Genomic DNA, 72,089 nt, shown 5'->3' on the forward strand with positions numbered 1-72,089 from the left:
TTGTTAAGTGGCAGAGTAGAAAAAGTTTTTGATAACATTTGAATTTTTTTTAAAGTGATACAATCCTTAACTTGATTTATCAGTCCAACATTTTTATCCTGCTGAAATGTATTTTCATACTTATAAAAGACTTCCTCAAAACTTGCAACAGATCTTTTTTGAAATGCTTCATTCAGTTTTATATAGCAGTTCATTGATTGTTTTATATAGTTGATCATTACAGCAGATGTATATTTTGGCAAGTCTGCAATTTTTCCTTTGTATAATAGTGAAACAAGCATATATCTTTTGTATGACTCTGACATAATTTGACTAACACTAACAGCTGGTATAGTTATAGCTTGCTCAAAAAAATAAAGAGAACGATCATACTGTTTTGACATTGCATAAATAAGACCACCATAATAGTAAAAGCTTAAGTATGACCTACTTGAAATTTCATTAGATTCTTTTTTGTATAGACATATTTCAGTGTCCAAATACTTCATAGCAGGCTTTAAATTTCTAGATTTTATACACAATTGACAAAAAGGAGAGTGTAGTAAGGTGAATGTTGAATAAGAACTAGAGTTTTGAAGCAATCTTATTGTATTACACATCAGAACTATACCATTTTTTGCTTGGTTTCTATTACAAAGCAAATTTGCAACCAACACAAAAACTTCACTCAAGTTGTTCTTAAAAACATCAAGTTTAGATAGATTTTTTTGACAGCTGTGCACTACTGCACTTAGATTGCTTAAATAGCTTTTTAGCTGGCTTGTTGTACTGTTATTAATACCTTTTGACCTTATTCTACATAAATATATAGTTGCAGTTAAGTTTTTATCAACATCCAATGTATCTAACAATTCAATAACCAAGCTTTGATTCAAACAAAGACTGGTAAAATTATCTTGCAAAATTTTGCTGATTACATCATCCTTTCCAGCATTTGTTAATATCTTTGTTTTAATGTCACTAAAATTCATTCTGAATATAAATGTTAACACTTTAACTGAAAAAAAAATTGCTTTGAAAGTATATCAAAAAAAAAAAAATTATAGTTTAAGTTTATGGATAACTTAAAATTAGTTTTTTAACAGTACAGGTTGAAGCAACCTTTTCAAAAAGTAAATTTGATATACTTGATAAAATTAAATAGTTAAGTTTCTTAAAAAACTAGGCTCTAACAAAAATTATAATTTATTTACTGTAAGAATTTAAAGCAAACGTGTTAAACGTGTTATGATTACTTAAAATCCATTTAAAATTAAACTAAAACTTACTCATCAAAATCTTATTTATTTCTATGCATAATTTTAAACTTAATTTTTTAATATTTTTTGTTAACAATATTAAAAAATCAAATTTGATTTTTGAAATACTTGATAAAAACTCAAGTTGAGATAACTCACGGCTTGCCTTTCTTTATATCAAAACTGAATGACTAAAACTTGATCTGAGTGCCCTAAAAGTATCCTGGAGTCATTCTGAGTTTTTTTAAAACCCCTTATAAAATTACTTATACCTTATGTTTATTCAAACTACTTATACCTTATGTTTATTCAAACTACTTATACCTTATGTTTTTTTTCTAATTAACAAAAATAAAAGCAGTACATATATGTATATACTTCTTGATATTTGTATATACTTACATTGTATATACTTACATTGATGTTTAAATAAATATAAACTAACTTTAAATTAACTAGATCTCACAAAATCTAGAATTCATCTGTCCTGTGTGAAAAAAAATATTATCATACTGAGATGTTCATAATTTTCAAAATAAACAAGAGTTAATCCAAGTATACTGAGAGTGTGGCAACCCTGATATTTATAAAATTAAGGCCATAGAGAGATCCAACTTTTTATTACAAAAATTGACATTAGCTTTTATATGAAAGCTCTAGTATCAACCAAAAATCAGTTTTTACAGAATTAAATAGATTTATTCAACTGATGAGAAATCATAATTTTTATGAATAGTTTCCTATTAAAACGTATACTATAGAGCAAGAGTTTTCAATTGACAATTTTATAGGAAACTTATAAAAATAACCTAAATTTTTGTTCTCCTTCATACTTTAAGGTAGAAACCTAAAATTGTCAGTAAACATTCCTTAATACTTTTAATTTTAGAAGCATTAAAAATTTAATTTAAAAAAGAATTGTGGTTTTAAACGTAAAATATACTGACCTTTAAAATTTTTTTTAACCTTGACCAAAGAGAGTCATAAAAAAGCTTAACATAAATTAAGGCCATAGGGGGTCCAACACTTTTTTTACAAAATTAACTTTGGCTTTTAATGAAAGCCTCAAGTACAAACTAAAAGCCAGTTTTTATAGAATTTAAAATATCATTTAACTTTTGAGATATTTTATTTTTTGTAAAAAGTTTCCAATACAAACGTACAGACTGCAAATTTTTTGGGATCAATTTTCTAGAAAATTTTAAAAATCACTAAAAACATATCACTTTCTTCATTTTTCAAGCAATCTTCATCAAATTTTCAGGAAATGTTGCTTGAATTTAAAGAAAAAAAAATGATATTTATGAATTTTAATAACTCAAAAAAATAAAAATTTTACAACAATTTTTTTTAAAGTCTTTTTTTTTTTCAAAAAAATATGATATTATTATACGATATGATTTTGACCAGTCATATCTCAAAAAATAATTTGAATTTTTTAAAACGATAAAAAGCATCTTGAAGCTTAGAAAAACTCTATAAAATAAGATCAACTTTTAAAAAACATGGTATCAAATATATGCACTGAACATGCAGGAATTCAGGTCTTCTAACATGTGCAAGAAAAATTTGATCTTTTGCTTGATGCAGATTCTGACTATGAACAAAATCTGTAAACTGCATTGCAGAATTGGTGGAGTTGGTTGCTCTATGCCTTATTGTAGGTATTTCAAGATTTCAGCATAAATGAACACAAAGGTGCCTATTTTTACAGCTACTTTTGATTTTCCAGCTATAATTTTTTTTGTATGGAAATATCATAGAAACACACAGGAAAATTTTAGATGGTTTGAAAAAGCTATTACCTTGGCACCTACCGATTTTCTTAAAACCACCCCAATGCAAAATGTATGAGAACAAAATAATGCAACCTTGGAGTTATAAGCTGAATTTTTTTTACAATTAGTTAATTATCACACAAACACATTGTGAACAATTTAAACTGATTAAAAAGAACTTTTAGTAAGTTTACTTGTACTTCCAGTTTTTTTTTTTTGCAAATACAAAAATGCCACTTTTAAACTTTTTTTAAATCGTTTTAAATTGTGAACAGACTAACTTGAATTTAGGATGCTTCAGAATTAAGGTTGTCTAAAGTTAATATAAGAATTTTCAATTCTATGTGTGCAGTGACTTCAGAAATTGTTAGGTATACATAGCTTAAAATTTAAATATGGGCCATTAATCAAGTTCTTAGCTTGAAACAATTTTTGTTGATAAATCATAAATACTTACAGACACATTAACCAAAAACACGTAGAATGTGTTTTTGTGACAATTGCTACATGTACAAAAATTTGCAGCTAAAAACTTGAACTTTTAGGGTCCTATACAATTTACATAGTTGTTTTCAGAAAAATGAGAGGAACGCAAGGGTGGTAAAAGCTAAAAAGGTAATATTTTTGTGTTGATTATTTATGTTATTCCCCATACTGAAAATAAATTTCATTTGGAAACTAGAGGGTCGGGCAACAGATGCACCCTAATGTGCAGTAACTTCCAAAACAGTCAATTTTATAAAGTTTTATTTCTTTCAAGTTCCAAACAGTTAAAACAAGTGAGTTGTTAATGCTCATAAATAAACTTTTTTTTAACAATTATCATACATTCCTTCTAACAGAGTTGCCACTCTTTGAGTCAAAAAATCTTCCCTGGGTGACCAGAAACTTCCCTGAGTAACCTTAAACTTCCCTGAAGTTCCCTAAGTTTTTTTCAAATCTTTAAAAATTTTATTATTTATTAAAAAATTACAATGTTAATTCTAAGAATATTGAAGAAATAGCTGCAAGACCAAAACAATTTTAAATAAGTACTTAAAAATAATTAAAATTAACTTTTTTTTAAACAAAATTTTCAAGCTGGATAAACTAAATATCATTCTAGATCTAGAAAATAAATTCCTTAAGATTTAAAAAAAATCGTAAAATTTCCCTGAAATTTTTAGAAAAAACCAAAACTGCCCTGAGTATCTCTGAGTTTAAAAAAAAGATTCAAAATTTTCTGAGTTGCCCTGAGTCTCTCTGATTTTCCCTGAGATTTTCTGTAACTTAAAAATTCCCTGAGTTTCCCTAAATTCCTTGAGTGTGTGGCAACCCTGTTCTAATGGAGGTAAAGCTCATATCAAATAAAAAACTTTTTTAAAGAAAATTACTGCACTTACCATGAAAACCCATACACCTACTTCAACTTTTAGATAAGTAGATACTAAGTAATTATGAAATCCTATGGAAAACTGTTTTTGGCTTAAGGCTATAGGGAGTCCACCTTGATTTTTACAAGTTGATCTTATTTTTTAGACTTTAATCTGAGTATCCGAAATTTTTAACCACTTAACAAAATCCAAAGTAACTTTTGAGATATAAGCTTTTAAAGTTGGTGACCACAAAATTCTTTACATAAGGTTCAAACCAAAAAATAAAAAAAAACTATTTCACTAAATATCAAACTTCTTAATTTTTTACTAATTTCATTTAAATTATTACAATATTTTTGTTGTTATTAACTAATTCCTTTGAATGCACTATTTTTTTTTATAATTAAAAACTACCTATTTCTGTTTTATCAAACTTAAACACGTAATTTTTTTTTTTTAATCCCAACATTCAAAGTCTTTTAAAATGTAAAAGGAATGTTTATTAAAAACTTTCGATCTCTACCTCAAAATATAAAGAAAAAAAAATTAATTTGTTTTTTTTTATAAGTTTTCTTATACTTTCTTTAAGTATAAATTGACAACTACAAACTTGTGTTCTATATGTTTAGTTAGAAACTTTTCATAGAAATTACAACATGTCAATAGTTAAATAAATCTTTTTAATTCTATAAAAACTGGCTTGTGGTTTTATTTCAAGCTTTCATATAAAAGCCAATGAAAATTTTTGAAAAAAAAAGTTAGACCCCCTCCACCTTAAGGCTTTAATACTTTTTTTTTAAGTAACTGCACATAGAGTTCTGAAAATTCATATAGGTAGTATTAATAAACTTTATCTTATACCACTTAAAGTTCAAGTTGATTCATTCAATACTTATGAGGTAAAAACACTCTAGTTACTCAAACTACATTCTAACCTCACTCTGATAAAAATCCCATTTCCATTTATATTAATAGTGAATTTTTGCAGCTTGTTTATATATCAAATAGCATATTAAAGAATATTAACAAAGTATAGTTAAACCTACTGCATTCAAAATGTCAAAAAGAATCTAGGTTTTTTCATCAGCTTTTTTTTAATGATGCATTACCGACTTGTTATTATAAAGTCTTATAAAAATATTAATATATCTTATTTATGTTTTTTATCTTATTGGAAAAACTTTTAATTAATAATTTATTATTTTTGAGAAAAAGCAACTACTCAGTTTTACTGCAGAGTGGATATTCAAATTGTAAATCTGTAGTAATGGTAAAATGACAAATAATTTAAAACTGTTAAACAACCTTTAATTTAAAAACTATTTTAGTCCATAAATTCTGCGGTGAAACTGGGTAATTTTTTCTCAAAAATAATAAATTATTAATTAAAAGTTTTTCCAATAAGATAAAAAACATGGATAAGATTCCAATAAGATATTAATTATCAGTCTCTGTTAGTGGATAGTTTACTGTGTTTTTTTTTTTTTTTGTATTTTTTTTTGTTCTAAACTCTATTATTAAAATTTTTAGTTACTATAAGTTTCAGCAACATTGTTTAAGTAATCATTAAACTTGGTTGTTTTTTCAAGATGTGTTTATAAGAAAGGAAGTAGAATTATTAGGGAGAGGTAGAATTACAGGTGATGACAAATTGCTTGCTTGACCTTTAAAAAATGTTTATTGTTGTAGTGTAGAGGAAAGAGTAAGTCTTATTTTTTTTACTATGAATAAAAACAAATTGGAAAGAAAGTAAATTTGATTACATACAACTTTTTTTTTTGTATAAATGCTGACCTTGGCTTTGGATCATGCAGCATTTAACTTAGGGACTTTTAAAGCCCTCATTAGGACCCCTTTGCCATAAGGCCACTTTATGGTCAATGGACTGGTGTTAAAACAAATTAAGACTATCTACAAATCTAGCTGACTGACAAATTGAATTTTCTAATTAAGCAATTAAGGGACTAAAGTACATGAAAATTGTTATTTTGGAATTAAGACTAAGATCATATATGTGTTAACCAAAAGAATCTAAAAAGGTGTAGCATGTAGATGCCTTGTATTTTACATTTGTATAGTTTAAATTAATGGAATCATAGTTTAAATAAATGGAAGTAAGTTTTTTAATCATAAAAACACATTTCAAATTATGTTCATAATTCTAAAATATGTTAAAAGTCTGTCAGCTGCAAATGCAAGGCGCTTCTGATTTGCTAATATTTTAAGAATTTTTTTAAGTTTTATTCTTTAAAACTTTTTTTTTATGTGTTTGGGTAATTTGTGATTTAAGGTATAAATTGTTAATTACTTATGGTTAGGGATAGGGGTTTAGACTTTTGAAGTTATTAATATACTGCTGTATTACTACTTTAACTCATTTGCATAATACAGGGATCGGCAAACTTCGGCCCGCGGGCTAAATGCGGCGCTCAAAGTCAAAATCTGCGGCCGCGATCTCCTTTTTGGCCAAAAATATACGTTTATAAAACAACTAAAATTTTAGATTATGTAATAAAAACTTACAGCTAGACTCTTAATTCAATAGATACGCTTTACTAGTGCACTACTGTTGATCACATTTTTAATCTATATTTATATTTTTTTACTGATTACAAGAACTTTATTTGAACAAATGCGGCCCGCGAGCAATTTTTCCTGAAAAAACTGGCCCGCGAGCTAGAAAAGACTGCCGACGACCCCTAGCATAGTACTATGAAAAAAAAAATCAAAAACTTGCTACTGCAGCCGACCGTTTAAAAGTAAGACTAATAAGTTATTTACTAAACTGGGAACCGTTCAGTTCCAACCCGCGCACAATTCCCACCCGATCAATTCCAACCCAAATCAAACCCCAACCGATCATTTCCCACCCGAATCAAATCCCACCCGAATCAATTCCCAACCACATAATTCCTAATTATCAAATCCGGTTATATTTATTCTTGTACGATTTAAAAATTTTAAAACGTTTGGAACTCACATTAAAATTTTAGTCTTTTTATTTTTTAAAATTGTTTGAAATATGAAATTAGTATGGTAAAAACGATTTTTTTATTTAAGCTAAAATTGTTACTGTTGCTTATTTTATCATGTTTTTAGTTTAATGTCAGTTTTGTTTGTTGGTAACTACGATAGTTAAATAATTACGACTTGCGAGCAACAGTAAGTTGGTCTGTTACTTGTAAAATGCTATCATTGTTACTAAAGTTTATTCCAGGTCAGGTTTAAATAATAATTAAGTTTCTAGTATCGAAACCATTTTCTATTATGGTAATTAATTTATGTCCAATTAATTTTTTTTGTACGAGTTGGAACAATTGACATTGACACTTAAATATATTTTAATTTTTGTAATTAATTAAAACAACAAAATAATATAGTACCGTACAACATAGTTTTCTTTGATAAGAACATTAGAATTTGAAAATTATATTAATGCTTATTTTATTAAACTCTAGACCTAAATTACTTTTGTTCGTTGATTACTAAATTTTTTTAAGTATTTACGGCCGGCAAGGAAAATTGGCCTATCTTTTGTAAAATGCTTTTAAGGCTAAAACAATTTAGTTCAAATCAGGTTCAAAGCAAATTCAAGTTTTTTTAGTATCCGAACTATTTTTATAACAAAGTATTCTACGGTAACCGATTTATATCCGATTAATTCTACCTTTGTAACGACTATAGAAATTAATATTGCTCGGCATAATTTTTTTTAAGTGCAATTTTTAAAAACATTTTGTTTTATTAAGCTTAATGTTTCATATTTCTTGTTTAAAACAATACTTCCTAAGTTCAATTTAACAACAATTTTTAATTATTTAATGCCTGCGGCGCAAATAGCTTATTATAGAGAATTCGGTCTTTTTAAAAAAATATTTGTTATTCAAAAAAGTTCTTATTCAGTTGTTATTCAATTTTTTCTTCAAGTCTTAGCTTTTAAAGCAACTAAATTAATTGCGTACTGTATCTACCTAAATATGAACTTATTTTTATTGTAACTATGAAGTTTTTTTTCTAGAACATATGTTTTAATGTTTATGTAAAAATAGATGAGTTTAAAAAAAAATTTAAACAACTAATAAGAACTTACTGTTACACAAAGACTGATGTAAATGTTTAAAATAATAAAAGGTAAAATACATTTGTATTACTTAATAATTTAAAATCAATTTAATCTAAAGTATTTTCAAATGCATATTTATCGATTGTCTTTTATGCTATTTTTAAACACCTGCTAAAAAATATTATAACTAAATACCTACCAGGTAACCAGTCTAAACACGCCCCTGCACTTAGGTACAGCTTATTGAAAATGAAAACAAAAAAAGTTTGTTAAATTGATAATTTCTTTTATTAAAAGTTACTATAAAAAAAAAATTAATTGTTAAACGTTATTAAAGAAGTTTTTTTGGTCGAAATATATGAGTTAATATGAAATTTTAAACTTAAAAAGAATGGAACTTGACTGAAACTTATAATCAATTTTTCTTCTAAACTTTACATGTACAAAAATTAAACGGATTAGAATTTATGCATAAAACTATTAATCCGAACTAACCGTATAACATATAAAAAGGTTGATAATTATTTTATTTGAATCATTTATGAACTGGATTGAGTCGAATGAGAATTCATTCGAGTGATAATTTACCTGGATGGGAATTGAACGTGAGGTAATTTATCGGGTGGGATATGATCGGGTGGGATTTGATCGGGTTGGAATTGATTCAGGTTGGATTTGATCGGGTGGGAATTGATTCGGGTTGGATTTGATCGGGTTGGAATTAATTCTAGTGGGAATTGATTTGGATGGGATTCGATTTGGGTGGGAATCGACCCGGGTGGGAATTGATCGGGTGGGAATTGATTCGGGTGGGAATTGATCGGGTGGGATTTGATTTGGGTGGGAATTGGTCGGGTGGGATTTGATTTGGGTGGGAATTGATCGGGTGGGAATTGATCGGGTGGGAATCGTGTGGGTTGGAAATGTTAGTATACCTACTAAACTATACTCATAAAATGCATTTTTATAGAAATATTTTATAACATTAAAAATATTAAAATTCCATATTTTATGTGAAATATAAGTTTTTGTATCAATAATATAATTTTTTTTTTGGATATAAGATTTATTGTCTTAATGTTAATGGATATGGTTGAGTTTTTTATTTTTGTTAAATTAATACAAAAGTAACTAACTTTGTAGTTTGTCTAAATTACTTTGAACGTTTTTTTTGTACTTCACCATTACGTAATAAATGAGATAACTTATTTATTTTATGTTTTAATAGTATACATATTTAAACACTAAATTAGAAAGTTTGGTTAGAACATAAATCTAAGCAAAGAGAGATAGTAACTACTGTTTGGATAACTAATAACAAATTTTTATTTTTAATAAAAAATATTTTTTAATTAAATATTATTTTAAGATTTCGGAGACCAGTTTCCGAATAAAAGTTTTTTTTTTATTATAAGGAGTTATTATTCTTTTAAATGCGTATAAACCAGTAATTTTTTTTTTAAACCCGGGCTAGATAATATCATCCGCTGTGCTGTTTATTGACTTCAAGTTAATATACATCAATGTCGTCAGAAGTCGTCGAGAATCCTTTCTGTTGCGAAGACAATCTATTGTTTTTTATCAACAAGTTTCAAGTACTCTTTTCATTTCAAAATTGATTAACTTTTCCTTATCAAACAATTTCAAAAAATATACTATTTCACATGAAGGAAATTCGTTTATTTTAGTTGTTTATGTAAACAGTCGTCTCAGCACAAATGTTACGTATTTACAAAATGCAACTGTAAGTAGTGCTGTTTTTTTTTTGTTATAAATTGTTAATTTTCTTTTGAGTAGTCATTTATTATTGTTTCGTTGTATAAAGTAGTTTTGTAAATAAAAAGCATAGCGGTGATATTTTAAGTAGTAAGTACTTATCATTTATAACATAGAATGTAACTTACTTCTAAGTAAGACACCAATTATTTGTAGATTTGGTACTGAAAATAATCTTAAGTTAGTCGAATTAAAAACCAATGTTCGCAGAAAATTCTTAATATTAATTAGTAAAATTTCCAAAAAGTTGGTCAAATAAATACAAATCTTAATCGAAACACGGTTAGAATTAAAAACTTATGTCTGCTAAGTTTAGACTCTAAATTTTAGAGTTGTTACAAAAGCGGTTTTGCAAACGTAAGCTTTCAATACTATTAACTAGTTTCAACAAATAACTTTTAATTTTAAGGGTTAAAATCTCTACAAGTATGTGAAAACTGTTTTTGTTGTTTGTAAAGATATATTTATTTAAAAAATTATCAAAAAAATTAAAGCGTTTAATGCATAACAATTTATATTCCTTTCAATGAACCAAATTAAACACATTGAAATTATAAGTTGCTATATAATAAAAATATTTTAAAAAGTATTTTTACGTTTATAAAACTTTCTGTAAAACTTAAAGGTTTTTAGTTTGTATGTTAGTTTAGTTTGTTATCATTTTAAGTTTGATTTTTACAAGCTTTAAAATGTTTTAAAACCATAAGTAATAGGTAATAAATTATTTTCGAATATTTAATTTAAGTTTTTTTTCAGTAAATATAAAATTAGTTGGTTTAATTTAGAATTTTGATTTGTGATTTACCGGATCTAGATGTTTTTTCAATTGAGATCAGGCCGGATCCGGATCTAAAAAGGCAATATCCGAGCGGATTTGGATCCGTAAACTGGATTCGTTAGATCTCATTATTAAGCTTTATTTCTAACTCATTTTACCCAAATAAAGAAAAAACACTAAACAGTACTTTTAAGATTAAAAAAATTAAGTTAGCCAGAAACCAAACTTTAACGTTTACCCAATAATATTTGAGCAGTACTTCAGTAGCTAGCAATTTTTTTTTTCAGTATACTTTTGCGTCAGTTGTAGTACAAGGTCGTTTCTGATTGGCTAATATTGTACTTATTTTTATTTTTAGTTTTAAGTAACAACACTTTTTTGTTTGTCTTGTTTTTATATACTTGGGTAAGGAGGGTTAGGGATAAGGGTTTAAATGTTCATAATAATCTGCTGTATTATCAATTTACCTAATTCGTATAAACTTGCATAATGTTATGAATGATAACATTTCCAAAAATTTACAACTGTAGCCGATCCTAAGCTTTCAGACACTTTTTAGAAAAAGCCATAAAAATCTGGCGGGTGTTTAGCGAGTATTTACATGATCATTATAATGTAATATATATGGATTTGGAAACAGCAAAATATTAGCTTTGTGCATCACCATACATAGTTGGCTGAAGACAAAAATATGGCTATATTAATGTTGAATTTAGGTTGGTATGTATATTAGCAGGATATTTGATTTCATAATTCATTTGCTTTAAATGTTTAAAAAAACCTTAAGTAATTATTCAACTTTTATTACAACAAAATAAAAAAATATTTATATATAAGACAGGATTGCTAAAAAACATTAGGCAATCCTGTATAAGTTCTAACAAAATAGTTATAATTTATTTTATGCAAAATAATGCTGTATGGTATTAAAAGTTAAGTTAATGATTGCAAAATAAAGTCTATTACAAAGAAATTAAGAAAGTTGTAAAATAAAGTGAACATTGCACAGTATCATTTAGTATTAACACTTAACATTACTGCAAAGTGACTAAAACTTTTAAAAATAGTACTATAAAATAACTGTCACATAAATAATAAAATCTAATGGACTATCTTTTTAAATAATTAGGTAAACTAAATACCCATAAAGAGATACTTAAAACTATCATTAAACTGTCTTTGGAAAAATTCTTTCTACTTATAATTCAAATTGGATATGAATTCTTAATTAAATAGTAATATATATTTCATAGAAACGTTCCATTCCCTATAAATTTTACAATCAAAAAAAAAAAAACTAAATGCAAGTTCAGTAATGTAAATCATGTTTAGGTTGGTGTTTATTCAAATACACTTCAAATTTCTTCCTTCTTGAACTCTTATGATGTGGTCCATCTATTAAGTCCTATCATCATTTTTATCATCACAAGTAGCAATATACCATGTGTCTGATGACCCTTTACTAATTAATGTGGCATAACAATGCCCTACCACAACATCTTCATTATTTTCTTCTGTATATTTAGGGAAGAAGTTTATTTGTAAAGAACACAGAGAACACTAATCATCTTATGCAACAAGAGCACTTTCCTTGTGGGTTTTACCAATAAATAATCAGTAATATCTTTCTGCCTAGCTGACTTGACACATTTTATATTCTAAATCAAAAAACTTAAGTAAAACAGCAGAAGAACTTGCTCTTTATATTAAAAAATTAAGTACAATTTTGAAGACAAAGTTTGCATATTTAGTGTAATAATGACGTCATAATACTAAAAAAACAGTTCAAATGTCTTTAATTTATGCCTATAATTATAAGCTTTGATTTATGATATAAATTATAAGTCTAGAACATGTATAAGTAATTATATTACTGTTTAAGTCAAAAAATTGAAAAGTATGTGATTTTTGGGGTTGAAATAAGTTTTTTGGGCAGCAATTTTTTTTTTGCAAAATTATAATTGTTTTTAGATTCTTTTTAACTGAGCAAAAACACACCCAAATCATATGTACTTGAATGAATATTAAAATATGACCAAAAAAATGTGCTGTACTCCCTACCCCTATTTTGAGGTTCAAATCTTTTTTTGTGTTGCCTATTTTTTGCAATTTAAAGAAAAAATCCTCTTAATGAAACCTAAACATATTCTAAACAAATGTTAGAATATGGCTAGAAAACTCCCTATATTAGAAACATCCCTACCCCTATGTTTATAAATAGGCAATGTTTGCACAAAGTACTTTAAGTTTAGAAGGTTTTCTAGAGTGTCAATTAAAAGATATGCAAAAAATACAAACAAATTTTGTTATTTTTAAATTTTACGAAAAAAGCACAAGTTTTATTAAAACTACCAATAGAATTAATTAAATAAAGCTTTAAATTACGTTTTTTAAACTTTGAGCAGGGTTGCCACACACTCAGGGAACTAAGGGAATTCATGGAAACTCAAAGAAATTTTCAAATTGTAGAAAACTCAGGGAAACTAAGGGAATTTTGATTCTATTTTTTTAACTCAGGGAAACTCAGGCAGTTTCGGTTTTTTTCTAAAAATATACAGATAATTTTAAGATTTTTTAAAAAATCTCACGGAAAATTTTTCTAGATTTAGAATGAGACTTAGTTAATCCAGTTTCAATATTTTCTTCAAAGGAGTTAACTTTATTCATATTTGAGTGCTTACTTAAAAATTTTTTAGCCTTGCGGCAAGTTCTTCAATATTCTTGGAATTAACATGGTAATTTTTTAATAAATAAATTTTTTTTCAAGGATTTGAAAAAAAAACTCAGGGAAGTTTCTGGTCACTCAGGGAAGATTTTTGACTCAAAGAGTGGCAACCCTGTTTGAAAAAAAGCAATAAAATACTATGTTAGAATATATTTTAAATATTTTTTAGTTGAATGTTGATTTTTGAAACTTAAGACATAAATTAAATTTTTTATTTAAGCTAAAACCCTTTAAACTACTTTGCAAATACTGGCACTATAATTTTGTTTTAGATATAAGGTTTTAGTTAGGTTTTAAGCTCTAAATGCGCCAGAATCTTTGCTAACTAGCACAGAATTTATGTTCTACATTAGGGGTGGGCAACGTACGCCCGTGGGCCGGATCTGGCCCGCGAAGTGAAAATAACCGGCTCCCAAACCTTTTTTAAATTTAAATGATATCCGGCCCGTGGACAAAATTGATTCGGCCCGCTAAGCATTTTCAAAATTTATATCAAATCCGGCTAACCAATGTAAATATTACAAAATTTGTAAAAAAACTTTTTAGAATTATTTCAATAAAACAAAAATGTAAGACTTTGACCTTGACAACGTTTTTAAAACTGGCTTTTTATTTTTGTGGTGATAAAAACACTCTTTAGTTAAAGTATCTTTTTTGTTTCGAGTCAGTTGAAGTAATCCTTTCTCAAATTATCCAAAAACAGTTGTTTCTTAACTAGCTTATGATCTTACCTACCATAATGACTTTCATAAAAAATGGACGTGTTAAAAATTGCTGTCTTTCTCAGATGTGTTTTGAGTTGTTTTTATACTTGTTTAGAAAAGTAAAAAAAAATCTTTTTAAGCTCTGACAATTATTTTAAGTCAAACTGATCAACATTAAATTTTAATAGAATATTTTAAGTTGAGACTACAATTTCCACTTTTTTCTGCTATTGATTTTTTTATTTATGACTTTTTGATTAATTATATGGTTAAGTTTAGTGATGACCAATTGATGACAATAGTTTCACTTAATAATGAGTTTGGTCGTCGTTTTGCAGACTTTCAACAACTAATAGAAGAGTTTAATATTGTGTCACCATAGTTGACGTTTGACACCAAAAATGCACCTAGTAATATACAAATAGAACTGCTAAACTTCAATGTGACAGTACACTAAAAAGAACCTTAAAAGTTTGACAGATTTTACGCCCTACTTAAAAAATCAAAGTATGTTAATTTAAAAAAGATGGAAATGAATTTACTTGTTCTGTTTGGGTCTACATATACTTGCGAACAAACAATCTCAAACATGTATATAAACAAAAGTTAGCTGCGTTCAAATCTTACTGATACCAATCTGCAGTCATTACTGAGAATATCTACTTTGAATATACTTTAAGATTTTAAACAGCTTGTTAAAACCTTTGATGATCCACAAATGTCTCATTCACTTCTTTTTAGTGTAATTATTCTTGCTAAACTCTTTAACCTTACATTTAAAATATAATATGACAGTTTTATATGTTAGTTTTTTGTTTAGTACTATTTTCATTAGTGAAACTGATCTTAATCTAAAAGTCTATTAAATTAATATGGTTATCATGTTTAATTATAAATTAATCTCTTTTTTTATTTTAGTATTTCGTTATTTTATGTTATACTTTTATAAAAGTGTTTTAGATGAATTGTTTGATAATATTATTTTTAGAGTACAGAACTTAAATAAGTTTCATAAGTAGATCATAACTGTTTGATATTTTGAAAGTAAAAGTACTAGAATTTTAAGCCAAAGTAATTTTTTATTTAGGTTTAACTGTTTTTTAAATATTTTGATATGACAATTTAAATCAAACATATAATTTTCGTTGCTTTTAGTAGATTTTTAGATAGATTTTTATCTATTATTAAACGAGCCAAAGTTTGTAAACTTCAAAATATGACCATGAAACTAGTTGTTTTGTTCGAGACTTCATACATTTGAAAACAAACATTTCTGACCATAATTATTAGCAAGGATAAGCTAATTTCAAACCTAATCGGTATTTCAGTACACCTGCAGATTTTTCCAAACCGTCATGCAACTAGATTTAAACAATTGTAATATATGATTAACCTTAAGTGTTTCATCGAGATCTTTTTATTTTATTTTTTCGCTTTTTATGGTAAAACTGTTTATTATATCAGAACTATTTGTAGTTTGGTTTCTTTTATACGTGCAAAAATATTTAATGAATTTTTATTAATTTGTTCAAATTAAAAGTAAGTAGTTTAATTTTGTAATGTTAGTTAACTTCTGAATATTATTATTAATGAAAACTCCAGCCAAGGATTTCCAAAATTTGACAATTTCGGATAGTTAACAATTCTTTAATGTTTTAGCTTGAACAATTAGGCTCGAGTATTTTTTACTAAGTAATTTATTGTTTTTATAAGACTATCTAGAATTTAATTTGGTCCAGAGTTATAACAAATACAGAGTTATGAATACTTAATAAAAATTGGTACAAAATTTCATACTTGAGAACCTTGGTAATTAAAATACTGATTCAAAGTTCTGAAATACGCGATCAAATAGCATCCAGCTGGATTGAAATCTTTTTCAAATTAGCTTTCATTGGGATCCAGATCTTTGTTTAAAATTAGTATTTAACCGGGTCAGAATAATATTTTCAAATTAGGATCCGGATCTAAAAAAGAATCCAGCTGAAACTGGTAGATCACTATTTCGAAATGCTCTGGCACGCTGAGGACTATTTTTTTTGGATCCGGCGTCAACTATTTACGTTGCCCACCCCTATTCTACATTGTCTTTTTTGTGATTTTGCAGTGTAAATTTCAAATTAAGCAAAGTTTTATGTTTTTTTACTTCACTATAATTAAGGTGTTTTCATAGCCTTTTGAAAACATAAACTTTGAAAGGAAATATTTACAGTCATGTTTTTTAATAATTAAAAATAGTCTTAGTATATGTATACACAAAGAATTTGTTCTCAACTCCTAAAGTTTTTTTGCACACTAAGTCATATCAATATTGTACACATTAGATATTTTCATTTATTGTTTTTTATAAGTAAAAAAAAGTTATAACTTAATTCTTTTTATAGTCTCTTTATAATTTATTTTAAAACCTGTTAATATGTATAAAAATTAGAAACAGATTATTTTTCCATATTTTTGCTGTATTTTTTATTTAAAAAAAATGGTAACCTTCTAAACAGCAATTTTTTTTTTTGTTTAATAATATATAATATAAAATTGTGTACTGTTTATTTAAACGTAATATGCCCATTTAAGTTACTTCAAAATAGCATAACGACAACATATGTAAAATTCAATAAAGGCACTAGTTTAAAACAGTTTTAACAATAATTAAATTTTAAATTAGGGGTTATAAAATTTTAGAAATAATATAACTATTATTTATTTTTATTATATTTTTTAATTTGCAAACAAAGAATGGATGGAAAATTTAACAAGATGAAGAAAAAAGGAAAGGTAGAAATGCCATGGTAAGTTGTAACAAAATATTTACAGTCAATCATCTGTAGACATGACTTGAAAAATTTACTAAAAACTAAATTAAAATTTTCCTACTTAATTTTTGGTCGGTTAATGCTGACCTAACAATAGAGTTGTTTTTGATGTTTCAAGAATATTTTTAACTAATTAAATTTTAGTACCCACAATACTCTACTTTTTAACTGCATTTTTACAAGTAGTACTTGTAGGGTATAAAAACAAAGGTTTTTACAATACTACATTTATTTTACTTAAACAGAACAAAAAACGAAAAAACATTTGCTAAAATTCCAAATATCATAAAAAACTACAGTATTACATTTTCACTATAAATCTATATTCTTTTTCATTTTTTAACCAGTCTTATTCAAATTTTCACAGTAGTTACATTCATATCTTCAAGTTATACAGTCTTTAACTAATATTTAAGAATTTTTAATGCAGGACTCTTTTAGTTTAGAAAAAAGAAATTCAATTAAAATAAACCACCATTTTTCTTAAACCAAAAATGTTTACTTTATAGTATTTTAAAATTTCCAACATTTTAAGTCTTAAACTATATAAAGAATGTTTACTGAAAATTTAAGGTCTCTAGTTCATAGAATAAAGGAGAAGATAGAATTTTTAAATGAATTTTTTAGTTTTCTATAAAAAAAAAACATGTATTGCACATTACAAATGCTTTTTACAAACATTACAAATTCTCAAAATTAAAAAGAAAAGAAAATTATGTAAAAGCTGATTTGTAGTTTACACTTAAGCTTTAATATTAGAGTCATTGTTAGTTTTTGTAAAAAATATGTTGGACCCCCTGTATGTTTGACCCCCCTTCAGTTTTTAAATTATTTAGAGTTTTTACTGTTTCAGTTTTTGCTTTTATTTACTTTTTTTTTTCATTTGTAGGAGTAGTAATGATTTTAAACAGCAGTTGTTGTTTTTGCTAAAGTAATAGTTTTACATAGTTCTGTGCTGATTATTAAGCAAGCTTGCCAGTTATTTTTATTTTATAATTTTAAATGAAATTTTAGATTTAGTAGTATTACTGTAAAAACAGTTTCTACTTATTACATACAGACATATAGAAAGTATTTGTTAAAAAAGCAAAAATAGTAAGCTTTAGTTATTTAGGTAAAGTAAGCTAATATGAACATAAATATAAGCATATTTAAAAAAAGACCAATTTACGTTTTAATATTTAAAATATGTGATGTCCTTAGTCGTTGGCATACTGGTATATATAAAAGAACTGTTAGCTTAGAAACAATTATTAGAAACATTTAATTCAGCTGATTGTTTAAGTGAGTATTTACTTTTTGAATTCTATCATATAGATCAAAGAACATCAAACTGTTAGGCAATTTAATTGAGTTTAAAATAGTTGAATTTTTTCTTATTTTGTTAAATTTTTTTTTCAAAACAAACTATTGCTAGTTTTTCTATGAACAGTTATTATACACACACAACTTTTGTCAATCCATAATCTGTGTACATTTTTAATACTTGTTGTTAAACAGGTCTTAGTATTGAAATTATTTTTATTTTGAGTTAAAATGTATTTTTACTGTAAATTGTAACCAGTTGCATTTTTTAGGTCTTATATAGAGCAGGATTTCTATTATTTTTTCACAATGCTCCCTTTAAAGAAATTTGAAAACAATGGCACCTTATTAATAACTTTTCATAAAAACTTACAGTGCACAAGATAGTTTTTTGTAATATCTAGTGTAAGTTTCGAAACTACCCTTTAGTATGCTTAAGAAGACTGTTTAGCTCTTCATCAGGAACTCTAAAAAATCTAACTTCAAAATATCCTGTCGTATCTAGTATAAATATCACAACTACCCTTAAAAACTTTTTTTTAGGGTATCTTGGAAAACACGCAAATAATTAGCATAAATTAGCAATTCATTAACATAATTGCTAAGTAAGCATAACTGTTTTTAAAGCTTTTTTAATTAAAACACTACCCTTATCCCTAATCCACCTTACCCAAACGTATTAAAAATAAATCAAAAAATGAAGCTTTAATAATTAAAATTATTTATATCATGAAAAAAAAAACTCAATTTTATTTTTGCTGACTCAACAAATGTGCAAGTGTGTGCTAATTTCTGCAAACTGTTTGCAAATTTTTGAAACTACCCTTTTTTGCTCTCATTAGTTAATTTTATAAACAACCAATTTCTTAAGTTTGTACCATATGAACCAAAACTAAAATATACCAATGTGTTTTATGCATACGGATAACAATATAAATAGATACATTTTTTATTATTTAAAAAGTTTTAGTATTAATTCAGTTAACATTAAATAGGGTTGAGAAGTATAGACCAATTACGTTAGACAAAGTGCAGGGAAATGAAGCCACAGTTTCAAGATTAAAGGTAATAGCAGAAGAAGGAAATCTTCCAAATATTATAATAGCTGGACCACCTGGGGCAGGAAAGACCACCTCAATATTATGTCTAGCCAGGCAAATGCTAGGAGATAGTTATAAAGATGCTGTATTGGAGATGAATGCTTCCAATGACAGGTGTTTTTCCAGTAGTTTATAATAATTAAAAACATTAAAAAAAATATATATTTAGTGATATACATAACAATTCAAGTGATTAAGATAATTAACTATACAGGGCTTACACTTCCATATAAATCCCTATAATTTGCAATATTATGAAAAATCCTAGAAAAAATTGAAAAAAATATCAGAAAATCCCTATAAATTAAGTTTTTTTGCTTGGTGAGTGAAATTTGAAAGCCAAAACAGCAGCACCGCAAGTTGAAAAACACATAATTTTTGTTAACTTTTATTTGATTTGAAATCTTTAAAATCTCAGTACAAAACTGTGACTCTATTCGCCACCTAGCAGATATTTTTTCCTCTTTTATATTTAATACAATTTATCTCAAGTTTGCTTATTTAACTAGAATTAGAGCTCAAAAACCCTCTAACTTTGGTAAATTTCTTAATAAACTGTTTATAAACGGTTAATGACATATTTTACTTTATGTACCTTAAAAATAAGTTTGTAACTTATAATATTCATTGGTTTTTTTTAATAATTTCCCTATAAATTTGCTATATTTAATGGATTTCCCAATAATTTTTTTTGAAATTTTAGTGGGAACCCTGACTATAAGATTTAATGTTAACAACAACAATAAATTTTCTATAATTAAATTAAAACTATTTATCTTTATTTAAAAGTAAGAAGCTGGGATTTTAGAAAGTCTTTTTCTAGTGGCTATAACTTTCAAAGTTATAAATTGTACTATAAAAAGCATATAAAAGCAAAGTCGTGGTCAATAGTTGAGTTACCACCATAGCTTATTCACAATTAAATAAACAAATAACTTTTATTTTTATTAATGAAAATTTGAATTAAAATATATTTAAATTAAAATATACATTTTATGAGTCTGTAAGTATAAGCTACTCTCAATATTTTAATTTCAAGTTTTTAATTTTAAAAAAAGCTCTACTTTTATATATTTAACTTAAAAGAAAATCTTTCATTAAAATAAACATATGGTATTACTCTAAAACAGAGGTATAGAAATAGTAAGAAACAAGATCAAAATGTTTGCACAAAAAAAAGTCACTTTACCACCTGGAAAACACAAAATAATTATACTAGATGAAGCTGATAGCATGACTAGTGGTGCCCAACAGGCGTTAAGAAGGTTATCAAATTTTTATTTTTCTAGAAAATAAAACTCATTACAAAATAACCTAATTTTAAAGAGTGTGTGTATAGTTCTATTGATATCTTTAGAATATTTGTACTGAAATATGTAGTATATAAATTTTGTAAAATTTTTATTTTTATATGTTACATACATTTAAAAATAAAATTTTAAAATTATTAAAAATTAAATTTTAATTAAGATATACAATGGTATTTCAAGGGCATATGAAGGGGGATGAAAAACTAAATTTTTAAACTTTATATTGATTTTCAGAGTTTTAACTAAGCTATAAGTTGCTTTTTATAGCTTTTTAGTATTTAAACTAACTTTTTAAATATAGTAGTTTAAAGTCAGATAGTACTATAGGTTAGTAATGGGAGGAGAAACTAAAACGGTGAATAAATAAGAATCTGTCTCCTTCTATGTTTTTTAAGATAAATTACTCAATTTTTTAGAATATGTTCCTTGCAATATTAAGAAGAAATTGTAATAGCAACTTTTTTTTAGTTTAAAGATTAAATTGTTATGATCAAAAACATAAAAAAAATTCCACAACAGATTTTTTTGATATCGCAAAAAATATTTCCTGAATATTTGAGGTATTTATATTAAAAAACGTAAGGTGAAATAGATTTTAAGTGAAATAGTCTGTGTTTGCCTATTTAGTTTGCACCTCCCACAAAGAACCTATTGAACTCTGTAACTTTGATTGCTTATATCTCAAAAGTTTGTTTCAAGTTTAGGTAACAAGGACAAAAAAACATATTTAAATTTATTTGTAGTTTTAAAGTTTGTGTCTTTTACTTAATTAAAAAAATAATTTTCTGATATGTATTGTCATGCTTAAATGTAATTTAGCTAATAAGTATATATAAAACAGACCATAACATTACTTCATTATTAAAAAAGCTAAATAGTATAAAAAATGTATAAAATCTAGTTTATAAAACTTATAAAGGTGTTAAGGTAGTAGTTAACTAAGTTTCCTTATTTATCTTTTTATTTAAGTTAAAAGTACTACAGTAGGGACATTGGTAAGGACTTTAAACCCTCGCAAATTTGCATAGAAAAAGTGCAATAGATAGTTTAACATTTTCTAATTTAATCATTTAAAACAACTTGTTATTTAAAAACTTTATAAATAACAATATAAATGATAGGGTGCTTTTAAAAATGGCGACCTTTGAATTTTCAGCTAGAATTTTTTTTAAATGTGACAAATATCACAAAAACACCCTGTGCAAAATTTGAGATAATTAAAAAAGCATAGAGCGAGGCGAAATAAAAATTTTTCAGAAAACAACCCCTATGCAATTTATATTGTAAAAATTCTACTTTCAAGTTTTTTGTTGGAATTTTTTTACATGTAGCAATTATCACAAAAACACATCCTACCCGTTTTATGAGGATTTAAAAAAAATTTAATGGAAGCACTTCTTGATTTTCTCCAAAAGGTTTAAAATTAATGAAAAATGATAAAAAATTTATAAAAAAATTTAAAAAGCTTCTATGAAACTTTATTTGAATTAATTTTTAAAGCACCCTTATAAAAGTTGTTTTTATGCAAGTAGCAAACAAGAAAAAAATTCCCATTAAAAAAAAGCAATAAATAACTAATCAACAGTTTATTTTTTATTTGTTGATCAAAAAATCACAAAAATGTTCTAAAACTTTGAGATTTAGATTGTACTTTACGCTAGTGCGTACCTCTTTAGAGTTCGTATTGATGTCCATACTCTATTTTTGTTTTTTTAAGTTGAAGTTTATTAAAAAACAAAATTTAGAAAGATTGCCTATATAACTAATAAAAATTAAAATAAGTTGAAGTTATAACTTGTGTTGTAGTTTTAAGTCTTATAAATAGTGATCTACTGGATCTGGCCGGATCCTAATTTTAAATAAGACCCGGCCGGATACTAGCTTAGATTTCGCCTGATCAAGTTAGTTTGGAAAGACTTTGTTTTCCGCGATCAGTTTCTTTCAGTTAAAAAAATTCATTCAAAAAAACCGAATCTGACCGGATCCTAAATAGTTGTAGATCACTACTTATAAACCTTTTTATAAAAGTTGAAGTAAAAAAAAAAAGTATTTTGTAATGACTGAAAAAGTACAAATGTGTTAAAAAGCATATTTTTATTGTCAACAGAACCATGGAAATATATAGTAAAACGACTAGATTTGCACTTGCCTGCAATCAATCTGACAAAATAATTGAACCTATACAATCAAGATGTGCTATTCTTAGATATGGAAAATTATCAGATATACAAGTAATTTATGTATTTGAATAGATTCAGAACGTGTAATATTATTGCTTTCTATTTCGTTGACTTAAATTTTTTAAATTATTTTAAAGAGCGTATTACAAGTAGTGATGTACCGGACCCACAATTTCGTGTCCGGCCGGACCCGGATCCGGACCTTTTTTTCAAATTAGAATCCGGCCGGAACCGGATCCGGACTTTTTTTTTCAAATTAGAACCCGGCCGGAACCAGATCCGGACTTTTTTTTCAAATTAGAATCCGGCCGGATCCGGATATCAGACAAAAATGGCACTATCCGGCCGGACCCGGATAGTGAGTCCGGTACATTACTAGAATAAACTAACCTGAGTCAGAATGAGGTTTTTCAACCTGAAAAAAAAAGAACTTTAATCGAATAATAAGTAGAACAGCTAGCCACAAGGTTTACAAATTTAGGTGTTATTTACAATAAAAAATCTGAAATCAAGTTCTTGAACAAAATACACTAGAAAATTATAAAATATTGAAAACTGGATCAGCTCAAACTCATTCAAAATTTAAAATAAAACTAGCCTGAGTTTTTATAAAAAACTAAACTAGCCTGAGGCAGTCCAAGATTTTCTAAAAACCCAAAAAATTTCAAAATAGCAGGGTTGCCACTGTTTAAGTCAATAAAACTAGCTAGAGTGAGTATAAACAAGCCTGAGTCAGAATGAGGTTTTTAAAAACTGAAAAAATTACTTTAATCTAATAAATAGTAGAACAGCTAGCAAAGGTTGACAATTTGGTAGTAAAGTTGTGGACTGATTGTGGTACACTTAACTTATTAGTACTACCCATCATAATTAAATCCTACCTTAATTAATTAGTATCTAACAAATACTAAATTCTAACTGAGACTACTTTCTATAATCAGACACGACAGTTTTGAGTGATGAATCTTTTATATAAAACACAACAAGAAATACTAGCATATACAAAATTATTAATTACTTTGGTAACACTTTAAAAACTGGAAGCTATTTAAATCTATATCAAAAGACTTAAAACAAAAAACTAAAAATTAAATAAAACTTTTAGTAAACAAGAAACTGTAAAATTTTTAATAAACTAATAAAATATAAACCTATAAAGCTTAAATATTTAAACAATTAAACACCTGTTGAAATATTCACTTTTAAAACAAAACACTACTTACAATAAGCATTCACAAAAACGTTCAAGATATTTTGTTGCTTCAAGCTACACACCAAACTAACTAACTGCTTACACATAAACTGCCTGTCACGTTCTGGTGTTTTGTTGCATCAGTATTTAGTTTGAAACATTTCGTCATATGATTCTCATTGGCTCTATTAACTCTAAATATTCTCTGAGCTCAACTTTAAACAATAAATAATGCAAGTATTCATTCCAAAGTTTTAAATTTTACAACATATGTAAAGAGTTGCATTTCATGAAATGTTTATTTCATAGTTTAAATATAAACAAGTTTAAATTAGTCACGTATACAAAATGAGCCAATCATGGTAGGTGTTTTATTTTAACTGACAAAAATGACTCTTATTAATTTACACAGATTTTGTTTTTGAAAAATACTTTTCAGTATGCTCTTTTTTACTAACTAGATCCGGGTCCGGCCGGACCTGGATCCGGACTTTTTTTTCAAATTAGAATCCGGCCGGAACCGGATCCGGACTTTTTTTTCAAATTAGAATCCGGCCGGATCCGGATATCAGACAAAAATGGCAATATCCGGCCGGACCCGGATAGTGAGTCCGGTACATCACTAATTACAAGGTTCATTTATTAGAAGTAGACTTGACCAAGTCTATCGCTGGCATCATATTTTTTACCTCCTATTTATAGTTTATGTTTAGCAACCAAGTGCAAAAAAATTGTTTTAAGCAAAACAGTATTCTTGCAACCACAGCAACAGCACTTTTTTACGCTTGATTTAAAATGGTTATAAACTAACTTTTTTTTTTGTAAAATTGTTTATAATTTAAAACTTAGAGGGAGGATTCAGTTCGTGACTGCAGTTTGCCATTTCTGGTGTAAAATTTAAACACATTATGACAAAACTAAGTTGTTAGTAATAAAAGATTCAAATATAATAACAGTAATAAAAATGAAATAAGATTTTACAATTTTAAGGCCATAGGGGGGGGGGGTCCACTTTGTTTTTTACAACTTGATCTTATTTTGTAGAATTTAATCTGAGCTATCAGACACTTTTGACCGCTTAAAAAAACTCAAAGTAACTTTTGAGATATAAGCGATCAAAGAAAGGGCGTTCAATAGGTTCCTTATGGAAGGCGAAAACTAAAAATGCGAAAAAAGACTATTTCACTAAAAATCTGTCTCCTCCTTCATTTTTTGAGTAATCTTTCTCAAATTTTTACAGAATGTGTATCATTAAACTTTAAAGAGATCTATTGTAGGAATTTTTTTAACTTTGAGTAAAAAAAAAATTATTTTCAAAAAACTACCCTTTTTTTTAGTTTTTTGTGGATAAAATTTTTATTTTTCAAAATTTCAAAAATTCCAACATTCAGATTCTTCAAAATATTATAAGGAACATTTCCTGAAAATTTGAAGTCTCTAGGTCAAAAAATGAAGGAGGAGATAGGTTTTTAGTGAATTTTTAAATTTCCGAGAAAATTGACCCCAAAAAATTTGCGGTCCATACGTTTGTATCGGAAACTTTTTACAAAAAATGAAATATCTCAAAAGTTAAATTATATTTTTGAATTCTATAAAAACAGGCTTGTAGTTTGTATTTAAAGCTTTCATATAAAATCCAAAGTTATTTTTTGTAAAAAAAAAGTCGGACCCCCCTATGGCCTTAAATGAAGAAATTAAACACTTCAATTCAAAATTTTTGGAAATTATCTTAAAACTATAAATAATTATGAATTTTTACAATTTTAATAATTAACTAAAAACGTTTTCACTGTCAGTATTAAAATTGATCCTGAAAACTATTTAATTTTTAAAATCATATTCTTGTTATGTTTGGTGTTATAAACAAACTTAATGAATTACTAGATTAATTATGATTTAATTATATTTATAAATTTTGTACTACTATTTAAGATTAAACTTGTTTACACAACACTAGCTTAAAATTAAAAAAATACAAATTTGTTTGGAAATTAGAAAATATGTTGCATTAAAATTAGTTTTCTATATTATTGAAGAGTAGACGATTAATTACTCAAACCTTTGCTTTTGGAGATAGTATTTAGTGAATAATTTTTTTGCCTTAGTGTCAACATCCTATCAAAAACAAATATTCTTATTGAAACCAAAACACGTCCGAATCCAACCAGTTGTGCAGCAAACATCAAACAAGTTCCTATCTGTTTTTATTATATACTAATGTTGTTTACTGTGTTTACGATATTTTATAGGGCATTCATGAGACAGGGAGGTATCTAAGGCTTAGAGAATAGCAATTGTCGCACATTGCCCTTGTTACTTTAATAACAGTACATAGGCTTGTTTACGTCTATCAATTTGACTAAGAATTTTTAAATCAAGTTTTTAATAATGTTTGGTCAGTATTAAATAATGTTTATAATGTAATTTGCAGATATGCGATAGACTAATGGAGGTAATTGAGTTGGAAAATGTAAAATACGTTGATGATGGCTTAGAAGCTATCATATTCACTGCACAAGGAGATATGCGTCAGGTTATATTTAAAAAAAAATATTATATTGTTGTTCTGTTTTTTGTCAGCAGCTTTAATTATAATAGTTTTATTAAACTCATATATATTCTATTAATTGAAATGTCCCTTTAAGAACTTAACAAAACTAGTTTACTTACTTTTTAAATTAAGATTGGAAAGTTTTTCAAATGCTGTAAAATTAACTAAAATAATATTATTAAAGAACTGAACTGAATAAGATAATAGTCAAAACATCAAAAGAATAAAAATTTTAAATAGCGTCAAAAAAAATCAACTTTTATTTCATCATGTAACTAAAATACAAATTTTTGTTATGATTGATTTAATAAAACATAAATCTAGTGTTTTTTTAAACTTTAAGTAACCTATAAGAACAAAGAATAGTATCAAAAATCAATTTTATTTCTGTATTTTATATATAATGTTTTACTAAAAAATAATGAAACTTAATATAGATAATAAATGTGTTTTTTTTTTCATTATACATATGTATTAGTAGAAAAAGGTAATTCTAAGATGTAAAAGTTGTATATAAAAAAGTTTTTAAATTTTTTGACGAAAAACTTGACAAAAACTGATAAAATTAGTTATTTAAGACTAATTTATCGGAAAATAAATTAGACTTCAATACTTTTAATGATGAATCATAAGTTTTTTTTTCTTTTTATTGTAATACAGGTTTTCTAATTTACAATTTTTGTTGTCTTAAGCTGCTTCATTTTATCGTGAAAGAAGAGAACAATAATTATTTGTTGGTTTTTTAAATGTTTTTGTAGAAAGTTAAATTTTTATTCCTGAAACTAAATTTTCATAGATGAAATTTTCAAAACTTGTACTCATTACTTTTTGTTTAAATATTTTAATTTAAGTTTGAACATTTAAAAATTTTACTGCGAAGATAATACTAACTCCGAAATGTTTCAATTAACATATTTAGTTTTTTACTTTTAATTAGAAAATAGTACGATTCAATTCGTTCGTTATGACTGTATATTGGATACAAATTTTTTTATCAATTATTTACTAGGCATTAAACAATCTTCAGTCAACACACAAAGGGTTCGGATTGGTTAACAGTGAAAATGTATTCAAAGTATGTGATGAACCGCATCCAATGCTAATCAAAAACATGCTTAACAACTGTATTAAGGGTAGTTATGATGAGGTAAATATTTGAGCAACAATATTTAAAAGACTTTTTGGCACGTAAAATTTTATTTTCTATTTAAATTTGATCAATAAACTAGCTGATTAGACTAATAGAAAACGGTTGCTGCTATTTTTTGCTCAAAATAGTATCATATCAACCGATAATTTTAAGCTAAGTAAGTTCGGCATCGTACAAAGCAACAATATTTTAGTAAAAACTTATTAATACTTAAAATTTAATCAAAGCATATTTATGAAAGTTTTTTACTATGTAATTTTTTTATGTGTATATTACTTAATGTCAACACTTTATATTAAATATTTTTATTATAACAATTATGATTTAAATTTTAGTTTTGTTGATGCATTGCTTTTCTGACAAAATGTTATTTGTAAATATAATTAAACTTTATTTTTAGTGGTCATTCTAAATTGAAAATTTGCTATGTACATTTAATGTATTAATTTAAATTTGAAAATTATTTTATCAGGCATATACGACTGTCAAGCATTTATGGGACTTGGGTTATTCATGTGATGACATTGTAACTAATATTTTCCGTGTTTTAAAGACATTGGATATGGATGAAATGACAAAACTTGATTTTATCAAGCTTGTTTCAGTGACGCACTTGACCATCGTTCAAGGTATTCAGTCATTGTTGCAGCTCTCCTCACTAGTAGCAAACATGTGCAATTTGGCTAATAGTAATAAACTTTCTTGAAGAATACTGTTATTAATGCAATGGTTGATGTTAAAAGTTGTTGTAATTTTTAGAACTTTATTCGCTACTTGTTAAAAAGCATAGAGTTTAAATTAACAATTTTTACAAATATTAGTATAATTAATATAAAGGTGCATTTATCTTTTTAGTAAATAAAAAAAAAAAGTTTAGTTGTCTTAGTCGATCAATATTAATAACCTATAGAAATATTAACTAAAAAAAAGATTGTAAAGTTTAAATAAGTAATCAAAGTAAATGTTTGTGCAAAATAAATAAATTATAAAACTCAATATTAACTTGCTTTATGTTAATTTTATGTTTGTATTCCAATTTTAAATTAATTTTGTTGTTAACTCTTAAAAAGTTAATTCAAGAGTTCGCTTTTATTTCTTACTTAATTAACTTTATTTATTTCACAAAAATATATGTTTTAAGTAGTTCTTTATATCATTAAAGTTGAGAAATCATGTTTGTTTAAATATTTGTTACTTCCTTTTGTATAAAACTAGGTTTTAAGATCTAGACATGCTTGCCACCAAGTCCGGAAGAACAGGAAAAGTCAGGAAAAAATGGGAGTTTTCGAAAAAAGTCCGGTAATTTATATGTACATGCTCTTAACATGGTTGCCAAAAAACCTGGAATCCTGGAAAACCTGGAATTTGATAATTTAGGCTAAAAACCTGGACTTTGAGAAATTTTTATGTGTTTTGTAGAAACATTTTAATTTTACACGAAAAATCTACCAAACATAAATTTTTTTTTTTGTTATCATCAAAATTTTTTTATATAAAAAAACACATCTAAAGTAGCTTAACAGTATCTTTTGTATATTGTTATACTACTCATCACGTTGCAGCATTTAGTTTAGTATTCGCCAAGTATTCGATGTAATCTTGTTTCGGAGTATTCTCTTATTAAGAGTCAAAAAAGGTTATTAAATGAGGTGGGCGTCTTCCCCAAGGTCTGTAGTTTAGTAATTCAATCTTTTATTTTTAATTTTTGACGTATCTTGTTCAAAAATGACGTCAAAAAAAATTTGCCTCAAAAAACTTGTTTCGAAGAATTCTCCTATAAAGAGTCAAAAATAGTCTTTAAAAAACGATTCTTTAGTTAGCTAAATATTTGAGTACTTTTAATCATATTGCTTTATCTTGTGTGCCAAACCTTCAATATACGTTCTACCGTTTTGATACTTTGCATTTATGTTCTGATAAGTCGTCTTAAGAGAACTTCTATTTGTAAAATCAAATAAACCAATATTGAGTTCATTATCGACATTTAAAGACAAAAAACCCATATAAATTGTAAATCTACGTTTTATCTTGTGTGCCTTAAGTTTACGTTCTATCGTTTTGATACTTGCTACCTAGGTACGCATTTTAAGCACAGCGCAATGCTTACGTAAGAAATTTTAGTCTTTAGTTACATAATTATACATTTATATTTCATTCATAGTATATATCAATTGCAATGTTCATTATTTTTCTAAATATCGCTTTTGTTAAAATGTTTTTTCATACGCATATCACAGTTATGTTTTAATTATGGGTAATTATATTTTAATTTCACTGTTCATTATTTTGGTTAAATAATTAAAATGTAATTTGTTTGTTTAAAATATACAGGGTTGCCACTGTACCTGGAAAAACCTGGAATTTGACAATTTAGGCAAAAAAAAAACCTGGAAAAGTGTGGAATTTTGTAAAAAAATCACTAAAAAAACCTGGAATTTTAACAATTTTCACATGTTCAGTAGTAAAATTTTGATTTGATATAAAAAAACCTATCATATGAATAAAAAATTTTGTCATCATCAAATTTTTTTAAATTAAAAACCATATTTAAAATAGCTTTACAGTATCTTTTCAATATTTTTGTACTATTTAACATAGTTTCTTACCTTAAACTTAACTTAAAACTAAAAATAGACCCAAAATTGTGTACTTTTAAAAACCTGAAAGATATTTGAAAAACCTGGAAATAAATTTAAAACGTGTGGCAACCCTGAATATTAGATTCAAAAAAAAAAAAAGATTACGACAGCTATTTAATTTGTATTATAAAGTTAGTTAATTTAGTTTTTATATTTGGGAAAGCATTAAAGCACTATAATATGAAAAGTAGTATGTAATCTATATTGAATAAAAATGAAACATCAACCACTAATTATTGAATTAATAAAATTTAACAACGGTAAAGACAATAAAAATCACAGGAACTTGATATAACGTATGTTTTATATATTAAATGTTTGTAATGATTAAACCTAAAATTATAACAAAACCAATGTTAGATACAATTAGGAAGCAGATTTAGTTTAAATGTAAAAATTAGATTTTAAGAAAATATAGCACAAAAAAAACTTGTTATTAAGCGTACAAAGTACCGATAATTAGGTTACAGCGACATACATAAAATCACAATGACTTAAATTATAAATATATTGTGTATAACAGTTATTAAAATAATTGATTGTTATTTTATAAAGTAGCAGTCGGGTGTTTAAATTAAAGATCCCATACAAATATTTTAAATATTTAATAACTATACTGTGTTATATACAAAAGTTAAAATGTAAAACATAAAACAACAAGGTGGTCATATGTTAAGTAAAAACCTGCAGTAAAAAGACCACTAGCTCTATTGGGCGTAGTAGATAAAAAAGCACGGTTTATCTGTGATTTGAATACAGGCTTCCAATTAAACTTGGAACTTAAGATGGACATGACTTAAAACTGTATCCTGGTGTATGAATCAATAACCGAAAGGCTTTTTTTTCGTTCAATAATAATAACACATAAAGATGTGAAGAATTATAGTCGGAGGATAAAGTGAATATATAAAATGTCGGAGAATAGAAAGTGACATGTGTGAAATATATAAATAATAAATGAATAAAACTATATTATACTTAGGATATATAATTATATCAATATATATTAAGTGAATGTGTGTGTTTATGTGAAAGGTGAATGAAAAATATGGAAGGTGAGAAAGCGCCAAACTGTTATTTGAAGAAGAACCGTCGGTTGTGTACACAATTGTTTGAAATATCACGTCTTTTATTTAATAATTGTTAATTATTTTATGCTAAAGTTGCCATTCGTTCAAGGTTGCATATTTGGCAGATCTTGCTCGCGCCACTGATGTTATTGTTGGCCTGGTGAAGGATTATGAGTTGAGAGGAATTGACAAAAAAACAGATGTAAATTTTAATTTAAATGATTTTAATTATGGTCAGTGGCAAAAATAACTTTTCAACTGAACAAAGATTATGTGAAATGGATTACCACAGGACGTAGTTTCGTGTGAGATGGTGGAATATTTTTATTTAAAGCTAAACATTCATTTTATATACTATAAGTATCAGTAAAATTAAATAGATTTCTATTAAAATAAAATTTTCAAGTTATTTTTAAAACATTAACCTAATATGAACTAACTACTTATCTTTTCTTTATAAAAATGGCAACTATTTTATTTACCTACGGCTCTCCCCCATAACGATTATTTATTTTCTTTATAAATTTTGTATAAATGTGTTATGCATTTAAATCAAAGATAAGAAAAACATGTTTTTAATAGTACTACTTTTTGTATGTATGTATTTACTTTAAAAAATATTGTGTACTAGGTTTTCGCTTTTTATTTTAAACAAATGAGTTAAAACTTTTTCTAATTACTTATTTATAATTTGTTTTTGATTTTGTTTATGTTATTTTTTTTTAATAAATATGAACTTACTTCATATTTGTTGTGTTTTTTCTTTTTCTAAAACCTTATTAAGTGGCTCAGGTTTTTATGTCTGTTTCCAACATAGCACAAAATACTATAATCATAAAAAACCCAATTTTTTTTTAATTCCAGAAGATATAAGAAATCTACTTTTTTTATTTAATGAATTATTACTTCCTTGTGTGCAACTGTATTTGGTTTAATTTTGAACTGAAGAAAAAAGCTTAAAATAGACCTACGAAATTGAACTAATGAAAATGGACCAATCAAATAATGAGCTAATTAATTCTTAATTAGTAAGTGCAAGCCAAATCAGAAGCAAAACTACTGTATTTACTAAAAAAAATTAGTTTTAACTTTATTTATGGGATTTTATTTTAATTATTTAACAAAAGTTATATTTAATAAAAAAATAAAAAGTATAAATTGTTATAAGGTACTGGTGAATAATTTTATAAAATAAAGATGAGTTCAAAGAAGAATGCATACCAACGTTTGTATTGTAAGTCAACAGGTCCATCTTTTTAAGTATAACTGATTAAAAAAATTTTCTATCTCAAAAAAACATCATCAAAACTGGTTTGCAGTATCTTGAACACACGAAAACTGACAGAGAAGCTAGTAATTGATCTTCAGACAAAACAAACATCATAAGAATGAAGAAATACAAGCAAAATATTGTCAAGATAGTTTCAGATCCATTTTGTTCTTTAATGATGAAAAATAAAGAAGCTTTTGACTTACCTCTTGGTGATTCTTGCGATTCAGGTTCGAATATGCCATCATTAGTTGAATTTTATAAAAATCAACCCTTTTAAAAAGTTATCAAAAAGATGTATCACTATTTTTACCTGTTGACTTTCTTAAAGACGATATGTTAATTAGCTAGATGGATGAGCAAAGTCGTTTATGTTCTTTGAACAGTATTTTTTATATAAAAATGATTTGTAAATAAAATATTGACAACAATCATTTGAAGAAGTTTAAATGCTTTATTTATTTTTGATAAGTTACTCTATTACCTATTGGGATCAGTTGTACTAAACCTTCAAAAATTTCTGGAAAAAACTTAAGAAAGGTTTGATAAACACACTTCAAAATTACAAAATTACTTATGTGTTGTCTGTAACCTCTGCGTTAAATTCCATGAATCGCCGTCTCTGGCATCTTGTTGTAGAACTACAGTTTCGTTTTTTGATAATGATATCAATTTACTAGTAAAAGCTCATTTAGTTTTGAATGTTAAATTAATTTAAGTTTATTAATAATAAGAACTAAACTCTCTAAAGCGCATTAAACTTTAAATATGTTATTAAGCTTGTATTTTTTTTTCAAATAAGAGTGATTTGATTGTTTATTTATCTGGTAAAGGTGAAAAAAAATCACAAAGTATTTGTAAAGTTGAATGTGTCCTTGACAGGGGTAGGTGTGAAATATGCACGAAGCGTCACTTTTTCACGAAGACATTTTGCACGGGTTGAAATTTTTTTTTTTTTTTAATTTTTATCTAATTAATCTATATTTTCACTGCTACCCCTAACCCTTACTCTTAGTTGGTAACTTTTTTTTGCCACTTTTCACTTTTTTAAAAACTTATTTATTCCTTTTTATTTTATTTTTTTCTAAATATCTTTGTTACCCCTAACGCTTAACCTTGATCGGTAACTTTGTTTTCTTAGTATTCTTATAATTTATGCTTTCATTTTACTTAATTATTAGTAACATTTACTTTTTATTAACACAGTTACCCGAAACCGTTGATCGGTAGTTTTATTTATTTACTTATTACTTTTGTTTTACTTTTTTTTACTCTCGTTTAAAAAAGACCCTTCGTGTAAAAGTGTCTTCTTTTAAAATTGACCCTTCTTGCAATTTGTCCCGTCCCCCCTTAAGTGATTTAAGGTTTATATTTATCTAAAAAGCTTCACTTCTTTGAAAAAAAATGGTACGTGTTAAGACAATCTACAAGTTATCGAGGTGGATATGAAGAGAAAAACTCAAAAACAAGAAAAATATTAGAACCAAACTAGTAAAAAAGCGATTTTATTAATTTGTTTTAATTTTGTTTTTAAAAAAGCTATCAACGAACATTTTTATGGTTTGTGTATTTTATCAAATATTTTTGAAGAATTATAAAAGATTCTAAAAGTAATTGTAACAACAAAACTAACTGAAAAAAAAATTGACTTCTACGTTTATTTTTTTAAACACTAGGTACCCACTTTTTTTAATGCTATTAGCTAAATTTTGGTAAAAGCTTAATGAATAATTTTTTTTTATGTAATTTGTTGCGCTGAAAAATTATTTCACCGTGTAACTAGAATTTTTTTTGGGTGCACCAGATGCAAACTAGTAGGTAGCCAAAGTTTCAATTACTCAACAAAACAGTTTAACAATAAAACTTGTTAGAATGGTAACTAAAATAGCTTTAGCCACTTTCTACTCTAACTTAAATTAAATGAAAAATTACAATTTATTAATAAAAAAAATTACTCCAGTTGGTTTTAAACTAACAGTTACTTAGTGTTGTGGTGCTGTTTTTTTTTTGCTTGATGGTTGTTAGTCAACCTTTGAATTTAGACTTTAAATTTTGTCGTTTTCTAATTAGGAAAAGTTACTGTTTTTTCTCAGTTTTTTACATATTATACAACAAGCTTAACTTTGATAACATAAATGTAACAAAATATTTAATACTTACTAAATTGATTATACCTATCTCTCATCTGCTGTATATAGCCTACTGACAGGCTGCAAAGTTTTTATAAGTAAATCGCTACACAATAACCAGAGCATGATACTATAGTTAAAAACAAAAAATGTTTAATCACCAGTCAAAACAATTTATCTATGGAATACTAGCAACTCAGCTATTGACTTACTAAAACTGCTTATATATACTTGTCGTTGACAAGACGTTAGAAAGTATCCAAGAGGTGTGCGAAAAAAATCGGCTGTCTTTAGAAGACCGTGCTTACTTAAGAGTAAAAATAAACTTATTTCAAAATTATTATATAAAAATTAAATTTAATAAAGATTTAGTTTACAGTAAAATAAAACCGAATCAAAAAGTTTTAGTATATATTGCTCACATTTAATAACAAAATACTATAAAATACTCAACCGTAACACTTTTAAAATTAAATTCTTATTGACTTTTGCTGCTGATATAAACAAAATTTTTAGCTAAAAAAAAAGTAGACAAAAATACTTTTTTAAGTTTCTACCATAAATAAAAAAGACTACGTTGTTTATAAAAGTTGAAAATTTAAAAAATTGAATCCTGTTTATAATATGAAATATAGGTTTATTTTGTAAAACAAATTACTGCTTACTTTTGCTTATATTTTAAAGATCTCTTCTTTGTATTAACTAGTTTTACTAGCAAAGGTTTTCGCCATGGTTTGTTAATTATTTTGAAGTCGGCTGCAGTAGTAAGGTTTTTAAGATTAAATCATTCATAATCATGCCAATGAAGTAAATTAATAATACAGCAAAAAGCAGTATATTTAAGGTTGCTTCAGATTTCCACTACTTTTTTTGAATAACTTGATTATCATGCAAATCATTTGCGTATTTGCTGAATCAACACAATTTTTGTAAAGCATTTTTTATATTATATTTTGTAAGTAAAACTTTATTTTTTGATTTAAACGTTTGGGTAAGGTTAGTTAGGGATAAGAATAAAAAAACAAGCTTAAAAAAAAAAGCTGACTCAGCAAATATAAAATAGTTTTCATGATTTTCAAGCTACTAAAAAAAGTAGTGGAAGTCTGAAGCTACCAGTATATTTATAACATCTAATTTATCCCATATTGATGACCGAAATTTTCAATCTATACCCTCAACCCTAAGCCACCTTACCAAATATATGAAATGAAAAAAAAAATTATAAGAAAAAAAATTGAATTTTTAGCTAATCAGATGCGCCTTAGATTTGCAGCTGACACTTCATTTTCTGTTTATGTTTGGGGAATTTTATAGTTTTACTTTGATTAGCTAAAATTAGACAGCTAAAACCATAGAGACCTATGCATCTTAGTTTAGTAAGCTAGTTTATACCAACTTTTACTGGCAGTGTATAAAACAAAAACATAAATAACAGTTTAACTTTTTGATGGAGATTACTTTTGCATGGTTAAAATGGAATTTTGTACATACATTTTGGGTTTAATAATAGTTTTTGTTATATATATATGGAAGACTTTGCTTAAATATGTACAAGTTTACATAGAATTGTGTAAAATTCCTAAACTTCCATTTAAATCATATCCATTAGTTGGTCATGCATTAAGCCTTCCCAGTGAACCAGATAAATTCTTTAAATCATATTTAAAAGTTTCTGAACAGCTATCAACAGAAAAAAGTTTGTTTATTACCATAACTTTGATAAAGATAATTTATATATATAACTTTGATACAATTGCTAAACTCTAGAAATCTACACATAACACCAAAATATTATTATTTTAGTTATTTTTTGAAGTTTTTTACAAACAGTTTATTCTTATAAACTAAAAATCTAATTTTTGTAGAGGTAATAAAAAGTTTTGTTTTAATATATTTGCTTTTATCCTTACAAGTTACAGTTTGTGCTTTTTAGTATAGTTTAAATAAAGGTGTTAAAATGTATACCTATAAACAGTACATGTTTTAGTTGGTTATAATGACTTAAAATATTTGTAGGAATTTAAAAACTAATATAACAAGCTTTAAAAATGTAAATATTTAGTTAAGGTTTTTTAATGTTTTTTTATCCTATTAAAACTAAAAAGTGTATTTTATTTAATTATTTCATTACTGTTATTTTATTCTTACTCCTAACCACCAAAAATTTAGCTAAGATTTTTTCTACTTCTAAACCAATTAACCTAGTTTTAATTTTCTAAGTTTACTTCTTAAGTTGTTACTATGAGTTTTATTCTTATAATCTTAGTTATGTTCATAACTGTTAACTTATGAAGTTTATTGTAAAAAAGAACAAAATGGAGTAAAATAGGAGTCAAGCAGCCATTGATTTTTAATGATAAACCAAACAAAGTTTCAGATAGAACTAGATTTCTTGTTTTCAAAACTTGATTTGTTTCTTTTCTGCTTAACTATATCAGAAGTTATGTAAGCAGGGTTACTAAAAAAACTAAGAATCTTGGAAAATTATGGAATTTGAGAAATTGAGAAAAATATCTGGAATAACTTGAAATTTTTAAATTTAAAACAATGACATTTTTATTATGTACAAAAAATATATCATATACCATAGCATTTTTTGGTTTCATTAACAATTTTATTTATTATAAAACATTTTAAAAGTAGCATTCTGGTATTTATTTAATCTTTTTAAACTGTTTAAGACAGTTTTTGACTATAAAACTAATTTTATACTGAAAATAGACAAATAAACATCTAAATCCTGAAAGAAGTTCAGAAAGCCTTAAAAAAATTTCAGACAAACTTTCAGCAAATTGCAATTTTTTTCGTCAGATTTTCCAACAATTCTTTATACTATTTGTCAAAAATAGGCTTGCAAAAACTACACAAAGATACCTGAAATTTTTATTAACAACTTATATTTCTGTGTTTTGTTTTAAATATGCTTAATTATTTTTTGAAAAATTAGACAAGTTGTTTAGAAAAATTAAATTTAGTTCTTCTATTTTAATTTAAAAGTATGTTGATAAAGTAAACAAACCTCAGAATATTGCTTATAAAATTCTAAATAATAGTTATGAATGTAATAGTAAAATTGTCTGTAGATTTATTTTGTAGCTTTCCTGTTGTAGGTGCTAATGCCTAAAAAAATCAAATAGAAGTTTACTTAAGAATTTTTTAGCTATATGACTCTCAACATACTTTTAAATGGCCAAAAAAGAACCATTAATTTTTGAAATAACATAATGATTTAAAAAAAAACAATAATCAAATTTCTTGAATTTTCATAAAACTTTCTATTTTAAATTATCATTATACCATTTAAAATAAAAAAAGAAACATATTAGTCATTTAAAAACATTTTATATGTTCTAGTAGTTTTTGCAAGCCTTAGTTATGAAATAAAGTATGGAGATTTTAGGGTTATATTTGTCAATAAAATTATAAAAAATTGGCTTCCTTATAGTATAGCTTACTTAAAAAATTCCTAAAATACTTGATTTAAAAACAAATCAAATACAGTTAAAAAATGAAAATACCTAGCTATACAATTACAAAATAAAACTTAAGAATTTTTTTATTTTATTTTACAAAATTTTCAAAATAGCGCTTGCTAGCCCATGTTTAAGAAGAAGTAAAAAAACATGTTTATACAAAACTTTTATCTTTAGAATAAAGTTCTGTTTAAGGCTTGTTATAAGAATTAAGTCTTTTTAGTTTTTGTGGAAATGATAACAATACACAAATAAGTACAGTACACTACGGCTTAAGTACGCAAATTGAACCTGACTAAAAAGTGCGTACTTAGCACGTGTAGTGCGTACTTTTTGAAGACATAGTATAATATGAACTTTAGTTGTTTGTTTTCTTTCTTACAACTAGCCACCAAATAATTAAGCCAAATAAACAAGTCTTTTTATTTTAAATAACATTTAATACATAATCCAATCTGCAAAACTTTTTATTAGATTTTAAAATGATTTATTTTGTCTATAAAAAGTTTCTACATAATTAATACATACTATTAATATAGAAAGTCAATGTCAGTCAATGGTATAAAAAAGAATATTAAGCCATATTTTGTTTTGTTAGAAGTAAAGTGCCAAACTACATTGTGTTTAGCAAACATTTTAAAAACATCAATGTTTGTACATTTAAATTAAGTTATGACTTAACTATGTTGTATTTGTAGGTTTTTTTTAGCTTTGTCATCTAAATTTATTAATTTAATAGCATTACAGCTCAAATATCATTATTCTTTTCACTTTTCTGCAACCACTACATAAGTATTTAGTTTATTAACATTTAATAACAGGACTGTCACAATCTCAGGCCCTTTAGACTACTCAGGATTACTCACCCTAGTTTAAAATTTGTGAAAGTCTTAGGCTAACTCAGCAGGCTGGCCATTCTACCTTTCTTGATAAGTGCGTACTTAAGGCGTGATGCGTACCAAAAAAAGTGCGTACTTAAGCGGTAGTCTACTGTATTAGTCATAATATTTTTGGTTTTACTATCTTTTATTGCAACAAATGGCACCTTTTTTGCAATTTGCTATTAAGGTTTTAAACTGAATGAACAGTTAATTTAGTTGTATTATACTTTAGTAACTGTTTTTTATTATGTATAATATTTTTTAAGACACATAGTTTATCTATCAATTCACTTACACTGAAAGCAGATTATGTTAGCTAAAATCTCAAAGTCTTTCTTATAATTGAAGTCTTAGTTTTCATAAATTACTACTTATTATTTCTATATAATAGATAACAAATTGGGAATGCTATGGTATGGTCTGTACCCTGCTGATCTACTAGTCATACATCCAGAATCAGCAGAGATATTTCTTAAAGGAAACAAGCACACAGTTAAGTCATCTGAGTACGAATATGTATCATCATGGATATGTCAAGGACTTGTGACATCACATGGAGATCGATGGCGCAGAAAGCGAAAATTGTTAATTCCTACCTTTCATTTTGATATATTGAAAGTATTTTATTTATTGTTAAATAATCATTAGGAAACAATAAACATATGTAATGTTTTAAGTAATTTTTTTGACATTTAGATTAAATTAGTTAGATTTAAATCTACTTCACAATTCTCTTTTTTTAAATAAAGATGTATAAACGTTTTCTTTTGCATTAAGTTGCAGTTTTTAATATATGATAGACTATGAATTACAAGTGTATTTTTACAAAGCTTTCAATTTTTTGTTTGTTTGTTTGTTAAATGGTTAATATTTTTCATCATTCAGTTCACCTAATCAGTTCACCTAATTATGCATTTTTCATTAAAATTTGAATAGTTAATGTTTATTTATTTTTTACGCATCAATGAGTTCAGATTCACATTACTGCCAATGTCTAAATGTTATTTACTGTTTTGAAATTATTTGAAAAGGTCGGCCAAGGCTCACCGAAACCGGTAATAAACCAAAGCAGTGCTTAAACATTTGTTTTATTATATTTAGCTCTTTACATTGTGTAAGTTGAGCACTTTTTTTGAAGTCAATTTCAATAATACAGCAAGGCCCCTAATAATAGTTGAGCCACCTTCAATTGACACAAAGTGACAATGGCAGCATATGAAAAGCTGAATTTTAATTATTCAACTAAGAACATTCCTTTATGCAATAAGATAGAATACAAAATAAAGTTAATGGAAAAAATTAGAAGTTTCTGTAGACGAATTAGAATCAAACTTTACTTCTGCACCAATGATGAAGATAGCACAGACATGATAGAAAATAAAGAGACATATGGTTTCAAATCAAAATTCACACCTAAGCAACCTGAAGAACTCAAGAATTTTGAAAATGAAATGTTCGATCTAATTAATCAAGTTAAATTTAGAAAATCTAAAGACAAATTCCAACAAGAGCTTCAAAAAGACTTAAGACAAATAGGCAAAACCAAAAGCCTAATAGTACCAGCCGACAAGACAAACAACTACTACAAGATTCCTAAATTAGAATACGACAGCCTATTACTAAAATCGATCCGAAAATCATATAAAAAAAGTGACAAAACAATTATGAATGAAATAAATAAAGAAGCCAAAGAAATAGTAACAAATCTAAAACTTGAAAAGAAATTAATAAACCACTTACCTAAGCAACAATGCTATATAACGCTAAAAGACCACAAAAAGGATTTCGCCAGCAATCCCAAAACAAGATTAATAAATCCTAGCTATTCAGACATAGGTCAAATTAGCAAATGTATAATTGACAGAATCAACAATGTATTAAGAAAATCAACCAAATACCTCCAGTGGCGAAGTTCCCAAGAAGTCTTAAACTGGTACAAAAAACTAAAAAAACACAAATACAAGTTCATGAAGTTTGACATTGTGGAGTTTTACCCATCTATATCAGAAAAACTATTAAGTAAAGCCTTAGCTTTTGCAAAAGAAAGTACAAAAGTAAGCGAACAAGAAATTAAGATCATCTTAAACGCATCTAAATCTGTATTACATAATAAAGAAGAAGTATGGGTAAAAAGAAAGAGTAACACAGAAGAGAATGAACTTTTCGACATCACCATGGGAGGTAAGCATGGAGCGGAAATATGCGAACTAGTAGGTCTCTATATACTACATAAACTCAGGAATGCGCTCCCAAACCTAACAACAGGATTGTACCGCGACGATGGCTTAATGGTCATAGAAAAAAACAAAAGTAATGTTGATATAGAGAAAATCAAAAAATCCATGCACAACATATCAAAAGAAATGGGAATAAAGTTAGATATTGAAAATCCTTCACGTAAAATTAACTATCTAGACTTAAGCTTCAATCTATACAACCACACATTCCAACCATATAGAAAAGAAAACAGCAAAATTATATATATTAATTCAAAGTCCAACCACCCTCCAGCAATACTGAAACAAATCCCAAAAATGATAGAAGAAAGACTTTCCAAAAATTCTAGCAATGAAAATCTATTCAATGAAATAAGTAAAGATTACAATGACGCAATAAAGTTAAGTGGCTATAATTACAAAATAAAGTTCAAAGATGAAGATGATGAAAAGAAACAGCCTAGAAAAAGAAAAAGAAAAATAATATGGTTTAATCCACCATACTGCAAATCAATAAAAACAAACATTGGCAAGAAATTTCTCCAAATAATAAACAAATACTTCGGAGTAGACAGTAAATTCAAAAAATACTTGAATAAGAACAACATCAAATTAAGTTACAGCTGTTTGCCAAACATTGAGACAATCATAAAGAATCATAACAAGAAGCTCACAAACTGCAACAAGAATGATGAAGATGAAACATGTAACTGTAGAAACAAAGAGAAATGTCCTTTGAAAGGCGGTAACTGTAGAGCAAAAAATGTCATATACCAGGCCACAGTAAAAACTGACAATGCAACTAAATCATATATTGGTCTAAGCGCCAACCAATTTAAAAAAAGAGTGGCAACCCACAGAACAACAATAAATAGCAACCCAGAAGATAGAAATTATATTCAATACAAACAAGCAACTGAGCTATCAAAATACATCCACACATTGAAGAACGAAAATAAGAATTATGAATTGACTTGGACAATACTGGAAAAAGAATATGAATCAAGACCGAGAATCGAGACGTGCAGGTTGTGCTTGAAAGGAGCATTAAAGATCCTACAAGCAGATAAGAACTGTATTAATAAAAGATCAGAAGTAATGAGCTCTTGCAGGCACAGAAACAAATTTTTATTATTCTATTGGAATGAGTCTAAAACCTAATAATTTAAATATTTTTAGCATTTTAATCATCCGTTAGTTTTTTCAGAATTTTGTTAAGAATTTGTTGTGTTTTCGTTTATATTACTGCATTTAGTTTTTTAATTTCTTTTATTTTTATTTATTAATTAATACCAATATTTAGTTCACCTAATTATGCATTTTTCATTAAAATTTGAATAGTTAATGTTTATTTATTTTTTACGCATCAATGAGTTCAGATTCACATTACTGCCAATGTCTAAATGTTATTTACTGTTTTGAAATTATTTGAAAAGGTCGGCCAAGGCTCACCGAAACCGGTAATAAACCAAAGCAGTGCTTAAACATTTGTTTTATTATATTTTTCATCATACAAATTATAACTACTTTAATTCCCAATGCCAACATTATGACCCTTAGGCCAAAGATAATTTTCTTAAATGTATTAAGTATTTAAATAATATTTATTTGTTTTTTAACCAATCTTTTAACATTTACTTGCTTTAAATACGTAAATATAATTGTTTTTTCTGACTAATATGTTTTAGCTTGTTGTTAAGTTAAGTTGTATAACTAAGTATATTTTATAAAATAAAAACAAATTATACAGTAATCTTCCTTTATTCTACCAACATATGTTTCTGTGTGGTAGAATAAAGGAAGATTACTGTATAATTTGTTTTTATTTATATTCCAGTGAAGTTACTTTACTAGGATCTTTTGTTAGCAAACAATGAAAACTATATTTTGAACGGTTAAGTATATTTTTTTATTATATACTATTAGGATTATAACTTTAATAAATTTATATGTAAGGAAGCTTTTTTTTAAATGTATCTATACTTTTAAATTCTTGTATTTTTAAAATTTACTATTTTCTAAATAGGAAATAATCTTAAATCTTTAATAAACAACTTTTGTTTGTAATGAAAAAAAAAAATTAAATCTTGTAATAAAATACTATGAATTTTGACATTTTAGATGGATAAACTTTTAAATATAGCTAAAATTAGTGTTTAGTATAACTCCAATGATAACTGTAGTAATAACACTGTCCTTCTTAATTTTTATAGTTATCCTGCTATACTTTTGTTTCAAAAGCCATATTATTGCATACTGCATTTAAAAAAATAAAACTTACTTCCATGTTTTTTTGAAGATTTATAAATAAACGCTATAAAAGTATTTAAAACAAAAAGTGTATTTACAATGTGTAAAAGCTATTACATACAATTTAAAAATTAAATGATAAACATGTAAAAAGGCACAAGTATCCCTTATTAGTTTTTTTTTAATTCCCTTATAATAAAAACTTGCTATTAAACTATTATTTAATTGAACTTTAAAAGCCTTTGGCCAACCTAGTTTAATAGACATAAAAAAAACTTAGTAAAACTAAGGTCAAAAATTATCAAGTCAAAAACATTCACCTAAAAACTTAGGTTTCAAATGAATAAAAGTGTTTTAGGTAAACATAACCAAAGTAAAAACAACCAAATATAAAGTTTTAATAACTCAATTTTATTTATTAATGTATACCATTTATTTTTCACAGGATTTTGTCGCTATCATGAATGAGCATACAGATATTTTTATACAACATATAGAGAATGAAGTTGATTGTGGAAGATTTATAGACTTGCAAAAGCGTTTAAAACTTTTCACACTTGATGTCATATGTGAAACAGCTATGGGAACTACTGTTGGTGTCCAAAATGACGAAAATAATTCATATTTAATGGGTATCCAAAGGTTTTATTTATAACTTTGTTATTCCTTTACTGCAGTGTTTCTTAAAACTAAGTAAAACTGAGTACATTAAATCATTGATTCAAAAATCTTCTAACCTACTGTTCTAAAAAATTACAATAAAAATCAAAAACGAAATATTAATAATAAGTTTATAACTAACTAATAGTAACAATAAAATAAATATAAATAAGTTTAAATATTATTACAAATGAAGTGTAAACAGTTGATATGTTGTGATTACTATTAAGTCTGATAATTTCTCAGTTTCTTGCTAATGAGAGTTTAATAGTTTTGTGATCATCAGTTTCTACATTTAAGCTTTTCAGGTTAACTTTGCAAACATATTTTTGCAGGAGTATTTCTAGCTGTATTTGTAAAAACAAAAAAATATTTTATTTTTATCTTTAAAAGGTAGAAATGGTAAAGCAAATTGATTTAGTTATGAAAAAAAAATAACGAATATTATGAACAATTTATTAAATTCTCAAACAAAAAACAAAATGGTGCGCAGCATTTGAGTTTTCTACAGATGAGTCTAATACGAACTTCAGTGTTGATTAAGGCGGAAAAGACCATTTTCTGTAAGTAGAAATCTTGTGAATACTGTTTTGTATCGTATTATAATTAACTGCTGCCTCAAAGTTCTAGTAGTAGGGTAGTTGAGGTATACTAACCTGTTTGTCGCTCTCTTAGACCGTTATATATTTTTTTACAGTCATTTTTGCAGGTCGCTTGACCTTCAGCTAATTTACTTTCATATCTGACTTTGCATAGGACACTTTAAATATGCACTGCACACAACACTTTATCAATGTTATACTGTATTTTTGCATATGTCAAACTAAACAAATCGAGTTAAATTTAAGGTTTAAAAAGCTGGTTTTGTTGTTTAGTTGACTTTTAAGAATATATTTTTTATTTTATTATTTTAAAAGTTTTTAATTAAGAAAGTTTTTTAAACAAATAATTTGTGCAACAATTTATATTTGGACGATAAATGTGAAAAGTATAAAATTTCACATCAATGTCCAACGAATAGTAGTCTGGAACACTCAACATTAGGTTTGTTAACAACTAAATAAAAGTACAGCAAAGTCTTTAGAATGTACTTGTTGCTTACTCTCAGAAAACTACCTATTCAGCAAACCCTGCACTTGCTTAGGTTAGTGTACAGTACATAGTGGTGAAGATTTGTTGCTAATCAAATGCTGTCATTGTATTCTGAGATTTCAACAAGTTCACTGTTAGTTGGAGGTAGATAATTGTGTTCTCCTGCACATTTATCAAGGTCCACGTCTTGCTTCATTAGAGTACTGCATACACAGATGCGCAAAGTTTGTGATTATAAGTATTTTGGTATTATTCCCAACTTTAGTAGTTAGTTAAATGGAAATTTTGATGTGTATATTAAGATTTGTAATGTTATTATTGCAGTTGTTGTTACTGTTGCTATTATTGATGTTATTACCATTTAAATACTTGTTATATAATTATTTTATCAAATACTACAGTTTTCATGATTTAACTGTCTCTGTTGACATTAACATGCTAAAACTTTCTGATAAGTACAACAGTTCAAAAAAAAGTTTAGAAAGAGGTAACAAACTTCTTTAAGAGTTTATGAGTTTGTATAATTATTCATAAAACGTTTTCGTGAACTGTTGAACAATTTCTATATCCTTACCTATACTGAAAAAACTTTGAGAGAAGCTCTTTAGTTTTATTTTAAAATTTAGTATACCAAAAGTTTTAATCCTACAAGTTCATATAGTTCTAATATAAAAGATGTACAACTCGATAACCAAAAATTTTTTTTTACCCCATGTCCTTGGACCAAACTTTTTGAGCTTATTTTGGTTGTTAAATAAACAACATTCATATTTTAAAGGTATCTAAAAAAAAGTTTTATACATGATTAGTTAGTTTTTTTCCAACTAGTTTATTTCATAAGCATACAATACTAGCTACGTTATCAAACAAAGTTAATCATAACACGTTTGCTATTGTCCACTTGGTAAGACAGCTGGTACACAAGACCTTTTTTGTAATATGATCAAATAAAAAGTTGCAGCAGACTAATGAAATTCAATAAAAACAAAACCTAAGTTTTAGTCTGCCATTTACTTGTGGTCTGATGATTAACGTTGTATAATCAAACTTTATGAAAGTTATAAGATAACTCATTTAATCTAATAATAAATAAAAAATAATAATAATTACAAAATAACTAAATTTTCTGTAACTATTCAAAAATTTAGAACTAATCGTTTGTTAACAAAAGATCTTAGCGAAACAAGTTCACTGGAATACATAATAATAACAAATTTTACAGTATCCTTTCTTTATTACGCTAACATATGTAACACACAGAAACACTTGTTAGCGTAATAAATAAAGGATACTGTAAAGTTTGTTATTACTATTTTTTTTTTATAAGGTTTTATACAAATAAAATAATTGTGTAATTAGATGAAATAAAACACAACTGCAATTAATACTTTCATTGCTTTTGCAGCTTTTTGTAAACAGTAAATAATTTATTGCAATGCATAGCATTACCAGATAAAATTTCTTTTACTGATAAATAGATAAAATCTATACAATCTAGTCTGTAATTAAAATGAAATTTAACAAAAGTTGTTTAATTAGTGAATGAGGCTGTACACGTAAGCTGTTTTTGTAGTTTTTTTTTGTACTTTTTTAGCAAAGTTTTTGTTTGAAAGTTTATGTTAGTTATAGTTAAGTTTTGAAAAATATAAGTTTTGAATATGTAAAGAAAGATGTTTTTTAAATATATCAAAAATAAAGTACAATATCAACTATTAAAACAGTTTATACTACTTGTTTATTTTTCTTCTGTTGAAATTCTAGCTTGTATTTTTGTTTTATTTACAATGTTTCTATCACTTTAATTTTTAATTCTAATCACTGTTTTCGAAAGTTGTGAAATATATGTTAGTTTTTCTTTTCTTTTCAATTAAAAATTCAGCTGCTGCAACAACCCAGTTTCGTTATAGCAATCTGCTCTAAAGCATTAAAAAAACACTATTAACTATATATGTCTAATTACTAACAAAACTTAAACATCATATAATTTTAAGCAAATACTACAATCATTAAAATTGTTTATTTATCTAAATATAAGTCTTATTTAAACTTACAGTTTAATTTAGAGTTTAGCTAAAACTTTAAACTTTTACCATAGTCTTCTATGCTATATAAGGTTTTTTAAGTACGTTTTTTTTTCAGGAATTTGAAATTTTTTTTAGCCTTACTAACTAAACATTCCAATTTTCTTTTTCTATCATAGTTTATATACTAAGGTAGTATAATGAACATCCTTATCAACAAAAATGCTATAACTAAACTCAAAAGTGTTTTCTTTTGTGGTATCACTTAAATGAACCACTATATATATAAAAAAGTTTAACACTTTATTATCTATGTTCATACATGTTATACAAATGTACTAAAGGAATTACAATATTTTATTCGAGATCTTAGAATTATAAAATTTTTAAGTTTTGAATTAAATTGCATCTACTATAGCTTTAACAAAATTTTCTTTTTGCTTTTAAGTGATAACTGATCAAAAATTATTAGGATTTTACTTTATAATTTTATTCTAACAAATAGCAAACATAACTGCATTTCTAAATAGTATATAATTTAAAAAATATTAAGTAAATCATTTTTTTTTAAAGTATGTGCGAGATAATTCAAGAAAGAGTGAGCAACCCTTTTCTTGGAAATGATTTTATTTTCCGAAAATCAAAACTAGCTAGAAAGCAAGATGAAGTTCTTAATGTACTCCACTCCTTTACTCGTGATGTCATATTAGATCGTATAGAAAAATCAGAAAATCGAAGTACTTACATTAAAACTACTGAAAAAAAGAGAGTCGCTTTTCTTGATCTTTTAATTAGGTTTGAGTTAATTGTTTTTTGAAGTCATAATTTAACTATTTAAAGTTGTCTTCATAAATTCATTACTTAATCTTTTAATTATGTATAACTTTGTGTAAATTTAAAACGTAGAATAAATTGATATTCAATTCTATTAGTTGATTTGTTATGGCAACATGGAAATATGATTTGTTATGAATTTTTTTACTTAAGTCAACAATGGGTCTAATCTGAAGTAAAAGCATGAAGTATAAATTTCAAGTCTGTTTTTATAGAATATAAAAACTTTAATTAACTCTCGAGATATAATAATTTTTATGAAAAGTTTGAATAACTATTATCTAGTGAATAGCTTTATTAAAACAATTAAAAACACACATTTCATAATAAAATTAAAATTAAATAGGACTTTGAATGACGATGGCACTAGATTATCGATGGAAGATATCCAAGAAGATGTAGACACTTTCATGTTTGCAGGAAACCATACTATATCATCTGCTTTAACTTTCACACTTTATTTGCTTGGGCGACATCGAAAAGTTCAATCACAATTACAGCAAGAAATTGATAGTATATTGGGGTCTAATTTTCAAGGTCACGTTACAGTGGACAAATTATCAGAACTGACTTATATGGACGCTGTTATCAAAGAGTCTATGCGCTTATATCCTCCAGTTGCATTTCTTGGAAGGCAGACAACTGAGGAATGTGATATTGATGGGGTTAAAGTACCTAAAGGCCAAGACGTTACTATTTTTGTGCACTTTTTACACAGAAACCCTAATATATGGAAAGAACCTGAAAAATTCGACCCTAACAGATTTTCTATTGAAAGAAGGTCGGAGTTGACTAAGTCTAATTTTTCTTATATTCCTTTTTCGGCTGGACCGCGTAATTGCATTGGACAACGTTTTTCTATTCAAGAAATTAAGATTTTTTTATCAAAGTTTTTTAGTAAATTCAATGTAATATCTTGGGATCGTGAAGAAGACCTTACATTTGATGTCAATTTAGTTTTCCAATCCCTAGAGCCCCTTGATATTACAATAACTTATAGAAATGATCTGGTTTTAAAGTAAAATAATTCGTTTAAAGTATAAAGGAGTATTTACAACCGTTTAGCTTAAAAAAACATATAAAAAATCAAGGTCATGACTTATTAGTTTTGCAAGTGTGAAAAAAAACAGCAATCATTTAAACAATACTAACCTGCTTGTTAAATTCAATTTATACATTTCTAAGCTTTCTACAAAATATTTTTATAAAATCATACAAATACATTTATAATCATTTCACTAGTGTTTAATTTTGATCTCTTTCTCATTTTATAAAGTTCACTGAATTTAATTAATCTTAATGATAAATGTTTATCTTTAAATTGCTTTGGATGTTGTGCAATCATGTAAAAAATTTTTTGAATTAAGTTTGTCAGTCAAATTTATGTCATTGAGCTTTTTATGCCAAATCACTTTTATAATTAAAACTACATGTATTACTTACTTAAATATTTATTATTTTCAAAAGTTGTTAAAGTTAATTTTAATTTCATTTGTCAATTTGTTTTGTTAATAAAAAGCACATTCTACGTTTTATATTATAAAAAATGAAAGAAAATAGTTAACGTGAAAGCTTTAAAGTATGTAAACGTAGGCAAATTATTTTTACTTTTTATATGCCATTTGTAACATAAAAAAAAGAAAAACATAACTCATTTTCTTCTTCTTATTAATAATGATATTATTATTATTTAATTTTAACAAATGCTTTAGAAAAAAAAATCGTTATGAAGGAAATAAAAAGAATTTAAAGTATTTCCTGAGTAAAAAATATAATGACGAATAAATATAAAATTTGAACAACTACAAAACATCAACATGTAGTAAACAAAACTTTTCAGAAATATGTTAATGTAATTTTTTAATATTTTTCGTTTACTATTAAATGTCATTTAAAGTTTAACTCTTTGAGTGCTATTGTATCTTGACTAATATAGATTCCAGGCTTAAAAGTTCACTATTCTTATCTCGTTTTAAAAGTTAAAGTTTTTTCGATGTCATATTTATACATCGTAATACTCTAAACTTAATTTTCCGATCTGTTTACTCAATAAATTATTCTAAATTCATTTTATTAGTTGGTAAAAAATATAGTTTTATTTCTAAAATATTTGTAAACATAAAAATTTAAAATAAAAAGTAAATGAGTGTTTTGAATTTTTATATTTTGTGATGCAAATAGTATATAAAAAACTACAAAAACATTTCTACAGATTCTATTTTACTTAATTCTTTTTTAAGTTTAAAACTAAACATTTATCTAACGAAACTCTATTAAAAAAAATTAAAATGATTGTTGTTACTTTAACCAACTTATTGTATGACTTAGTTTTGTTAATGGTCCAAGAAATACTAAGTAGCTTTAAAAAGTCTTACATATTTTGTAAATTTATAATTTTCTGTAGTATATGCATTGAATCATAGCTAATTACAATGCTATAATGGAAAATGACATTAAAGAAATGACGTTTAAGTTATACAAAGAAAACATAAAAATTTTTTTGAAAGCTTTATACTTATTAGTAAATAATTAACTTACAGTTTTTGTGGTTTGTATTCGCTTTTAACTTATTCGTTAGTACATTCTCTTCTTTTCTGAGCTATAATAAATTAAGATTAATGATAATTTAAATATAAAATTTAATTAGGTTTAAATTAGCTTTATTCATAATTTAACTAAAACTGCAAGTATAAGTAGCGTTGGAAAATCACTTAAAATTTTGAAAATCGAAAACTTGAATGTGGATGTTAAATTAGAACTTAAGTGTGAATAATTGATTAAGTATAGTTTTGCTTAGTTATATGACCAACCCAGATTAATGGAATTTTTTATGCCCGTTTTATAAAAAAAAAAATGAAGCTGTTCGAAACGTTTACCAGAATTGTGAGCTTCTAAACTGTATATTGTGAGCTTCTAAACTGTATATTGTGAGCTTCTGAACTGTATATTGTGAGCTTCTGAACTGTATGTATTCAAACTGCGGCCCGTATTCAAATGTCATCCTTAAAGCCAAAATATGCGGTACGCGAGGTACGTTTCAGCTGAATACACAAACTTTAAGAAAAGTTTTTGTGGTAAAAACTTACTGTTATGTGCTCTTTATTGTTTATTTCATCACATTTTTACTTCAAAAAAGAATTTCTACATTGATTATTACATTATTTAAAAAAAGTAGCTTACGAAGCCTTTTTTTTATAAAATGCGGCCCGCGAGAAAATTTTTGAAGAAAGTTGGCCCGCAATTAATAAAAATTTCTACCGACCCCTGTTCTAAAACCATATACATACGTGTCAAAACTTACAAACTAACTCATACTGTAAGTCTAACTATAAGCCGAGTTTGATACAACGCAAGAATCGTACACTTTAATTCTAGTCATTTCCAACATATTCAAAACTACTTGATAGTATTTTCAAAATGAAGACACTAACAAAACAAGTTCGTTTCAATATATAATAACAACTATAGTTTATATTAATTTACTTTATTCGACTGACGCACATTTCTCTGTGCTAATAATTTAGCACAGTATTCTAGAAAGTTTTAGTGAATAATTTCCTTAAACTTATATATACAACGCTAATCCGGCCAAGTTGGGCAAGATTTTTTTGAAAATACGGCCGGATTTGCCTTTGGCCGGATAAGAACAAAAGATCGCTTTTTTTACAAATTGTCTACCAAAGTTTTATTATGAATGTATATAACAAAACGTACTATAAAATTTTTGTTAATTTATTTTACTTTATTCAAAGAAAAAAGAATTAAAACAGACAAAATTAAACGACACAAAATTTTATAAGTTCAAAATTAATGGAAAAAAACTACACTGTTAACACTTTAACTAAATTAAGATTTTTTTTTGAAAAAAGAAAGAATGGAAGATTGTTTTACAGTGCTTTCTCGTTTCTTAGCAGAAAACTCACGAAATTGGATGAGTTTTGACACATCTTCAGGTGTGGCTTCTGGTTGGCAACGATAGTAAGCTAAGTAATCGTCCATTTTCTGCATGGCTTCAACATGAGAAAAAGGACACTTAGAAGGCTGGGAAACACCAATTTCATCTTCAACAGCCTCTTTTTCGTTATCCCCAGTAACCAGTTCAACAATTCCTTGCTCGTCCATAAGCTCATATCCAGGACCATCGCAACTCCTCCATCTTTGAATATCATCTTCTGTAAATGTGATATTTAATCTCGCAAATTGCTGTAAAAACTCGTTGTCTTGAGTTTTTTCTGAAGGGTCTATGTTTTGCATGGAAGAGCTTTGCTGTAATGGCATTAATTTCTTCCATGAGTTTCTAATGGAAGAAGGCTTTACCATACCCCAAGCAGATGAAACGGTGTCGACAACTTTTGTCATGTCGATTCTTTTTAAAAAATCTTCAATTGTGAAATGTGATTGCGATATAAGATCTCTAAGAATCGACTTTCTATAAACCCTTTTTATGGACTCGAGTACACCTTGATCCATTGGTTGTACGAGTGAAGTAACGTTTGGAGGCAGAAACTTTGCAGTGATTTTTCCATCAGCTGATACAAGTTCGTCCTCACTAGGATGAGCAGAACAATTGTCAAGGAACAAAATTGCCTTCTTTTCTTGCCCAAGTTAGTCTCTGTTTTGTTTCGGGAACAAAACAGTTAAAAAACCAATCGCGAAAATGTCACGATCGACCCAAGCATTTTTTTGACTACGATAGACAACTGGCAGCGCTTCCTTGTTGAGGTTACGGAAACAACGCGGGTTTTTAGCCTTTCCAATTAACAATAAAGGTAGCTTTATTGTGCCACTTGCATTAGCACATGCGTTTATTGTTACCCTGTCCTTTGCTTTCTTCGTTCCATCTGGCCGGTCGTTAACTGAAGCTAATGTATGACCAGGCAACATTCTGAAGTATAACCCAGTTTCATCGCAGTTAAAAATTTGGTGTTCAGAATAGCCCTCAGTTATGACGGAAAACTCATTTATGAATTTATTAGCAGCTGAAATATCTGCACTTAATTTTTCGCCACATATTTTAAGGTTACGCAAGCCAAATCTCCATTGAAACCCCGTACTTGCTGAAAAGGGCCTTGAGTGTTCACCGTAAATTAAACGATGTAACTCGGAGGCTTTTTCTAATAGTATTGGGCAGGGGCGTCGCGTGGGGTGTTGCACTGCCGCAATTGCACCACCTTAAAACTTTGTAAGAAAAAATTAAGTATCTATAACGTTTTCGTTATTTTTTAGAAGAAAATCTCTTATAAAACTCCAATTTAGAAAACGACCATTTTGCTCACTTCACTGCCGCAAACTCTTAGCTGACTGCCGCAAATGAACTCAAGACAGCAAAATTTCTTCAAGAATTACCGCAAAATCGATATCTTGCGGTAAGTAAGCTAAGTTGAAAATTCCCTGAAACAGTACAGGTTTAAGTACCATTCCACAAGTTATTATAAACAGAAAATGAAAACAAAGCTAAGCAGAGCACAGGCGATTCAGGCAGAGGCAACTTGAACAAAAGCATCTCAAGGAGAGGTAACTCGAGAAGAAGCAACCCGAGAAGAGGCAACTCGAGAAGAAGCAACTCGAGAAGAAGCAACTCGAGAAGAAGCAACTCGAGAAGAAGCAACTCGAGAAGAGGTAACTCGAGAAGAAGCAACTCGAGAAGAGGCAACTCGAGAAGAAGCAACTCGAGAAGAAGCAACTCGAGAAGAGGTAACTCGAGAAGAAGCAACTCGAGAAGAGGCAACTCGAGAAGAAGCAACTCGAGAAGAAGCAACTCGAGAAGAGGCAACTCGAAAAGAAGCAACTCGAGAAGAGGCAACTCGAGCAGGGACAACTCAAGTAGGGGCAAATCGATCACCTTAAACTCAAATTTTTTTTTCTGCACAACCTAAGAAAAATACCACGCGACGCCAATACTATTGGGCCAGTTATTGGACAACCCTTTTCACGTTCCTGACGAAACCAAGTGTAAAGGGCGCTGTCTAGCTTGTCAAAGACGCCTCCCTCTACTTTTTTTTGCCGTTTTAGCAGCTCCAATTAGTCCCAGCTCCTCCTTTTCGGCTTTAAACTTTTTGAACTTTTCTTCGCCTCTCAAAATGTCATTTAAAGTTGACTTACCAATGTTAAACTGGCTCATTATAACAGCTTTAGGCACATTATTGTTTGCCATTTCGCAAACTTTTAACTTGTTTTCAATTGTTTGTTGAACGCGTTTTCGTTTCTTTGCTGTCTTATTCATTTTTTAACCAGATATGTTGATTGTAGTATATTAAAGTGTAACTTGCTTAGCAAAGACAGAAAAATTGCAAATGAATGATAAACAAGTTTGTTACAACTGAGCGGGAAAAGTATGAAAAAAACTTAATATTATACAAATGATACTTTATTATGACGTAACAATGTATTGCTTGCATACTTATAAAACGTAAATTGAATACTTTTTCGAAGTAAAATGAAATTAAACGCTAAAAACGCTAAAGTAAATAAGTCGACTTCTCGACTAAAACCGGCCGGATTAGCGAGGAACCGGATTAGCGAGGAAGCACTGTACAAACAACTTTTTCTAAGGCTTTTAAAAATTGTTTTACTGTTGATAAACTAGCATTATTTTTTTGCGAAAAAACAAAAAGAGTAAATAAGTTTTGTAAAAGTTAAATGTAGACTGAAAAATAGTTTTATAGACGTATTCAATCCTAATGTTTAATCTATGTTATCTTTAACTAACTTCGTACAATTATTGCAGTAAAACCTATAAAGATTATTTATATAATTGTTTTAAAAATAAAATAACTTTAAAAAATGCCAAGCATTTAAATTACAATTAAATAATAAAAGTTAATATTTATAACAATAAAAGTAATAACTTTTTTTCATGTCCGTTTTTATCTTTTAAAATATATGTTTCTTGCTCTTTACCATGATCTCCAGATTAAATAGTATAAGTTTCAAGTATTATAATAATATCTAAGATGACTTTCAAAAATTTTCAAATACTATAGTGTAACTTTAAAAACTATCTTAAATAACACCTGAGGCCCTTTGTTGCTCTTCATCATGACTCCAGAATGTCTAGTATTCGTTTAAATTTCCATTTTATAAGTAAACCAATACGAATAAAGTATATTCAGTGATCTACCGGATCCTGATAATATCTTAAAATTAGGATTCGGATACTTTGATAATTAATTCATTAATTTCAATTTATCCTGACGAAATTTAGTTAATATCTATTACTACTTTTAAATAGTTATAACTGTTTACCTTTTATTATTTTTTACTTGTTTTTACTAAAAATGTATACTTTCTAAAAAATTGTTTTAACTGGGAAAAGTAGTATACTTCTAGTTTTATCTATGTCTAATTTAATTTTATTTTCTTCAAGCAAATTTTATACTTTTTAATTTCAAAATTAAGGTTTTCACTGACGGCTAGTAAACTAAAAGGTCAGTCTGAGCTGCAAAAAAAGCTAAGTCTTATGCTTTTTTTCATGTTATCTTTAATATGTATTGTTTAAACTTTATGTTTTGGTTAGTTTTTAATATATTTGGGCAAAGTGGGTTAGGGAAAAGTGTGTAAAAAAAAAGATTTTATGTAAATTCCCGACTCAGCTTTTTTCCAGCTCAGACTACCTCTAAGTATACTTTCCATCACTGACTAGTAAAGTATTGTCTGCAAATTTAAAAAAATTTTAGCTAATATTGTTTTGTTAGTCATTAATAATTGTCTATTTAACCACAAAAAAAGCGCTCGAAAAGTTTGGTCTGAGGACCTAATGTACACAAAAACCTTATGGTTATCGAGTCATACACCACCATGTCAAATTAATGTCTTGTCAAAGACTAATTAATGTGTTTAAAAAATTAGAGGTAACCTTGTAATAATCCTGCGTCAATTTTTTCATATGTTTATTCATACCCACAAAAAATCAAGAAACTAAATAAGGTTAAATTTACAATTGAATTTTCCTTCTTATGCCACAGCATTTTTATTTGTTAAGCAAAACTCTTCTTTCAAAACTGTCAAATGCTATAATTAAATCAAGTAATAAAGCATATACTGCTTCCCCCTTACAAATCTATTCAGAACACCTTCTAATAACTCAGACAAAGTCATGGTGGTAGATTGTTTTTTTTTCTAAAACTAAGTTTTGATTGTTTTTAAAGTTATTTTTAATAAAAAGTATATAAACGGTCATAATTACTTTTTTATCTTTTCTATTTAGCTTCGATCATTTTAAAATAAAACTATAGTTACTTGATATTTTTTGACCATGACTTAAGTATTGGAATTGCTTTTGCTAAATTTAAACTACTTCTTACTTTTACTGGTAGTTTGTATTGATATTTATTTAGGTGAATTTAGAGTGTTACACTTCTTGTACAAGTCTTTTTCCTAATATTAGCAAAGTGAATATTTAGTTTATCAACTATTTCTATTGATTAAGTAAAACATTTTTTATTAGTACTTAACTAGTGTAGAAATTTATTTTCTTTTTTTGTTTTAATAATGTTACTCATTGTTATCTAAATTTTAGATGAATTTTTACAGAGGTTTCAAGGATTTCATAGGAACCTTTTTTTAAATTGATTTAATTCTTGTAAGTTTGTTTCTTTATTTTTTGTATTGTTTAACTTTGATTAGACTTTTAAAATTAATTTTGCAAAAATTATTGTATAATTTATTTATTTGTTTGATTTTAATATGAATTTACTTACCTAAGGTTTTGATTTTGAATTAGCTTTAGAAAATATTGTAATTGTAAATAGTGTGAGTAGTCTTTTTATTTTCCTATAAAGTTATTAAAATTAGTATCAATAGACCTTTTAGATTGAATAACTTTATTATTTTCTTGTTTGTTAAAAGTTTTTTTTTTTGGACTACAAAAAAAGCGCTCAAAATAATTGGTCCTAGGACCTTGTGTACAAGGGAACCTTTCGGTTATCGAGTCGTACACCACTTGGATACAGTTTAACGTCATTGTTCAGGAAAAAAATAAGTAAAGCTTTTTTTTAAAAGTTTTTGTGTTAAATTTTTGAAAGTAGTGGTTTCTACTTTTAAAATAGTTTTCATTAAGTGCAAATTTTAAGTAAAGTTTAAAATAGAAATTGATCTGATATACCTGAAAAAAGTGATATTTTCTGGTGTCGGGTAATAAGAACTTATCAATGTTCTTCAAAAGCTATTTACTTTAGTTCGAAATTTTATAATATTTGTAAGACTATCGCTATTAATTTGATTTTTTTACAGATTTAACTCTTTCATTTAAACAGTTTTTATTAATAGAAATAAACAAATGTCTATATATTTATTTATATGACAAAAAACTTAAGAAAAGTTAACTGATTTCAGGAATTGAGGTTTTAGTTTGACAATATACTAACCCTACTAGAATGTTTTCCTGCTTTTAATATTAATTCATATTGTTATTTCTAACCACTTTGATAAAATTAAACAAATATAAAAAGTTAATAATTTAAGAACTCTTTCATAAAACTGTTTCACTCAGTAAATTAATGAAATCTTCGGTTAAAATTAAATTCTAGACAAAACAAATATATTTGAATACATTAGGATTTATATTTACACAATACAATTAAATACATAAAAAACTAATAACGTAAACTGGCAAAGAAGTTTAAAGCTATTATAAATAAAACTACCGAAGAAGTTTGTACAAAGTATTTGTAAACAATGTATATTGAAGGTTGTTTAAGTGCTAGTTAAGTATTGAAATTGTTCAAGGTTTTTTCGAAATAAAATACAAATCAATTCAACGGTCTTACTAAATAGGGTATTTTAACGTTTCATTTCAGTTTATAACTGTTTGTTCAAAATTGCGTAAAAGTGAAGTTTTCGGCAATTTCTACCAATACTCTCGTGTAAATACTGAAATACGTTTATAATAGTTCTTTGGTTTACGAGCTCAATAAGCAGTTAACGAACAAGTTTATTCTTGTAGAATGTGTGTGCCTATTCGGGTCCTAGTGCATTTTATATATCTTTTATTTTAAAAGTAAGTCAGTATTAACTTAGAAGTGATTCATGTTGAACATATTAAAAAAAAAAAAAGAAAACAACTAGAATAACTAAACGAAATATGTTTTAAACTTATACATAATATGGTTTTACCTTTATTGTTTTATAATAGTATTTAAAATTTAAACCAACTTTCATTTATAGCTTAGTATTTGTAGTTATACTTCAATAGAAAAATTATATAAATTTTAATTACAATAATTTATTTTTTTGTAAATTATAACTTCATCACAAACTCTTTCGAAGAAATGCGTTTAGTTTAACAGCAAAAAGCACAGTGTAGAAATTTGGACCTCTTAGTAGAAAAAATATTAATATCGAAGTGAAAATTGGGTCTGAAAAGACGAATAAAGAAATTTAAAATTTTATTTTAGAATCATGTTTAACTTTTATATAACTTCTAAAAAAGATATATTAAAATATACAATTTTTATATTTGTATATAAAATTCAATTATTTTTTAGTTAAATTTAGTTTCAGCCAATTTTTGTTTAATTTTTTTAAGGTTTTTTGAAATTATATTTTGAACTTTATTAAATTTCATACTGAAGTTTAGTTTAATTTTTATTAATATTAATAAGTTTTACACTACTATATGTTTATTCATATGTTAAGTTCTGTTTAATTATGTTGTAATTTTAGTTTAATTGAATTATTTATAATTGTTTTTGTTAATTTAACGTAATGTTAATTACACAAAAGTGACAACCATTTACAACTGTCAGTCGTGCAGAAGTGACGACTCGTGCAACAGTGACTGTTCATGCAAAACAGACTCGTCTCCCACAATAGATACCTCATTTAAAAACTAAACAGTTGCGTTAGAAATGATCGGGTTAAAAATTACTAGGTTAGAAATTATCAGTCCCAAATTCAAAATTATTTTTACAAAGCTTAAGTTAAATCTTATTTTAGTCTTCAATAAACTTTTATTCAAATAGTAATAAAAACTTAAACTTTACGTATTAAAGCAATGTATAAGTCAAAATAAAGTTTGAATCGAAAACTATAGGTTTAAAACATAGTAAAGTAAAGTGGATGTAAATAAAAGCTGTTATACAATTTATACTTGATGGTTCACTGTTTGGTATAACAGTTTTTTAAATTTTGATAGAAAACTGAATTTTATAAGAATTTAACAGTAAAATATAGTTTTTATAGCTAAAAAAAATAGCACTGTAAAAAGTTTTTTTTAAACGCAATTTAAAAGTATATTAAAAAAAATGACTTGAACTTCACTAATTATTACTTTAACTTTTTTTAAAGTAATTTTTTAAAATTTCAACTAATCTTAATCTACTAACCTTAAATTAGTCAACTACTTTTTATTTCGTGGATTTAAATTGTTTACAACAACAAACATACATAAACTTTGTTTAATATTGACAATGTACAACATTTAATAATATAATAATTTTAACAACATATCACAACTTAATTACTTTTTTTTTTAAATATACTTAAGTTTTAGTTATTAACAATAATAAACGTTACTTAGAACATGCATAAAATTAATAACATGAGCAGCAATTTTTATATGTTCTGCAGGTAAGAACTCGAAAAGTTTTACTTACGTAACAATTAAGACCATACCAAACATTATAATACTACTTTAAAGTTTAAATGTAATTTCTTAATTTAAAATATAAATAAGTGTTATGAAAACATCCCAGGTGCACTATTAAGGTAAAAGTTCTTGCGTTTTATTTTAGTGGCAGACTGAAGTTTCGAGCCTCGTAATACTGGATATTTTCTTAGCTCTTTGTTTGAAGTGCTTTCTAATTTCACAAATGCTGGAATTATCTTTTCCCTCTTAGTTAGAGTTTTGTTATAAGTTTCACAAACTTCTGGATCATGGCTTCAAAAAAAAGTATATGTTTTTACGGAATATAGGATAATAAAATCCGTTTACTGACTATATTATTTAAACTTGAAGCAATAGCTGCACTTGAAAAATAAATAAGATGAACTTTTTGACTCAATAAGTTTTTAAACAATCATTTTTTTATAAAAAAATGGTAATCTACTAAAGTTAACTATGGATATAAAATTAGTGAAGAAAATAACTTATACAAAATGACTCAAACATACTTCATGAAACATTCCGGTGTTTTTCTTCTATCAAGAATACCAACGTCACCGTGATCTCTTAAATCACAACTATCATTTAGAACGTCAGTTTCATTAGCTTCTTTTCCACATTTTACTTCTTTAATCAACCTTTCTGCCTCAGATTTTTCTAGCTTGGTATTATCTACGATATTGTCACCTGCAAAATATAAAACGCATGTTTGTAGTAAAATAAGTAAGACTCCATTTAATTACACTATATTCTATTGTAAGATACAAATAAGCAATCAAAAAAACTGAAACGTAGGCTAAAAATGGCACAGCATATTGAAAAAAAAATCATATGATGAGGTACTCAGTACTGAAACAATATTTTATTATTTTGTTTTAGTTTAGTGCAAGTATATATACTTCTTTATTTTAAGCTAGCTAAGTCGGACGTTGTAAAAGGCTAAGCTAAAGAAATTTTGAAGCTTTAATTATAAAAAACAGGTGGGGATACTGGAGTTTTTAAAAAACTCCAGTATCCCCACCTGTTTTTTACTTTCGATTGGATAAGAGAAGGGATATACACATAAACCTGATCAGAAGATATGAGAATCTAATGATCAAATCGAATAAAAGGAAACTTGACATAATTTTTTGGAAAAAATGTTTGAATATTGGACTCTGCCCTGATTTTTTAAAATTGAAACCACCTAAAAATAAATTTTTTGAGTATAGTAGTGACCTCCATAGTTTTGTCGTAAATAAAGCACTGAAGACAACAGAAAATGAACTAATTGGAATTAAGTCAGAAGCTTCTGAAATAAAAAGTATATTGGGTAAAAAGTTATCAGTTTTTGAATATTGTAAATTAAATATGATTATTAGTAAAGTGGTTAACAAAAAAGAAAATGGAATAAGAATGAAACATAACTCTAAATTAGAAAAAATGTGGTTTAGACAAAGACCAAGAAGCCCAAACTGTCTACTAAATTTGACTAGTCATAATCTAACAATTGAGGAAAAGAATTGTCTGTATAGAGGATTAAAGCATCACATTTTACCAAAAAAGATAGACGCAGATAAAATAAAAATAGAAATTGAACAGCTAATTAAAAAATGCTTTAATGAAAAAGAAAATTTACCACATAACCTAAAATATGAAATTAACGGACTAACAAGAACATTTCTCAATAAAAGTAAACAAATCTGTCAAACAAGGAAAAATCAAGCGTTTCACAAAACTCTTTTAAATCTAAAAAATAAAACAAATATTAAAATCGTAAAATATGACAAAGGTAACGGAATTTGCTTAATGTCTAAAGATGATTATCTGAATAAACTCAATTCTATTGTTGAAGATAAAACTAAATTCAAATTAGTAGAAAAGGACAAAAGGAAAAACTCCAGACACCCCCTAGTAAGAAGAATAGAACATATAAGAGAAATTATAAAACAAAACCTTAAACCTTTTATAGATAAAAAGACATATAACAACCTAATTACAGGTGGCAACTCGACGGGCAAGTTATATGGCACGTGTAAAGTCCATAAAACAGATTACCCATTGAGACCTATCGTATCAATGCTAAACACACCGTCATATAAACTAGCTAAATATCTGGATGTAACAATCAAACATCACATCCCAAAACAATATTGTGTGGAAAACAACAAAGAGTTTCTAGAAAAACTTTCTAAATATGAACGAAAAGACGGTGATTACTGCATAAGCTTTGACGTAGTCTCACTATTTACTAATGTACCACTAAATGAAACTCTACAGATGATTGCAAATGGAGTACGTGATAGTACCATACCACAATCAAATATGTTAAATCTTTTAAAGTCTGTTACTGGAGGTTTGTTCCAATATAATAAGCAATTATATACACAAATAGATGGCGTAAGCATGGGAAACCCATTAGCGCCTACTATAGCAAATTATTTTATGGGAACATTGGAAAAAAGTCTCTTTAACACCGAAGATGAAAATAATCCAGCTTTATACCTTCGATATGTCGACGACATATTCTGTATCTTCCGAAAAGATGTCTCATTCGAAAAATTCCACAAAAAGTTAAATAAACTACACAAGTCTACCAGCTTCACATATGAATTAGGTGGAAACGAACTCCCATTTTTGGACATAAATATCAAACTAAAGAGAGAGGAAATAACAACAAAGGTACATAAAAAAGAAATTGATACAGATGTCATTTTAAATTTTAGTGCAGTGGCACCAATTAAATGGAAAAGAGCTCTAATACTGTGGTTTGTAAACAGAGCGAGAGTTATAGCTTCTACGCATAACATTTACAAACAAGAAATCACAAGCTTAAAAGAAAAGTTCTTTAAGAATGGATATCGAAAGAAATTTGTTGATGACATAATTGAAAGATCTCTTGATATTAATAAAGACTGCACTAAACAAAAACTAAGTAACTCAGACTTCAAAAATGTTGTAAAGGTACCTTATATTGGAAAACCTAGTATCGAGTATAAAAAGAAACTAGAAAAGCTTCTAAACAACTACATCGAAGAATTCAAAGTAATTTTTACCACAACAAAAGTAAGCAATTACTTTAGTAATAAAGATAAGACACCCCATGAATTAAAATCAAACGTGGTCTATGAGTACAAATGCTCTTATGATAAGAGTATCCAATATATTGGATTCACTTCACGACCATTAGTAGAAAGAATTAAAGAACACTTAAAGGGCAAAACATCGGTATCGGACCATATTAACAATTGTAATGTTTGTAAAAATGAAAAAATAACTGCTAATAATTTTGGAATTTTGAAAGAATGTAGAAATAAATTTGAGACCCTAATAAGTGAAGCTCTACTAATTAAACGCTATAATCCAATTTTAAATAAACAATTAATTAAACCGGGTATTACCCATACATTAAGAATTTTTGATTAGTTTGATATATATTAGTGTAACAATTTGTTAGTACTTATGTAAAATGTTTTTTTTGTATTAGAGTTTATAATCTTAATTTATAAAATTTTTATATAATGTATCACTTAGAAAATTTTTTTTTGTATACTTAGTTGTTTATCACTAATTTTATTTATTTTTGCACAGTAATTTGTTGATAATGACTTATTGAAAGTCGAAACGTCGTCATGCGAATAAATTTTAAACGTAGAATGTGTTTCTTACTGAATTGGTATTTAATTATAAAATTTTAAGTTTCACAACAAAAATTTTAAAAAATATTCTAGTTAATTTAGTCAAAAAATGCTTACGAAACACTTACATCAGAAAGTTTATTCTAACTTAGCTAGCTTATTTAAAACATTGCTTTTGTTTAAAAAATAAAAAAACAAACCATGTAGATAAGGTAGTTGCTGAGTCAAACTCACACTAGTGAATCGACTATTTTTATTGTTTTCGAACTCAGTTTCTTCAAAAATTTTACTGTTTGACCTAGTTGAACAGCTATTTATGGCAGAATTTGGAACTGATTGGGTTTGCGCTAAAACAGCTTCAAAACGTTTTTGTGCTCGAGGCAACCCCGTTCTTATGTAGTGACTAGTCTTTTGAAAAACATTTGAGTCGTATGGTTGGTATAGCTCATTGTCTTTGTTCTTTGCTAGACATGCATGCCAAATTTACAAAACTAATCAAATGTAAGAAGCGTACTAAAAATAAATTCAAAAATGTTAAATGGTTATTTGGAAATACATTACTTATTTTGTCAAACAAATAAAAATAAACAAAAACTTGATTTTGAAATTTATGAGCCGCTGGCCAAGTGTGACCCACCATATAAAGTATTTTTGGCCCACAACATAGTTTTAGTTGAAAAAAACAACAAATTAGAAATAAGTTCTAGATGTTTTAAATAAAAGTTTACAAACAACTAAAAAGGTCTTTTTTGGTTGTAAGTAAACTGCTGCCTAGTTTATTTTATTAGAGTTTTGCTGTTATATATTTTTAAGTTAAGTAAATTTTTCAATAATAATGTGGCCCGTGAAGAATTTAAAAAATAAATTTAGCCATCTGTTTAAAAATTTAAGCAATATAAACCTCTTATGGGGATTTTGGCTATCAGGGGGAAATAACTAGTATGGAGCATAAAAGTAAATGGGTAAGTAACAAGTAGTAAAGCAACATCTAAGTAGTAAGCAATTTCCTAACTACATTTCGATTTTTATAAAACATTAATTAATCAAAGTTTTATTTGTAAAACTAAGTTTCACCCTTTAAGGGATCTTCAGTTACAATTTAAATCTGAAAAATAAAAGTTAAACAAAACATGAAAAATACTAAAAAGTAAAACAAAACAATTAAATTAGAAACTTTAACTTATGATATTAAGAAAGTTTTGAGTCTTTAACATTTCAATTTTAAAGTATTTTCGATTTTTATGCTTTATTCACCTTAAAACTAAATTTCAAGTTTTACTTACTGTTTCCTGAATAAATTTTAGGTTTTCTTTTCATTTCTCTTGATTCTTTCCATCTAACTAAAAACTGTCTTTCAAACATTTTTATTTCCTTTTCATCTAGTATTTCTAAGTAGTTAAAATGAAATGATAAACTTTAAACTTATATCTTTTTTATGTATGCTGGTATTTTACCTCTTTTATTTTAAAATATAAACAATATAAGTAAAAAGTATAGAAACCTAAGGATGAACTGGATATTATACATCTATCTCTGTACTTATAAGCGTTAAACACCGGGTTACCAGTTAAATCTAAAACTTTTAGAATTCTCCATACACTTAGACAGTCTTCAATACTTTCCATCTCCTTTATCTGGTTGTTCCTAGCCTAAATTAGTTTATAAGTAGGTAACATTTGAGACTTTTACGTTGTAAACTGTTTTAATTTGAAAATAATACTTTTAAAAACAACACTATCTAAAAATAAATTTAAACAGAAACTAGATCGTTTTATACTTATTATATTGCTTATAACTGTACATTATTTATTATAAATTTTTCTTACGTGTAAATTGGTTAACTTTTTCAACGGTGATAAACTAGAAGTAGAGTCTAAGTTATTTCCTGAAACATTCAAAACTTCCAGTGAGTTCTGTAAAATACTAGTTTCAAAAATAAGTACTTTGATAGTAAAAGGTACAATTAGTATTGCTTAAATAATTTTAATAATATTTTAGAAATACATGAAAAAAATCTAGTATTATAACATGGAATTTATATATCTAAAACCATTAGAAATCTACATATCTTTCACATAGTTAAAATTTAGAACAAGATAGCTAGTTATAACTATGAATTTATTTGATATAAACTTATTATAATGTTAAAAGTTCTTAAATTTCGTATTTATAACATAAATAATATCCAGTTAAAACACACTGTCAAAACAATAAAAATGTGGACTTAATAATTGTATAAAAAACCATGTTAATTTTAAATTTACCTACATTACATTGTATACCACTTATGTTTAGAAAACATGGACAAAAACTGTATTTCCTTTAATCTCATACAAGAAAAAGAAAATTTTACTTATATATTTAGCTAACTTTGCATGTTAGCATACATTTATTGCTAATATTATCTATTAAGAGATTATATTTATTATAAATAATAAAAAAATAAATATCACTTAGATCTAGACTTTAGAACCTGTAAGGGTAAGTAAATTTTTTTGCAAATATTGAAACAATAAAACTAAACGGAAATACTTGTTTTTACTTTAAGATAGATTTGCATATGTTAATTGAAAAAATTACTATTTTTGTTGTTATAAAGGACATCATTTCTTCTATAGAAATGTATTTTTCTTAAACAAATTTTCACTCAAATAAGTTCTTGGAAGTTTTCTTTTATGACAATGATTAAATTATAGACCACTAGATAAATTAAAACCATGCAAAATAAGTATTAAAGATTACTTATAATCCACATACTTCTAAAAAAGACTAACGGACAAACTAAACATAGTCCTTGGTTCAAACAGCAGTTTTTCACCAGACGGAAGCCGTTGATGTTCTATGTGAAGTTCGCGCAAACAAGGAAGAGAATGAAGACCTTCTACAACAGATATTTCGTTATGACCCAGAAATCTGCAAATATAAGATTAAAAGAATCTTAATATATAAATTAGTAAGTATACTATAAACAACTGATAACTAATTAAATAAATTAAATTTAAATACTATTACTAGTATTTATTTATTTTTTTTTGAACTTGTTAGGTAGTGTTTGAACTTGATTATTATCCAAGCTTTATCAGTCGTCTTTACCAGGGGTTGGCAACCTTCAAAAGTCATGGACCAATTTTCCTAGAGAAGATGTTGGCAGGCTTCATTGTATAAAAAAATCATCCATGGGTCGTATTTAATTAAAATTATTTGTAGTAATTATTATAAAAGTACTAATTAAACTAAAAAATTATAGTATAGCAAAACATAGTAAGAACATTAGTAAGAATTAATACAAAAATAGCAATTTAAGCTATAAGTTTTTACGGTAGAAATTGATTTTATGGTTATAAAAAGTATCTCTCAGGCTGAACATGTTTGCTTTGCAGGGCACATTTAGATCGGAGGCGCAGTTTTTGATCCCTGGTCGACAGGGTTTTCAGTAAGTTAGAAAAAAATTATTAAAATAATAAACTTTGTCTTACTATATAAATTTTAATTTAAAAAGTGTAATATATATCTCCTAAAAGCTTGCTTTATAAATGACTAAACCAGTAATTTAAATCTAGTGTGAATTGAACATACAACAAAACTTACTTTGAAATTTCAAACTTAGTTATGTTTTACTGTTTACACGACTCTACTTTCATTGTTTCCTTCACATGATATAAAATAAAACTTAAAAAAATTACTAAAAAATGTCAATCAAGTTTAAAAACATTTGTTTGTTCATAATTAAACTATGGTAGTATATTTTAAAACACAATGTAAATTTTTATTGCAAACAATTGTGTTATATAAATTAATAAGAACCATTAGCCCATAAGAAGATAAAGAAAAACTCTGAGTTAATGTGTGTAAAATTAAGTTTTTATAGCTTTCAGTGTAATGGGAACTCTGGGCCTGCAGAGAATCAAACTGTCGTAAAAATTCAAAAGAAGTTCAAATTCATAGGAGTGTATTACAATTTAAAAAAAACTAACTTTGGCTTAAAGCATAAACGTTTATATAAAAGGATATTGAAAGCTTAAAGTATAAACTATAAGTCAGTTTTTATGAAACATTTAAAACTTAAATTAATTTATGATATGGTCATTTTTGTACAAAGCTTTCTATACAAAAGTATGGACTGCAGTTTTTTATAACCATTTATTCTGAAGAAAGTCAAAGAAAACATCGGCAAGAGTCTACAGAATCTAAGCCTAGACTTTTGTATGCCATGAGACAAGCTAAGGTTAAGATAAAACCTTGATCATACCAATTCGATCATCAGACCACAAGTCTTGGTAGACTGACACCCAAATTTTGTTCTTATTTAAACTCATTAGTCGACCGCAACCAAAAAACTGACAACTGCAAGTTGTTTTGTTGCAGCTGACTGACGATTTTCAATAAGAAAAAAAAGCAGATCTCAGTTTACCAAAGGTTTGTGGTCTAATGATTGAATTGGTAGAATCAAACTTTTATGTTAGCTTGAACCTTTATTCCAAAGTTTAAAGATTTAATAAAAGTCTATTTACTTTTTTTTTTTTTTTTGAGCTGTAGATCTTTAATTTAAAGGTAACTTTTTTAAATACTTCATAAATTTATAATTTGAAAAATTTTTAATAAAAAGTTTAAACAAAAGTTCCTCACTTTTAAAAATCTTGGAAGTTTATTGATTAATTTCATTTAGCATATCATCAGAATAAGGTTACTAAAGACTGATAAGAATATGGTAAAATTTTTCAATTGTGTATAATGATTTTTTAAATATCTAGCTAAAAGTAGTTACGTCATAAACAATTGAATGTAAAAACATGTTTAAAAGTTTATATTAGAACTAAGTTATACTTTACTGACTAGAAGTTATTTTTAAGATAAAATTGTTAGAACAAAAACATTTAAGACTGTAAAATTTTTACTTAAAATTAAATTAAAAAGTACATGCAAAAAAAAAACTAAAATGATACTAAAAACACGCAATTTATATAGTTTTAAGTTGTAGAAATCTTGTTGTTTACAAATTTTCGGCTGGCAAGTTTTAATGGACAATGATGCTAGAACTACAAAAACATTGGCGAAAGTCTGCAGAGCAGAAGCCTGGACTCTAGTATGCCGTGAGACAAAACTCTAGTTTAACTAAAGGGTTGATCATTCCAATTCGATCATCAAACAACTGAGGGCTTGCGGTCTGATGATCGAATTAGTATGATCAACCCTTTAGTAATTCTAGAACTGAGAGATGGTAAGAGTTTCTCGCTCTAGATGGAATTTCGAATCTACTATCCAGGTAATTTACAGGACAGCTAGGATTATTGAGGAGGTGTTCATGGAAGTATGATTGTTTACATTTTGGCTTAACATTAATATTAAAAATAAATCTTTTTTCTTTTGGGGGCATACTGCTCTTGCCAGACGTGGAAACTTTGAGATGTTTGAACTATGTAGTCATTTCTGCAATGAAATTTAAATATGTATATTACATTACTTAAATCATGAGTGGGTGTGGCATCTTTCAGAATTCCGTTAAGTGGGCGGTTTGTGTTGTACACAACACGTAGGGAAACAATATTAAAGGTGGATTTTATATATAATTAAGCTTGCTTAGCCAAACTAATTGAATTTACACCCATATAAAGGAGGAGGTAGACTGGGTTAATGCGGGCTGAAGGAGGGTAAGTAATGAACGTTTTTGATATAAAATATTAAAATGTTTCAACAAAATAACAAACAAAACAGAATTTATTTTTCAAAGTTAAAAAATACTTCAGGTGAATAATAAAAATACTAGTGACAGATTAGGTGGAAAAATTTAAAGTTAGATTTGTTAAAGATAAAGAAAATAGGTTATTAGTGGAGTAGTCCTTTTTACATTTTGGTTTGTGCCTTCTGTAAGGAACCTATTGAACTCACAAATGCTTTTTCATTGTACCTCAATAATTTAAAATTATATGTGGTTAAAAGTGTCTGATAGCTCATACAAAACTGTATATAACAAAATGAACTTTATAAAATAGTGGATCATCTGTTCCCTCAACATAAGGTGACTTAAAACAAAAATAACAAAAGTAGTGACTTTTAATTCAACACTAACTTAGGTTTAAACTTACACTTTTAAATAAAATTAAGTGCATAGGGGGGTCCACCTTAAATTTTACAAGTTGATGTTATTTTATAGAGTTTTATCTGAGCTATCAGAAATTTTTAACCGTTTAAAAAAATTCGAAGTAGTTTGAGATATAAGCGATCAAAGTTGGTGACCTCAATAGGTTTATAATGGAAGGCGCAAACTAAAAACATTAAAAAAGACTGTTTCATTTAAAATCTATTTTCTCCTTTATTTTTTAACCAATATTTTTTAAATTGCTACAGAAAGTCCATTATTAAACTTAAAAAAGATTGTATGCAGGAATTTTATTAATTTTGAAAAAAAAAAAAATATATAAAAAAAAACCTTTTTTTTTGTTTTTTTTTAATATAAATTTTCCATATTTTAATATTTTAAAAATCGTAACATTCAAAGTCATTTGAACTATAATTGGGACGTTTCCTCAAAGTTTGAGGTCTCTAGCTCAAAAAATGAAGAAAAATATCTATTTTAGTGATTTTTTAAAATTGCAAGAAAATTGACCCAAAAAATTTGCTGTCCACACGTTTGTATCTGAAACTGTTTACAAAAATTACAATATATCAAAAGTTAAATAAGATTTTACATTTCTATAAAAACTAGCTGGTAGTTTGTACTTGAAGCTTACATACAACAGTCAATGTTTATTTTTAGTAAAAAAATATGTTGGATCCCCCTTCCCATGCGCTTAAGTACTGTTCTATTTCTAACTGTTCAATTAATGCGAGTCATTTATAACATGACACCTTAAAAATTTTAATTTTATAATTGTTTAATTTCTAACTTTTAATTTTTACAACCCAGTAAGTTTTTTTAATTTCAAGTTTTTATATAGCTTTCTTATATGTAGCTTTTCATCTAGATACATATAATCTGTTGTTCAATTTCAAACTTGTTTATACAATTTGCAGAAAAGAAATTGCAAGTATAAGTAAATAAAACATATAAAAACAGGCAGAAATAATCATACTAAATTAAACTATTAATGAAATGTAAAAAATTAGAAATTGTAATTAGAAGCTTGAACATACAAGTTTGTAATAATTAAACTAAGAAATAATCGAGCTAGAAAAATTAAAGTTTAAAACTTGGTGAGTTGAAAAGTAAGAGTGAGAAATTAACAAGTAGAAAAGTAAAAGTTTGAAACATATAAATAAGAAATGTCTGTGATTAAAAAATAAAATATGAATGGGCTTCGTTACTAACACCTTATGTAGTCTTTCTAAATATTCTAAACCTTCAATTTGGGTAATACAATTGTTTTGTAGATAAAGATGAGTTATTGTGGTTGCTGTCCCAAGGTTAGCAGTAGATGTTAAATTGTTGTCATACAAGTACAAAACGCACAGGCATTTGCATTTTGAAAGATTCCCCTGTTATAGTGAATTTATAAGTACAATATATAATTTGTATAACTAACTCTATAAAACATTAAGTAGCACTTTTAAATACCATAGAATCATTTGAATAAGGTAAAATCCCTAGAAATAAACACAGTTGAAACATTTTTTAACATTTAGAATCTTTGTCAAACTTATCGCAAATTATTAAAAAAGACTTTAACTGCTTATAAACAACAGTATCAATAAATTTAAACATAAGTTTATTAAAATAAGTGAGATTGTAGAGACTAGCCTTAAACTGTAAACTATAAAATTCATTTAAATAAACATATAAAGCATTAGAAAAATTATTTTAGTATTAAAATATATAATTGACTAAAAATGTCAGAGCACAACTTGTTGAAAAATTAGTTCGATTTCAGACAAATGGTAATTGTAAACATATTTTTATAAAAACTATTTTGCTTGAAGGTTTATCAAATTTGTTCAATGAGTTTGCCTGTAAACAAAACATTTAAAAAATAAATTCCAGTCAAATAAAAAAAAATATTTAGCTTTTAAAAACTAATAATCAGCAGCTAGCAAAAAGATAGTAATTCTGCTCAGCATTTTAAAAATACTAAAGCTAGTTTTTTTAAAGATCAAGAAATCAAATTTAATGCAAAAATGTATTTGTGTTAAAGACATTTGACTATAATGTGTAGCTTTACAATGCACTAAGTTGAACAGTACTTACAAAAGGGAGCTAACTTAATTATTTTTACTTAAACCAAACAAAAAAATTCTGTTAGAGCATGAAAGTTTTTTTCTTATTAAAGTTATGAATTAAGTGTATATGAATATATTTTCTTAAAAATTCTTAAAAACTATCTAT

At 26.5% G+C, this 72,089-nt stretch overlaps 4 protein-coding genes across 5 annotated transcripts in view; 2 read left to right on the plus strand and 2 right to left on the minus strand.

The window, feature by feature from the left end:
* Nucleotides 1-990, minus strand: part of LOC145834041 (COP9 signalosome complex subunit 3-like) — a 6,622-nt gene extending 5,632 nt beyond the window's left edge. For both annotated transcript variants that reach the window (XM_082941366.1, XM_082941367.1), the window contains exon 1: nucleotides 1-990. This exon is cut by the window's left edge. In XM_082941366.1, coding sequence (XP_082797492.1) covers nucleotides 1-971 — 971 coding nt within the window. In that variant the 5' untranslated portion in view covers nucleotides 972-990.
* Nucleotides 991-11,659: 10,669 nt separating this feature from the next.
* LOC145835313 (replication factor C subunit 2-like) lies at nucleotides 11,660-28,853 on the plus strand. The gene is made up of 8 exons (XM_082942888.1): nucleotides 11,660-11,704; nucleotides 17,153-17,206; nucleotides 19,531-19,749; nucleotides 20,766-20,900; nucleotides 23,053-23,176; nucleotides 26,749-26,850; nucleotides 27,878-28,015; nucleotides 28,491-28,853. The coding sequence occupies exons 2-8, from the start codon at nucleotides 17,154-17,156 to the stop codon at nucleotides 28,722-28,724; spliced, it is 1,005 nt and encodes a 334-aa protein (XP_082799014.1). The 5' UTR covers nucleotides 11,660-11,704; nucleotide 17,153; the 3' UTR covers nucleotides 28,725-28,853.
* A 7,664-nt stretch (nucleotides 28,854-36,517) lies between these two features.
* Nucleotides 36,518-50,033, plus strand: LOC145832919 (cytochrome P450 4V2-like). The gene is made up of 5 exons (XM_082940120.1): nucleotides 36,518-36,822; nucleotides 39,872-40,098; nucleotides 44,392-44,588; nucleotides 48,293-48,514; nucleotides 48,900-50,033. The coding sequence occupies exons 1-5, from the start codon at nucleotides 36,591-36,593 to the stop codon at nucleotides 49,573-49,575; spliced, it is 1,554 nt and encodes a 517-aa protein (XP_082796246.1). The 5' UTR covers nucleotides 36,518-36,590; the 3' UTR covers nucleotides 49,576-50,033.
* Nucleotides 50,034-59,980: 9,947 nt separating this feature from the next.
* LOC145834364 (protein phosphatase 1 regulatory subunit 42-like) overlaps nucleotides 59,981-72,089 on the minus strand; it is a 15,719-nt gene continuing 3,610 nt past the window's right edge. Inside the window, exons 2-9 of the mRNA XM_082941778.1 lie at nucleotides 71,079-71,245; nucleotides 66,547-66,685; nucleotides 65,599-65,685; nucleotides 65,274-65,421; nucleotides 65,056-65,160; nucleotides 63,973-64,236; nucleotides 60,665-60,842; nucleotides 59,981-60,431 (exon numbers count right to left, since the gene is read on the minus strand). Of these exons, the coding sequence (XP_082797904.1) occupies nucleotides 60,230-60,431; nucleotides 60,665-60,842; nucleotides 63,973-64,236; nucleotides 65,056-65,160; nucleotides 65,274-65,421; nucleotides 65,599-65,685; nucleotides 66,547-66,685; nucleotides 71,079-71,245 (1,290 nt within the window). The 3' untranslated portion in view covers nucleotides 59,981-60,229. The remainder of the gene's footprint in view (nucleotides 60,432-60,664; nucleotides 60,843-63,972; nucleotides 64,237-65,055; nucleotides 65,161-65,273; nucleotides 65,422-65,598; nucleotides 65,686-66,546; nucleotides 66,686-71,078; nucleotides 71,246-72,089) is intronic.

Source organism: Thalia democratica, chromosome 4, assembly GCF_965202585.1.
Source record: "Thalia democratica chromosome 4, ktThaDemo2.hap1.1, whole genome shotgun sequence".
NCBI lineage: Eukaryota > Metazoa > Chordata > Thaliacea > Salpida > Salpidae > Thalia > Thalia democratica.

Excerpts from the sequence above, each read along its gene's own strand:
- LOC145832919 (XM_082940120.1), top strand. The coding sequence starts at position 36,591 with ATGGTTAAAATGGAATTTTGTACATACATTTTGGGTTTAATAATAGTT. Across the intron at positions 36,823-39,871 it reads ACAGCTATCAACAGAAAAAA|ATAACAAATTGGGAATGCTA; the intron begins GTTTGTTTATTA and ends TCTATATAATAG. Across the intron at positions 48,515-48,899 it reads TTTCTTGATCTTTTAATTAG|GACTTTGAATGACGATGGCA; the intron begins GTTTGAGTTAAT and ends AAAATTAAATAG.
- LOC145835313 (XM_082942888.1), top strand. The coding sequence starts at position 17,154 with ATGGATGGAAAATTTAACAAGATGAAGAAAAAAGGAAAGGTAGAAATG. Across the intron at positions 20,901-23,052 it reads GCCCAACAGGCGTTAAGAAG|AACCATGGAAATATATAGTA; the intron begins GTTATCAAATTT and ends TATTGTCAACAG. Across the intron at positions 28,016-28,490 it reads TTAAGGGTAGTTATGATGAG|GCATATACGACTGTCAAGCA; the intron begins GTAAATATTTGA and ends TTATTTTATCAG.